Consider the following 72089-nt stretch of genomic DNA (forward strand, 5'->3'; position numbering starts at 1 on the left):
CTGTTAGGATTCTGTTAAGTGGGGTCCATTTTTCATTAAATAATGATTTTATTTATTTTAAAAAAAATATTAAGATTTTTTTTTTAAAAAAAAAGAAAAAACCCCAGCCACTCAACTTCCCGTCAGCCACCCCTCAATCACCCCCCCCCCCCGTTCCGGCTGCCGGCACCCTAATAATCTCCCGACGTCGGTGACCCCTCCCCATCCCCTTTCCCTCTCTGCTTGGCCGCCCTACCAATTTTTACCCTTTGAAATTGGGGCTTTTCAATGCACTAGGTTTTCGATTAGATGCGAAATTGGTGGCGTTAGTGGTGCTGCGGGCAGTGATTGATTGTGTGTGGCGAGTAGATGAATTGATGGTGGTGCTGGTTGCTGCTCGCGATGGCCTGAGGTGGGTTGTGACGGTTGTTCGTTGCTGCTGGAAGTAGTGGTGGCTGGCTGATTTATTACAGGTTGTTGCGAGGGTCTGCAAATTGGTGGATGCAATTTTAAGGTGCTGTTGGTGGCATGCTGGCGGCTTTGTGGTTGCGCCACTGCGGTGGCTGGCTTTGTGGTTGCGCCACTGCGGTGGTTGCTGATTATTATTGGTGTTTGTGCAGGTGGTTTGGTGAATGCTTGGTGTGTTGAGGGGTGAAGGTGGAGTTGGTGGTGTTGTGGTTGGTGAGTGAATGTGGGGTTTGGGTGCCGGCGGATGAAGCGAGAAGAGGGGAGGGGGGCTGGCAGTGAGGGTGGTTGGAAGGGGACTGGAAGGGAAGGAGGGTGGCTGGCACTGCAGTGAAGGCGGTTGGATGGTGGCTGGCACTGCAGTGAAGGCGGTTGGATGGTGGAAACCAGCAACATTGACGAAAACCATCATTTGGTAGTGAAATATATATTTTTGAGATTTAGTGGTAGCAAGATAAAATAAAATATTAAATAGGTAGCAAATGTAATACATGGTTCTTTTCCCAGTAGCAAATGTCAAATTTTCCTTATTTTGTTGCCGTGAAAATTGTTCGGGGTAAAGGTTTTAGGGGTAATTATTTTAGCCCTTAAGAGTCTAAATTGGGTTTAAAATTGACAAATATTAACATGAATGTCCCGTTTTACGTGATTAAATCGACATTATTAAGCTCATAATTAACATCACTAGAAATGCAAAACGAGGTATTTATAAAATTTTTTTGGCGATTCCGAGCTCACTTTGGGTCCATAAAAACTAAAATGACCCCCAAAACATTATCCAAGAAATTTTCGCGGCAAAAGAGTAGTTTGCATGCAAATTGGAACATTTACTAGCTTGCAAAATAAGACACTGTTTTTTTTTCCTTCCTAATTTAAGTTCATTTTGGGTCTCAAAAGCAATGTGTGCTTCTTACAGGCGTGGGTACCTAGCATCGTACAGTCGTTTCGCGAAAAGAACATATTACACACATGTAAAGAACATACTATTGTATTGAAATGAACATACTATTAATAAGTAATGAACATATATCTAAAGTAAAAAGAACATATTTATTAAAAAAAAGTGAAAAGAACATATGTTCATGTTATTTGATTGTCAGTGTAATGTACTTTTATTTGTGATATAATGTTAATTACTTATTGTGAAATGTTCTTTGATTTTTTTTTTTTTTAAAAAAAAATTGTGTTGAATATACATAAATAATGTTCATTACATATTACATAATATTATCATATTCTTTTTAAATATTACCAATGTTCATTAGAGGTATAAAAAAACATAAAATTGGATTTTTTTTACAAAATAGTTATGTGTTCTGTACAGAACAACTTTATGTTCTTTAAAAAACTACTACATATTATTTCCGCATTTTTTTGTCTGTAACTTGCTAGGTATAGGCAGGCAGATAGGCTGCTATATATTAAAATTTTCATGGCTAAAATAACTGCCTAAAATCTAATCAAGTTTTTCAAATTCAGAATTAAATAACCGGAAGGATTATAGCACAGCGCAGTTTGTTACATAAAGTGGGGAAAAAAAAAACAACCCAACATATAGGCACATAGCTCAGTATTCTCTCTCTCAGTTTCATATTGAAGTGCACTCTACTGAGGCGCAACTTGTGATATTTGTATCTTCCATTGAAGCAACTTCTGAGGTATGAAGTTGGTTTCCTTTTGTAATTATCGTATATCAATTTCACAAACTAGCGTTTATCGTTAATTAAATTCTCAGTCTACTCATTTAGGGTTCCTCTACCTCGACTTTTGAACTACTGTTTATTTATAATTTCTGTACAAGAAGAAAATTATGAGCATAATTTGATATATGAATTAATTTCCCTTTAATGTTAGTATGTAACTATGATATTGGACCTTTATTGCATAAATATATGACATTTATTTGATTATTGAATGAAATTTGGTTGCTAATGTGTTGCAGAAGCCTTTGATGAAACTGGGGCTTTTCTCTGTGGGTTCAGGGCGACTGCCCCTCCTGCCCTGGCTCAGGGGCAGTGTGTTGCAGGCAATTGTTTTAAACCCTTCATTGTTAGGGCGAAACTTTAAAAATGGGTTTTTTCTTCCGGGACCGAGGGCGGCTGCCCCTCCTGCCCTGGCCCAGGGACGGGCCGGTACTTCGCTTAGAATTGCTGGGTTTTGTTATGCTGCTCATCCCACTATATCAGGTACTTGTATTGCTGAATGTAACCCATATTTTTTTTTTTTTTTTTTTTATTATTGTACCCTTATTGCTGTTTTTGAATTGATGAAGTTTGGGTATACATTTTAGTCCCTGGAAGAATGTTTAGTTCAAAGTTTACCAAAATATATGTGCGTGATAAATTATTGTTGTTGGTTGCTTGGTTCATTATTGTCATGACTAAAAGTGAAAATCGTTTACCGGGATTAGGTTGTGCATTGTGGTCTTTGGAGCAGCATATAGTTTAATATTCATGAAAATGTAGTTCAAATATAGGTGCATAGTTATTTATTGTGGATGTAAATTTTGTATATTTTGGGTGTCAGTTCCTTGAATCTGTGACTTCAAAGCCTTTTTGTAGTATGATTTTTCATTCATGGCATTAGCTGACTGCCTGACTCTTTTTCGTGCAGCACCTGTGGAAGGTTCGACACCTAAATCTGCTAGACTGAATAAGCTGATGAAGAAATTAGACGAGCTTGGCATTGAAGGTCATGAGGCTAAGGGAGGCCAATATAACAGGTTGTTGTGCCCTATGGTAAGTTGGTAACTATTGAGTATTAGTTATTTGATTCTAATATTGAATTATTTTTTCCGGAAAAGTTATTTTTGACCTATGTACTTAGACATGGAAGAAGTGTTAGACATGAGCTCATGTCCAAGGGGAAAAAAATTGCTTTATAACGAAAAGTTACGTAAAATGAAGGGTCATAGAGATTTCTAACTATGGAGTATCTGTCACACATAAAGGAATGACTAATCAGAGTAACATTGATTATGGCAAAGAGAAATAGATGGATATGATTTAATAGAGATTGTCGTTGAGGAATGTCATCTATTAAGGGATCAAAAGAAGAGATAGAATATGTATCTGAGAATGGTATGCTAATATCTAGTTATATGAATGAGGCTTTTAGGCCTTAACATTAAGATTGCAAGCCAGTTTGTTGAACTACTTTTTTTATTTTTTATTATTATTATTTCCGTGTTGTTCACCTCATAGCGTGCAAGAGATGAATTAAAATGAATAATATTCCGAGGAGTCGGTATGTTTTTACGCTTAATAATAATAACAATGACAATAATGGATTTTTGGGCCATCATGTGAACTTCTAAATCAAGTCCCTAGAGTAGACATCTAACATTGCCATGATTTTTCTATTTTATTTTATTATTTATTTATTTACTTTTAGGGGAACTGGAAAAATAGTGTAAGGAACAGTGGGAAACAAGGGAGCAACAGGAGAGTGAGATCATGTTGATGAATGAATAAAGGTCATCTTATACTACAATATTTTTAGACTTGTTTGAGTCTGATGTAGCAATTTCAGTGTCAAGGAGGGAGTATGTTGTGCAGTGCAATTCATGGTATGTAAACAACAACAACAACAAACCCTTAGTCCCAAAAAGATTTGGGGTTGGCTAACATGAAAAAAATAAAGTAACAGGAAAGAAATAAGTTACCCATTTCAATCAGGTGGGAAGAAAAGTTCTTAGTTTCTTTAGCGCTTGACATGCCTCTTGGTTCCTCAGAATGGCTTTAGCCCTATGATACTCTGCACTCTTAATTTCACCTCAACTATCCATGTCAGATCTTTTGATAAGGGTAAAACACTTGGACACTTTATTTTGGGTTTAAATAATGATGAACAAGAGTACCCAAGTTCGAGTAACATATCTTTAGCTTTCCTAAGTATATAGTGGGCATTAAGCATCGATTCCATAGTGCCCCTATTCCTTTGTGTTTGGAACACTCTATTTTTATTTGGGTATCTAGTTAAGGGAGTGTTTCTGAGTTCAGTTTTTTGTTGACAATCTTTCCCACAGAAAGGGAGAGTATATGTGCTTTCTTTTTTTATTGTAAGAGTTAAAGAGCTACAAGAAAGCATATAGGAAGCTAATTATTTAACCTTAACAGTACAATATCTCTGACTCAATGAAAGAGCAAAGTGATGTACGTATGGCCATTTTCTGCTGTTTTGATGGTCTAATGTGGATAGGGACTTGAGTTTTCTTTGTAGAATGTTGAAAGAAAGAAGGTATTGTATGTAGTTGTATCTTAGTATTTTAGTAGGAATTACAAAAAATCTTTCTTTCTCTTTGTATCACCAAATGCAAATGGTTGGGACTATCAAATGCTGATTCTTTTAAAGGCAATACAAATTGTTGCACCTCTACCTGGTTTTGTGTAGCATTGTGTGGTTATCAAATATTATATTGTAATTAGTTTTTAATCATTAGTACTTTCCTCTTGCAGTGTAAAGGTGGTGATTCGGGTGAGCATTCCTTGTCATTACACATTAGTGAAGATGGGTATGCATCATTTTTCGTCTAATAGTTGTGTCTCAATGTTCTTCAGAATTTCAGACGTATTCAATTTTTTTATATATATATTTTTTAATTTTAATTAATTAATTAATTAATTAATTAATTTTTTTTTTTCACATTTCTGCAGAAATTCTGCAGTGTGGCTTTGTTTCCGTGGAAAATGTGGGTGGCAGGGCAACACAATGGTAGAACTTCTGTTCATTGTAGTTGGTTTTGGTTCTCTTCTTGTAACACACTATTTCTTTTGAGGTTAAATGTTTATTTCATTATTGGTTTGGTACTGTTGCATCTATTATTCTTTTTTATTCGATGTCCTAAACCTTGATTGCGTGTAAATGATTTCTGATTTATTTTGTCTTAATCGCCCATTATTTGATCTCAAGGGAGTAATCTATTTTGCATGTTTTACATAGGCTGCTGCCAATGCTCAGTCATCCTTTGGGAAGTTGAATAAACTTATGACATCTGGGAAAAGAGAATTAACCGAGAAGAGTCTTGGGCTAGAGCCACTTTGTAATGAGGTAATTTTTTTCCCCTTATTAATATGCTTTACATATCTGCATAATATATGTATAAAAAAAGTGAAAAAAAATCAATCAATTTGATTGACTGCAGTAAGTTACACTCCCTTGAGTATCTTAGGGCAGTGTAACTTTTGTGATTTGGCATCTATCTAGTTGTTTGAATGTTTATATATTTGCATTCTATGTTTCTTAAAAGTTCAAAAGTGGCATTTTTTTTCATTATTTTTATTTCTTATAATTTAAAAATGGTCTCTATTCTTAGTCATGGCTTCAGAGCTTTCCATAAAAAACTTCCATCTATTATAAGAGGTGATAGTTTACTTAAATTTATCTTATAAAATCAATTAAAGATGCTTTAGTGTCTACTGTCAAGATAATTGCTGTTGGGATCTAAACTTCACACGTTCCCGAAGCTCATGTAGTTTTAGATCAATCAAACAATTTGGCATCATCTGATAACGTGTCCTTGAAGGCATGAGTCATACAGACAAAGGCCATAGGATTTCTCGAGGAATTATGGCATGAGGCAGGACTGCAGGAGGCAGGAGGCAAATGTACATAGCATTTAATTATCTTCAAAATCACGCTGTCTTCTATGGTCATACTGACTTTTTAAAGAACTATAAATACAGACATATAATTATTTAAGAGTACTGATTAGTAAAAAAAATGTAAGTATAATGTGAAATCATAAACTAATCAACAGTATATTTTGTGCTTTATGTGAATCTAGTTATGGGTATATTTTAACCCAGCATTGAGGAATTTTTCATGGTCTTGTTTGTCTTAATCAAGATAGCAAGAAATGGTGCAATAATTTGAATCAAACAGACCAAAACCAAGCTCATCTAATTACCAAATTGATTAGACTAAAACATACTGAATCTGCTTTTTATAGTATACTGTACTCAACATGAATGAAATTGTCAAGGCTAAATTAGTTGTCTCAAAGTTGGCTTTGCTAGTCCTAGAGATTACGATGCTTTGTTTTGATGACTGATTCAGGGAAAGAGAGCTTGTCCTCACTTTGGGACGTGGTGTAATCTGCCTTATCAGTGCTCGTTAAACCCTCAGTTACTTATTGATTGGCTAATTATTATACGGTGCTTCTGTATCAGCTACTTGCTTATTTTGCGGAGAGAATGGTAACTGTAGAAACATTGAGGAGAAATTATGTTATGCAGAAAACCTTTGGTAATCAGGTAATGTTTCATCCTTCATTAGTTGCTTAATATATTCGATACGAGTGACAAATAATTAAGTTTCCATAATCTCATCATGGTTATGCCAGTTTAAATTTAGTGTAATTTGATGCTAAGAAACTTTTTCCTGATTCCCATTGCAAAATTTATAGTATTGATTACTTTGTCGATAAAAGGTGGATTAATAATAGTAAAATAATAATATATATGTGCTTCATTGGTTCTTTGTTAATTGCAATGTTGGTGTTTTCATGCTTGCCAATGCACTTTATACTATCAAAATCTTTAGTTTTACTTTAATAAAGTTTATAAAAAGGTTAAAGGTAATATTTCGAAAGTATGAATTGAGATGAGTTCTACAAGACCCCACCATGACAATGATTTATGTGACATAAATAAAAAATGTCGGTCATAAAATTTCAACCTTGCATATTAAAAAGGATCAGAGGAAGTATCGAAAAACACACCTAATAAGATCAGAGGAAGTATCAATAAACACACCGAATATTTATATTTATTTATTTTATTATGGGCAATGATATATGTAGCCCTTAGGGCTATATATAAGCAATAAATATAGTTTCCTAAAATGGAATTAAGTTGGGAATTCATGACAAAATCACGCGCAAATCGATGTAATAAATGTTAATTTATCCTTAATATTTCCTTTTTAGCTTCGGGCTATGTTTATCATTTTCCTTTTATTATTACAAGCTAAGAGACGCACACCATGTGTGCGTGTACAATATAAGTCAAGCTGGATTCTTGTTTTATTCCAAAATTTGATCATATTCTAATAAAAAAATATTAGTAGGTTACAAAATTGTTGTGAAAAAAATAGATGGTAATTTTTTTAAAAAAAGGATAGTAGTTTTTTTTAAGGGATGGTAGTTTTTTTTTTTTTTTTTTTTTTTTTTTTTTTTTTTTTTTAATGAAAATGGTAATTTTAAAAAAATGAAATAGTAAATTTGGAAATGGAGAAGGGCATTTTGGGAAAAGTCAAATTTATTAACCAAGATGCCCTTTCTCTTTATATAGTACTATAGATTTACATATATAGTATTTTTTTCTATATATTTTTTTTGCCCAATCTTTTTACAAATTATCCAATTTAATATGAAGTATAGTCTTTAACTTGTTTAAAAATACACATGACATAATTGATTGTATAATTTATCTTTAATATTCTGGTGACAGTTGATACTCCCATCTCTTATGTTCTTCCTTTTTCAGATTGTTATTGCATTTACTTACAGGCGAAATGGAGTTCTAACAAGCTGCAAATATCGTGATGTCACTAAGAAATTTTGGCAGGTTTTATGGTCTATATACTTTTGTCTTATAATTTGTGTTACAATGTTCAAAGTTCAAACTGACTTCGGATTATTATTACTATTGTGATGATTGGTGTGTGCTTCAGTCTTTTTTAAAAATTAAATAAAATTCTATTTCATTCTGAAGTGCACATGACTGATAACTGTAAAATTCATTATACTGCTTTGTAGAGGGAATTGATAAGATGATTTGCATTGTTGAGGCTGTTGGAGATTTTTTAGCCTCTGAATCTTTTTTATTGATATGCATTGAGTCGAATTCATCATTTTTGATACTTAGGTTGTTCGTATGTATATTTCTCTTTTGATGTGCAGGAAGCTGATACTGAAAAGATTTTTTATGGGCTGGATGATATTAAAAATGCAAGTGATATAATCATTGTGAGTACTCTTTTCAGCTTCCAATGATATTATGCAAATTTGTTCTATTCTAAATCTTTGTCCATAGGTTGAAGGAGAGATTGACAAGCTTGCTATGGAAGAAGCTGGCTTACGCAATTGTGTGAGTGTGCCTGATGGTGCACCTCCTAAAGTTTCAGATAAAGGTGTTCCATCTCCGGATAAGGTTTGATCCTGACTGGCCCTCCTTGCTTTTGTCATTTCTATGTTACTTTTTTGGATGGCATAATGGTTTCAAGACGAAAAAAAAGGTTTTGGATATCATTCTTTCCAATCAATCAATCAATCAATCAATCAATCAAAGCCTTAATCCCAAAAGTGGGGTCGGCTAACATGAACGATATCATTCTTTCCGTCTTCCTGAAATTCAGACGAATATCTTCCAAAGTTAAAGTAGATTATTAAGTTTAGGATATAGTGGCTTATGAATCTAATTAATTAGTGCTATGATGTATTGAATATTGTTTTTACGGAGTATAAACCTAGGGTTGGTAACTTAAGAACTATATTGGCAGTTTATAGGTGTCGTGATAGGTAGATTCTCTATATTGCCCTTATAGCTATGTATAGGCTAGCAATGGTAAGTATATGACAATACCCAAAACCCAACGATGCGGAAACTAGGGGTGAACATGGTTTGGTTTGGTGCGGTTTGAGTCCAAACCAAACCAAACTGCAAAATACGGTTTGACAAGTTTTTCCCAAACCAAACCATATTAGTATTGAAACCAAACCAAACCAAACCGTAACTATACGGTTTGGTGCGGTTTGGTTTGCGGTTTATGATGAGATGATATTTTTTTTTCCAAAAATTGTCAAATACTAGATAAAAGTCCCGTGCGATGCACGGTTTTTCATATATAAATCTCACGAAAAGATATTTTTGTATTTGATTATTTTACTATTTAATAATTTCAGACAAAAAAAAAAAACACATAATAATCTAATTAAAGTGTTATTGCCAATTACAAAAGTATAATTTGTATTTTATTTGTGGTTATCAGTTATATAACAATTGAATTTTAAAAAATGAATAAATTGTAAATATAATATTTTCAAAACAAAAAAAATTGTAAATATGATAATTTATTGGTTACATATTAGGATAAAATCTTTAATGTAAAAAGATTTTTTTTTTGTTTACATATTTTAATCCTTAATCATTATTCATTGGTTTCTTAAAAAAAATAGAAACATTAAAAAAATTAATAAAAACATGTATACTACTTATCTTCTATTTCTTCATTCACACCCATATCTCTCCATCTAATTAAACTGAATAAATAAAACATGTTAGCAAAAATAAAATTTATGTAAAATTAATCTTTACAGTCTTATAAAATAAATCAATATTTTATATATCATGAAGTGATTTTTTTTTTTTTTTTTTTTTTTTTTTTTTTTTTTTTTTTTGTGAAATTGATCCAAAAATTGCAATTGTACAAAATCAAATTTATGCATTGGAGCTTAATCGTCCCCAATCGCCGCTCGTTTCTTAGTTGTGACGATTGAAAAGTATGTAATGGAGTAAACTTTTCTTTCAATTAATTTTTGACGAAATTGTACAAAGTTGGCTTTGATTGATGCATGAACATAATCACTTTGTAATTAAAAATAAAAATTAAGTTAAATTTGATGACTTGATTAAGCTACCTAAATCACAAAAAATTATTTTAATCTTAAAATAATTAATAATAATTAAAAATATTTATAAAAAAATAATATATGTAAACTATTTATACAAATATAATACCTCATCGTACTTTTATTTTCCAATCATTTTTGCCAAAATTTAATTCCCTGATTAAATTTAATCTGCATGTAAAAATCAATTTCAGTAAACAAAACATAAACATATAATCATTAAGCATTCTAAATAAACACAATGTAAGCAATAATCACAAATTAAATTAAGATTTAAATTAAGAATGACACAGCCGTTGATGACCTAAAACTAACAAAAAATCATGACACAATATTCTCTTGATTTGGTTTTGTATTGATATGAAATTTTATTGGTGTGGTAGGATATGTCAATTTATAGTGGTAGGCATAAAAAATTTTTAATTTAATTATTATAAAGAAATAATTTTTATGTCTTATCATAAACACTATCAAGATTATGTTAGATATAGTTCCATATCTATAGATGATTTTTTTTTAAAAAGAAAGAAGATAATTTTTAGTTTTTTAAATAAATTAAATCCTTATAATTCACTATTCGTTTTTTTAAAAAAGATAATTTTAGTTTTTTTTTTAAAATAATTTCGATCTAATAAATCATTATTCGTTTTTTTTAATAACGTCGCAAAATTCTTAAATCTCATTCGTTAGTTTTATCTAGGTGGCAAGTGAATATTTTAATTATAAAATAAAATAGAAATCTATTTTTTTAATTGGTCTAAAATATACCTTTGCTTATGTGGCGCGCCGAATGCTCTCCAAAAATGCCTACTTTATTTATATATATTAGATTCTTTATTAATTTATAATAAAGTTTAAATAAGTAGCCAAACGGATTAAATTGTACTACAAAGTTACAATAAAAATATCAAGTGCTAACACATAATAAAAATAATACATAACAATAAAAAATATTCAATATGAGTACTACATTATAGTCATTAATTATAGAGTATTGACCGTATAGTTTTTATCTATTTTTCATGGTTTTTTTTATTTATTCTTTAATTTTTTTATATATATAATAAAAAAAATTATTTAAAAATTATATAAATATTAAAATACGGTTTATTGGTTTACGGTTTGGTTTGATTTATCATATTTGCAAAACCAAACCAAACCATAAACCATATTTACAAAAAAATCGAGACCAAATCGTAATTTTACAAACCGTAAACCAAACCAAGCCGCTACAATGTGGTTTGGTCTGGTTTGGTTATGGTCCAGACCAAACTGTGTACAGCCCTAGCGGAAGCATCCAAGATTTTCTTGCTTGACTCATTTTTATAACTTTCTTAGTTTCATGAAAGTTCTTGAAGGTTCATGGAATTTCGTTTAAGTTTAAAAGTTCATATTTTGCTTGCACGTTTCAACTGAAGGGCTTTCTTGTTAGCTGGTTGATTAAGCTGATAGTATTAACTTGTTTGACTAGCTGGTTATATTAGATGATTTGACTAGTTGGCGGTATATAGCTAACTGTGTAAAATTGTTTGGTAGATAGTTGTTTATTGTTAGCTGATAGTGTATTTAATACTAAAAAAGCTAAGTGTTCAATAAGCTAATTTTAAATAGCTCTTATAAAGAGCTTTTTCTAAAAGAGCTTTTTGACCCCAAAATGCTCTTTTTATAAGCTATTTACCAAACACCAAAATTAGCTTTTTAAAATGGTCAAACCTCTAATGGTGTTCAATAAGCTAAAAGCTTTTTAAAAAGCTCTTTACCAAACAAACCCAATATCCGATCTATTTAAGAATTCTAAAGTGTTTAGGACTCTTCAAGTATGTTTTGTAGCCTATTTATAGGGATGAACGTTTGCTAGTTAAGTGAAGTTTTGTTTGTTGATTATAATTTTCTTTTAAGCTTGTTCAAAGTTTTTAACGTATTTTCCAGATTTCTCATTGTTTTAGGCGAGTAAACCTAAATCAGGATCCTTAGTTTGGCAAGTGAAATCTAGTCTAAGCTAGGTTAACTAGTTTAGTGAGTGAAGCTAAACAAAAGCAACCTAAAACCCCCACTAAATTGTGAACTAAGGTGAGTGAAGCCATAAATTTGATTTAGGGCCCTAAGGGGTTAACAAACGAGTTAAACTCAAGAAACATACTGCTATTGACTGTGCAATTCGGTTTGCTTGGTTGAAACGGTAAAGTCAGGAATAGAGGAAAGCTTAGGAGATTTGATTGAAATATGTTAATAATGGCTACAAGAAATATGGTCTAGCTAAAGCTTGACACTTTGAGGATACTACAACTATTGCCACTCTACAACTACTGTGACTCTATTACTACTTACTCCAAAATCAACATGACTGCTACAATCGCATTGCTTCCCCTTATATACAAAGCTCTCCCTCACACAAACGTACCCTAACAATTAAAGACTTTGTCATGTACTGCCAAGATGGCTTTCCCACACAAAAATCAGATGCCACACTTCTTAATGGATCATTAAAGCTTTTGTCTTCTTGCTGCTACAACTGCTGCTGCTACTGTGCTTGTCTTGTGGTCTTGTGCTTGTGCCTCCTCTCATAAACCCGGTGAAAGATTCTAGAATACCCAAAGTGCCCCTCCTTAAATCAGTTTATTACACATATCACCTAAGCCTTTAGCCTATTGTTTCTTTTTTGAGTGAGAAGGAAGCAAGGGTTTTTTCTTGAAAGCTTAATTCAACAACGTGAGATCCTAACCTGAATAAGCTATAAGCCTATATGAATGGACCATACAAATCGTCTAATTGATGTAAAGGGCTAAAGGCTGAAAGGTGAATCAAAGATAACCATAGAAAAATTAGTCCATGGACCAAATAAATTAGGCTTTGATTAATTCTTTAATTCACCTTAAGCCCAAAAACTTATGCAAAAAGGATAATATTTGTCTCTATGATGTTCCACCCAAAGCAAGTCAATTTTTGATTAACATCGTCATGTATATTCATGTATGTTTAAAAGGTAGGTCAATATTTATGCGTATTAGTTTGATGTCAAATGAAGGCATGTCGCATGTGTTGGAACATGTTAAAACACTATACATTGTATTTGGGTGTCTTGCATTTTAGATTATTTTTTTCTGTTTTGTTGGTTCTCTCAGTTATTCTGATTTCAACAGCAAGTATCATATTACATATATAGGGGAAGTTCTGGAGGGATTTTTCTAATGCTATTTCTCGTGCGTTTCTTTGAAGCTAGGACACAAAGTATCAATATTTGTGGAATTGCAAGGAGTACTTTGAGAAGGTTGGCATCATTATTCATCTTATACTTGTATTACTTTTATTGATAATTAGGAGGAAATGGACGTAACAAATAGGTATCAATTGCATTCTGTAGGCATCTAGGATAATATTAGCAACTGATGGGGACCCTCCTGGCCAAGCACTGTCAGAGGAGCTTGCTCGCCGCTTTGGGAGGGAGAGGTATAATTCTCTGACATCCTATCTATTTCATGGTTAGCCACATGCTTAGATTTGTACATGATTTGGTATTTTCTTTATGCATTGCAGATGCTGGCGAGTTAAGTGGCCAAAGAAAAATGACTTTGATTACTACAAGGATGCAAATGAGGTGATGGTTTATTTTGCTTTCTGATAAGTTGTGTGGATCACATATGTCAAGTTGTAGACATTGAAGTGTTCTTGTTGCACGGACTGAAATCTTGATTAGATGTGCTTACTGGTTGTTGAATTCGCGAATGTTATTTGCTACTGACCTATCTGCAGAAGAAAAAAAAAAAGAATACAATGCAGGAATGGGGAGTATGGACACACTTTAAAAACAAGGCAGTAAACAAAGTGTATATTGAAGGCTTATTATTAGAAATTAGACTTCATATATTTTGCCTCATATTCAAATTCATGGCGGTGATTGTGATTTCTAGCATGGAACTGTTCTCACTCCAGACATTGGCTTATCTAGAAACAGGATATGTGTAAAAAAAGCATATAGAATGCCCAAAGATGCTTGGCTGTCAATTTCATAGGCTCATCCTTTTAAAATCATAAAAAAAAGTGCATTTGGATGAACATCTCAAGAACTTGTGAAAAGTGTAGTAGCCCCTGACTGATGTCAATGGAGATTTAAGAGTGAGATTTGATGTAAAATTCCTCTAGATTCATTGCTAGGGGACTTGAAACTCTCTCTAGAGTTCCTATAAGTTGAAAGAAACTTAAAAATATATATATCTAGGCATCATTGATTTAGTTTTGTGGAGTTGAATCATGACAATTGAGATGCTTAGGCAATAAATTGTGAAATCTTGGGGGCAATTGGGATGATAAGGGTAATGGGGTAATTTAGTGGATTTTTTTTTGCTTTTCTCTTCTTATTTATTTATTTTTAATTTTTCTCTTTAAGGCTTACAATTAGTAAAAATATAATCAATTAGTCTATATATTACAAATGGCCAATTAACCATATTGGTATTACTTGTCAAAAAAAAAAAAACCTTATTGGTATAAAGTTATCGTCGGGGTGACATATTGGTATAGACGTTAGCAAATGTCAACATATTAGTATAAATGTTAGCCGAGTGGCGACGTTTAATCCTTATTTCTTATCTGAATAAGCGCATATTATTGTATACATGATTATTCTTTAGTTTGGACATTAATCTATCATTTTCCTTTCTTTTTTTCACTTTTAAAATTAAAAAAGAGATAAATAAAATAGGAAATTAGAAAAAATATCTTAAACAATGCATAAGAATTAATAATAATAATAATAAAAAAAAATTGTAAGATCAAACTTTGATGATACAGCTTTCTTGTTTTTTGCTATATTAAATAACTACTTGTGTGACATTTTATCCTACTTCTTTCCTTTCATTTTGTGAGAATTTTGTTAATAATTTATGTGGGCATGGAGGGGAGAAGTATTGGGTATTAGATGAGTATTGGCAACAGTGAAAGGACATTGAAAGATAATAAAACAAAAAAGTAGATAATAATTAAGCACTAGTATAATCAACCAGTGCTCTGGCAAGGAAAAAAGGGTTAAATGTTGAAAATGGTTAACTTTTATACCAATTTGACGCAACGTGCTAACTTTTATATGAATTTGTCACCAGAGATAACTTTTGTACCAATGTGTCACTAATGTGCTACTTTATACTAATGTGGTCAATTGGCCTATTACAAATAATCTTCGTTTCTTCTGAAATTTATGTCCAAGAAGTAAAACAATTTCTAAAAGTTAAATATATTTGCTCGGTTGTTTTTATCTCCTTCAGTTACACAATATTACTCTATCCCTATTTTGGCAATCTCATTCCTTAAATTTCCTACGCAAACCCAATTATTTTCCTCTTTTTTATACCTCCTTTGTTTATATTGCTGCAATGACAATAACTAACAAACCAAAATAAGGAGAGCACCATTACTTAATATTTGGTATTGTCATATGGGAACACAATTTTAAACATAGTTTCATGCATTGAGGATCTGTTCCCCTAAAAATGATCCAGCTCACGAATTTTGACATCCCAAGGATATTTGTAATGTATCTAGATTTGAAATGTACCAACAGTCCTTTGTTTATAATTTCTTTATATAATTATATAAAATTACTGACCTTTAATAACTTGTTGCTTATAGGTACTAATGTATTTGGGGCCAGAAAAACTGAAGGAAACAATTGACAATGCTGAGATATATCCAATTCAGGGATTGTTCTCTTTCAGAGACTACTTTCATGAAATTGATGCATATTATGATATGGCTCTTGGTGATGAACTTGGTGTTTCTACTGGTTGGAGGTGTTTGGATGAGTATTACAATGTAAGCATTTTAAATGAATATTTATGCCATAGATATTGAAAAGAAGATGAACTTATGCATAAGGATTAACGTATATCTTGTGCCTCTCCTTCCTCTCATAAAGGTTTAATGAGGCAGAAACATCCTTTTTTTCATGTATCAATGTGTTCCTTTTTTTCACCCCCTTCTTATTTTAGGACTAAATAATACATTTTTTTTTTGTTTACTAATTTTACAAGCATAAATTATACATAGCTTGTGGCTCTACTTTCATCTACATTAGAAGCTTTTTTGGCTGAGTTGTAAAGACCAAATCATTACATTAGTTCTACTTGTGCTCAATAAGATAGAAAATTAGCGGGGTTTCAAAAGGGTAAGAAAAAGGATGGAATTGAGAAAATGGTCACTCTCTCGTCGTTCCTGAAAGCGGATGTCAGGATTGAACAAGAAGAGTTGCCATGATTTTACAATTTTCAATATGGGATTAATAAGGGAAAGCAGTTCTTATTGTAGGATAAAATATCTTTTATGCTAGATAAAACTTTCTTTGTTTTTTCCCCTCCTGTGAGTGACGCACTAACACTTTTCACACATGTCGGGGCATGTGTTTGACCCTTGATAACTTTAAGCGTATTAGTAAAAAAGTTTGTAAAATTTACATTGTGACCATTCCAACAATTTATGAACGACAACATTAAGTTATTATTTAGAAGTAAAAAAAGATTATGTCAAAGCTTATGTGAAAGCTTATGTGTGAATAGTGCTAAAAGTCAATGTGTTTCACTTAAAAAATGGAGGGAGTATCCAAAGTAATGTTGTGATTTTTTGAAATTTGGAAATAACCATGATGATGTTATTTTGGAGCTATCAAAAACAACATGGATTATATTGAGCAATGACTTTGTTAATACCTCAGGTTTATCTTAAGTCATTTACTGATTCCCAAGATTATGTGGACTACTCTATACATCTGGGTTATAGATTATTCCCCAAAAATATTAGAAGGAATTTTTTATATTCAGTATTGCAAGCCAAATATAATAGAATGATTTTATTGAATGAAATGAGGTATTAAACATTTAGTTACACTAGTCTCTTGAAAACTGGTTGCATGGACTGTTAGAATTATTCCCCGTCCTTTTAAAGTGTCATTACTCTCTATAGCTTTTACAGCACTCTCAAGCTTATTGGAAGTAAGATTGTTAGTTTATTTAATTTTATTCATATTTAATTTTTTAAAATTAAGCAATCCAAATGGAGACTTTTTTTTTTTAATTTTTTTTTTTATGTTAATTATATGTTGGTTATAAACTAGAAAGCATAAACAACAACATCAACAACAACAAAACCAAAGCTTTAGTCCCAAAATAATTTGGGGTTGGCTAATATGGATTGTCATAAGGAACTGTACGGTAAAAAGGAAAAGGCATAACAAGATAATCAATTGAAACAGTTTGAAAAAGGTGAGTAAAGTGAGAAAAAGAAAGAGCATCCAAGAAAAAATAAAGGAATTTTAAAAGAGAATAAAGAATAAAATTCAAGAAATTTAAAGGTGTGGTAAAAGCGTTAGGAGTAAAAAAAACACATAAATGTTTGAGAAAACTTTAATAAAGGAAATCAATACAATTTTAAAACACGAAGGTAAAATAATAAAATTACATACAAAGATAAAGTACATATATAATCATAACACATCGTTAACATGAATTTTCTCCTTCCACACCGCCCTATCCAACACCCTATAATTTCCTCCATCCCAAAGCACTCATATCACTCTTAATCACCCTCTTCCAAGTTTTCTTTGGTCTTCTCCTTCCTTTTGCAATCCCAACACTATGCAACTCTTCAGGCCTCCTCATCGGAGCCTCACTTGGGCTCCTTCTTACATGGCCAAACCATCTTAAGCGATTCTATCTTGTACTCAATCGATGTAACCTCTACCTTCTAGTTTCATCTCCGCCACATTCATTGACATGTGCATAAGATGAATGTGGCGAAGATGAAACTAGGGGATGCTAATATTTATTCTTCAAGTTTGACTACAATTTCTCTAGGGAGACTTATACAGTGGTTCTAGATAGAGCTTAAGATACAGATATCTTTTGCAGAGGGTATAGTGAAATTAGAAGTTTTCTTCAAATTAAGGATTTTACATGAAACTTGGCAAGTGAGTTGCTGATAATCATTTAGCTAGTAAAATCTGTTGTATGGAGTATTTTACTTTGTTGAATAGAAAAGGGGAATCTTAAACGTCTGCAGGTTGCAGTTTGTTGTCTTGCTTCGTAATTCTTATTTCTAGGCACACTTGCTTCTTCTTCTAGCATTCCAAATTAGCAGTCGGTTATTTAATTACATTTTTTTGATAGTGCTTTGGCTTTCATATCTATAGATTGTTTTTTTAACTCTCATGGTGATCTGATTTTGACAGGTTGTACCTGGTGAATTGACTATAGTTACTGGTGTTCCTAATTCGGGAAAAAGTGAATGGATTGATGCTTTGTTATGCAACCTTAATGAAAGTGTTGGCTGGAAGTTTGCTCTTTGCTCAATGGAGAACAAGGTATAGCCATACTTAAATTAATATCATGCTTGAATCTCAGTAACCGAGAACAATTCCAGTAACAGTTATAAATGTTGTGAGGATGAGTTGATGAATTAAACTGTATAATTGGCTATCTTTGCCCTCAAGAAATTATTTCATTTAAACATTGTTCCTTGATTGCATCTTTTAATCCATGTAAGGTCCTCTTTATTTCATTGAAGATTAATATAGTACAGTATGATGCAGAAGTTAAATGGGCGAAGAGTAGTCAGTAATATTGTAGTCCATAACATTCTTTCTTAGTGCATATGCTTCTGAACATTAAAGCAACATATTACACTATACTTTTGGGCTTCCTAGCAAGGCAGCTGAAGTTTGCTTTAAAATATAAGCACCCATTTGACCTTGTACTTTGAAATATTGTGTAGTGAATTGATTAGTTTGTCACTTGATATCTTTAATACAAGTGTGATCAATGACTTTGGGAATTGCTTTTTTTTTTTTTTTCTTTTTTTTTTTTTCTTTTTTTTTTCTTTTTTTTTTTTTTTTTTTTTTTTTTTTTTTCACTGTATTTTACAATCATATAGGTAGTAATTCAAAATCATTAGAATTTCATACCTAATTGATTTTTTTGGCATTTGATTTCAAAAAATGGCTCATTCAATGGTGTTTTATTATGTTATCATATGCGTATAAATGAAATGATAGAATTACTACCAAATCTGCGAGAAAGGCCATAAGGTATTTTAAGCCGTCCTTTTTGTGATGAAAAGTTTATACACCCTTTGTCCTAGACTAGTTATGATAATTATCATGCCATATCATTGTTATGTTGGTATTAATTGTTATTTTACTGAAAAATAATTGTGAAAACAAATAGTGGTATATTATTTTACTAAAAAGTTAGATTTAATGGGAAGTGGTGGGCTATTTTTTAATTGAACGTGTAGCACCCTAATAATTTAATTCGTCAAAAAAAACCCTTTCCACCAAAAATATTTAAGAGAAATACTGGGCTAAAACTATTACCTTATAACAGTGGCGGGGGGCTGGGTGCAAGGTGGGCGGCGGAATAGGGCCCCCAAAAAAAGGGCCGAAAATTAGTATATATTCAATTTGTTTCACTAATAATTATAAAAATCACTAGTTGGATCAATGATCACGTAGTATTTATGATAATCTCTAGTCCAGGGTTCAAAACTCACTAGAGTCTATTTTTTGCCTTTTACTTTTTATCCTACAAATTAAGGGCCCAATTTATAAAACTTGAAACTTGAAGAGGACCCCCAAAATTGTAGGCATTTCTATCCCCGCCCTTGCCTTATAATGCCTAAGGTTTTTACCAAAGTTACGTAGTGGAATAACTAACTTAATCTAGATAAAAATCCAAAATCAATTCAATCAACTTTATTTCAAGTTGGAGCCTCTATGTCTTAAATTGAACCAAGTAACAATCATAATTCCCCAAACCCAAATATAGTTACAATCCATAATCTGTATGAATGAATTCCAGTATAAATAGTTTATGAATAGATACATAGAACATAAAAATTGATGCAGGAATCAATTAAAAAAACCTTTTAATTTATCTTGCTTGACTAATTTATGTACACTTACAAATAAACATGTTTCAAAATTTTTATTTTTTTATAAAAAACATCATATGCAAAAGCTACTTGACATCACTACAATATTCTATTATGTGACTCACTATAACGACCTTACTTGCTTTGGACTACGCATCGAACGAGTTTCCTTCCCTCCTAATGTTCTTGAAGAGACCTAATTTGAGAGCTATCTAAATTAGTAAAAAAAATAACCTATGGCACAATGTGGCGAAATTTTAGCATATACAAATGGTAGCACAGTGCTTGTACCACAATAGAAAAGCCATGGTAATAAAAAAAAAATCCATGAACATCCCCTTATGCTATACCCTAAGCGTGTACGTTCCAAGAGTTTTGACGCATATCCTCTTATGTTTTACGCGATTTAGTAATTTAAGTAGGTGATAATGACTGACATACACCATCCAACATTTCAGTTTACATTCCCAATCACTTTCATATTAATATTTGAATGATTATAGATCAATATATAATGTTATTTATAGATTTTAATCTTCCTTGCCTAAAACTTGGTGCATAAAAGCAAAAAATAATCCTTTCCTTGACTACTAGCATGTGCATAAATGCATTGACTGCCAAACATTACATGATTGAGATATATAATGAGACATGATAGGTCACTTTTTCTTTCCACGTTGATTATGAACTTTATAAATGGTTATTCAAAACTAAACATATGTAATACTTCCTCCGTTAACTATTATTTGCAACAAAAGGGGTGTTTGCGGACTCCTAGGCAAAATTTATTTGTGAGAGTATAATGGAGAGAGAAAAAGTTGGGTGCATGTGATGAGGAGAGAGATAGAGAGAAATGATTACCTAAAAAGGAAAAAAAAACATTTGTTGCACATAATAGTTAGCATTCATTTATAGTATATGTTGCAAATAACCGTTAACGGAGGTAGTACTTAAATTGTACAAAAAGATTCACATAAAAAAAAAAAAAATATTCTTGCATAGATTGATGACATAACTAGAGAGGCAACCATCAACTATAAAAAAAATGGGTAATGTGCCGTTGGCCTCCCTTGCAAATCTAATTATATCCTTTATGAATGAAGCAGAATTTTCCTTCTTCTTCCTCCACCCTCCAAATCTCTAACCTACTAAAGAGAAGGGAAAACGACCTTGAATCTTATTTTACTAAATTTAAGCCTTACCTCTCCACCCATATTTTCAACTCCAATTTTCTATCCTTGAGCCCACAACTCCACCAATATGCAAACCCACTTTTGCGACCCATTATTTCACAGTAATTCACTTCTCTGTCCAACACATCCTTCCATTGCAACATCGAAAAGTTACTCCATCCCCATGAAGATCAATTCCACTTAAATCTTATTTCTACCTTTTGGTAACTTTAAGGACTATCCCTTCTTAGCTACATTGTAGGAAGAGGTGGAAAGATTCGCCAGTGAGCGCTGGTGAGGGGCATTATGGATAGTATAATAGTATTTTGTTAGTAGCATCAAATTTAGTGAAAGTGAATTGAAATCTCATCAATTTGGTTTGGTGACAACTTTAGGGAAAAGATACAAATGTCCAAGATGAATTCATGTGTTGTGAATGTTAGGTTTAACCTTTTGCAAATACTAATAATACTGGCTAGCACCATGAAAACACTGCTTTTTTTTTTTTTCATGTGCTCCTTTTCCTTGATTGTTGATGCAACATTTTTACGTATTGGCTACATTCTTACGCATTGGCTACAAGTTGAATGCTTTGCTAATATTGATCTATAAATTTTGGAATACTTAAACCTTTAAACTCTACGATCATGTTATATTCATAGGGAATCTTCTTTTAGGATATAGGATTGTCCTTTTTGTAATCATTTAGGGCTTTTTATATGGTTAGTTTTTGATACTGTTAAGTTTGGCTATCAAGCGATATTTACTAATCAATTTCTAACTTTGTTGTTTGAGTTTTTAGCTTTGATTGAAACTTTGTATCGACAAGGTTTGCTTTGTTTAGAAATTGATTTATATGATCGTAATCTTTGTATGTTTATTATGTACTAATGTTTGATTGGTTTTGATTCAGGTCCGGGAACACGCAAGAAAACTTTTGGAGAAGCACATAAAGAAACCATTTTTTGACGTTCGGTAAATTCAGCTAATTTTGTTCTTAATCTTTTAGTACCATTTTGGCTAGTCCTTCAATTTAGTTTCAAGGTTTATGGAGGATATAATATATGGATGCATGTTGTTAGAAGTCTAATTTGTATAGATGTTATTGTTAGGTGACTGGACTAGTGGAGTTGATAAGATGTTTGATGCTTGGACAGTTGGACATAAAACTTAACCTAAGTCGTACCCTTGTGAGCATGAACCAACCAACATCCTGATTGGAGATACGGGTTGGACTCATTAGGGGATACTATCAAATAAAAAATGTGTTGGTGTGATATGAATATTGAGGCATTAAATTTTAGATAAGGAGAATGAAAACACGGGGCCTGTGGAAGAATGAAAACATGATGCGAACCCATCCATTTGCTGGATGTTGATTCTCTTGCATGCATAATGTTTTATATCACATAACTTTACTAACCTTACAATCAACTTCACTCCTTCAAAAGTTATCTTATATAAATATTGAAATTTTTTAACTAATAATAAATCTATTTTTTTTTCCTAAATAAAAACAATATATTCCGTATCACTTACCTTACCTCCAAAATAAAAATGGTGACTTTTCACCATATTTAATTATCTCTTTTATTGGCAACATTTCACCATATTCTATTATTTCTTTTGTTGGTAACTTTTTACCATATTTTATTATTTTTCATCCCATAATCCCCAACCCTAATTATTTATTCCCGTTGTTCCTTTAAGTTCTCACCTTTTGGCAAGTTTGCTTATGAGCATATAAAACTATTGATATCTCTAATTACTTGTTAGAAAAATTTATATAAGTGTGAGATTTTAAAAGTACTTATTAAGACAAATCAAACACAACCCCACTTGCTTCAAAAAAAAAAAAAAAAAAAAAAAAAAAAAAAAAAAAAAAAAAAAAAAGAAAAGAAAAAAGAAAAAAAGAACCCACTTGAAGGAAAGAATTTATTAGATTTTTTATTTATGTTGTGCTAGATTTTAATGGGAAGAACTTAAAGGGACGGAGGGAGTAACATTTCTCTCTCTCTCATGGTCCCCACTTAAATTATTTATGAGAAATTTTCAATGGTAGCCATTTACTTTTGCTCATTCTTAATGGCATCAAAATATTTGGCAAATTCTCCCAAATAGCATTACTTTTTATAAATTTCCCTAACATAAACAATTTTTATACAATTGACAACTAATTATCTTTTTTAAACAATAACTTTAAGTATAGGGTGTCAGAGCACTCACCCCCACTCACCCCCATGCCGTAGGCTAGCCATCGGAATCCACCCCCACCCTCAAAAATCACCACCCAGGTTGCCTGAACGGCTGACCCTACAAACCCACCCCACCCCTTGCTGCACCGGAACCCTAAAAACATTTTCCCCTTTATAATGATCAATGTAATTGCTGCATACCCAATTTTGTTTTGGTCGGTTTCCGCCATTGTTGGTGATGCTAAATCACCCTAAAATCATGTAATTGAGACACTGTGGATTGCAAAGATTGGAGAAAGAATCTATGCTAAATTACCATGATTTGAGTTTTTTTAGTTGGGGGTTCGGTGTTTTGATTTTTTATTTTATTTTTGTGGGGTTTGTTTTCACTCCCTTTGATACGGAGTAGGGTTTAAGGAGAGGGGAAAGGGTTTTTAGGGTTCCGGCACAGCGTGGGGTTTAGGCGAGGGGTGGGGTGTGTTTGCGGGGTTTAGGTGAGCTGACTTGGGGGGGGGGGAAGAGGTAGGTGACCCGTTGACCCGACCCGACCCGAATGACTTGACCCATGACCTGAAATTGACCCAAAAACATTGACCCGAAAATGACCCAAAACTCGAAATTGACCTGGCTCGACCCATACCCGACCCGACCCGAAAATGGAGTTGACCTGATCCTGACCCGACACCCGAACTGACCTGACCCAAAGTAGACCCGACCCGAAATTGACCCGAAGTGTTTGGCCCGAATAGACCCGATACCCGAACAGACTCGATATTGACTGAAAAGACTCGATATTGACCCGAACAGACCCAATACCTGAAATGCCCCGAACTAAAATTACCTTGTAATTGAACAATAAATGTCTTGTGCCAAAAATAACTAAAATTGTTCATTTTCAACTGTAGCTAAGCTCATAAACTGAAATATACTCTATAAAATTATTCATTTAAGTTTGATCCATAAATGAAACAACTTGAACATGACCCGACCAGATTTGACTCGAATATACTTGATCCAAAATTGACCTAATCCGAACATACCAGACCCAAAAATTGATTCGATCCGGACTCGACCCGATATCTGACCCGAAGTTAACCCGAAACCTGAATCGACCCGACTCATACCCGATCCGAATGTTAGCTGACCCAAAAGTGACTCGACCCGAATATGGGTTGACCTAGACCTGACCCGAATGACCCATTTGCCAGGTCTATTGGCTAGCCTAAGGCATGGGGGTGGCTGACGGGAGTGCTTTGATGCTCTGTGCTTTTAACTACTGTGTAATTAAGATTATTAGTTGCAAATTGTAAAAATATTGTCTTGTTAGGAAAATTCATAAAGAGTAATGCTATTTGGGAGAATTTGCCAAATATTTTGTTGCCATTTAGAATGAGCAAAAGTACATGGCTACCATTGATTTCCTATTATGTTTTTTAGAGAAAAACTCTCATTCTCGGTTCGCCATGGTCCCCATGTCCTTTTACTAGATTAAATCTTCTCTTGCTCCACCTAATACTAATACAAGTAAATTCTCATAAAAATTGCGCTTAATTGAAAGTGATGCATTTATTTTGGAATTGGGAGAGTATGTTTCAATTGGTTTACCGTGTCCATGTCTTTAAATTTTGAAGCAGGAATTTTCGTGTCCAATCCTCAAATCCACGAGCTTATCCTTAGATAATATGTTTAAGGTGCTTATGCTTAAGGTGTGATAATATCTTATGCCAAATTTTATTGATGATATAACCTTTGACCAACGTAGGAATTTCCTTTGCATTTTTCACATATTTGGAAAATTAGATAACACTAAAGTGGATGTGACTATTATAAACATATTTCGTGTTAAAGCGTTTCTATTTGATATTTGCGTTTTTCCTTTCTTGAATTAAGGTAAGTTTACTATCCTAACCCCCTTACCCTTCGATATGTACACCTTTTAAGTTACCCTGTCTTAATTTTTTCTCCTTTTTCTTATACCCACCCACCTTTTTATTGTCTCTTTGTTACTTAATCCACCCTTTTTTTATTTTATTTTATTTTTTTTTTATTTATTTTTTTTTATTTCCACTAAATTCTTCTAGAAACAAGATTCCACTATAAATGGAAACAATAAAAGGAAAGGGAGGGAGTAACTATATTATAGAATTACCTTTAGTGGTGTATCGATATTTTTAATTCACATCTGACATTGCTGCTGTTAAACTACATATATTTTGGATGAAAGAAGTTAGAGAAAACGATGTATATATGGAATAATAAGAAATTCTTTTAAGTACTTATATTTTGGATTTTTGGGTCAAAAGGATTGCTAATTCGGCATATTTTTAGTAGGTAGGAGTACTAAATATTGTTCTATTGCTAGATCACTCTAGTCTCTTAGTGTGTCTAATGAGAATATTATGTTTAATCAAGTCAGGAAAAAGTAATACACTCTTCTATTAAGTGCAGGTATGCTGAATCTTTTGAGCGCATGAGTAGAGAGGACTTAGAGGAAGGAAAGAAATGGCTAGATAGTACATTCCAACTTATACGGTATGGTTTCAATATTTTTCTCCATAAAATCAGGTTTGACGTAGTAATGTTTCAACTTTGCTTTGCTTTCCATATTACATGTTCTTTCAATTAGTTTTGTTATTACATACTACATTCTTAAACCTATGCAATCCATTGTAAACTGTTTGCCCATTTCGTTTCTCTTACCTGGTTCTAAACTACTTGTTTAGTATATTAGAATTGAAAAGAATTCAATAGTCAATCAGCATTTAGGTGTGTTAGCCTGTTAGGATGCCTTGAATATGATGCTTCGAGTGACCCAGATGTACTGTTAAACTTTTAAAATAATACTTTTGGACAGAAGAGGATCCTGCATAGACCATGCAGGTTTCTTGTTGCGGTTTAATTTGGGTTGGTTGCTATCTTTCCTTTTTCTTCTCCTATTCTTTGCTAATACACTGGCAAAGTCTTGAGTGCTTTGTGCTGTTGTGGTGTGGTTTCACGAACTAAACTTGGAACATAAGATATTATCTTGTCTCTACCACGTATTCATTGGACATGTGAAAAATATATTGATGGTAATAATATGAGTTTTATGTTAATTTTGTATTTTTTTTATTAATTTGGTTTGGCATCCAGTAGTCATGAATTTGGAAAAGTGTTCTGAAGTTCACCTTGAATTTTGTTCTTTATTATAAAGGAGAGGGCATCTTTTAAGGGATATTTTTTTCCCACATACAAATAATTTTTTTTACGGTTTACATATTTTTTTGAAGTATCAAACTCTATAAAATTTCAGAATGTCAGAGGCATTAGATTATTTTCTTTGTTCTCTGTTTAGATAATTCCGTATGTGGTAATGTTATGGAGATATTTGCAGAATTGCAGCTTCCAACTGATATCTTGCTAACTGATTGATTGTAATTCAGGTGTGAGAATGATAGCCTTCCCAACATCAAATGGGTTCTTGATCTAGCAAAAGCTGCAGTTTTGAGGCATGGTGTGCGTGGCCTTGTCATTGATCCGTATAACGAGCTTGACCATCAACGTCTTAGCAGCATGTGCGGTGCTTATAAATTTGCATATAAATAATTTTATCTTGCAGTGTGTGTGTGTGTGTGTGTGTGTTTCCCTGCATCTCTTAATGTGGAACTGCTTTAAGCTTGCTTAGAAGATGGAGATATAGCATAGGAGTGAGTTTTTTTTATGGGTCAGGTAAAGAAGTGTACTTGTGGGAAGCTGTGCAGCTCCTTGTCTACAATAATTTAAGCATGGGTACCTGGATGTCCAATACCATATCTTTTTTTTCTGTCTGGAAGGCAGCTGGGATACTGCTTAAAAAAAAAAATCTCAGTAGGAGCAAACCTTTTGTAATGGACTGATATTACTCGATATAATAACAGTACAACGAAGGAGAAAACTCAAAAATTTGATTAAACAAATTAATGGTTTCTTACAAACGATGGTAGTAGGTTTAGCCTACAAAGCTCCAATAGTGACTTTAGGTCACAACTCTCCCAAGGAACCACTCCAAAATTCTGCCTACCTATTACCTTCCCTTCCCTCTCTATTTATACTAAGGACTATTAACCCTAATAAACTAATATTACTAAAATACCTATACTACTCCTCCAAGCTAGTCTATTACACCTTTGTCCAGACCAAGAAGAGAAAGAGGTACAATCAATGTATAAAAAAGCTCAAGGCGCTCTAAGGCGAGAGGGGCTCCGCTGCGCCTAGATGCGCCTAAGGCGCGCCTCAGTGCGCCTCTTTGGAGTGAGGCGCTGTATATGGGTAGTTAAAATTTTGGCTCAAATGCGCCTAAGGCATGCCTCAGGTGCTTTTTGTGCGCCTAACCCAAAACGCCTCGCCCAGATCTAATTAAGCGCTCACCCCGATCGCCTTGCGCCTCAGCGCCTAGGCGCAGGCGCGCGGTTTTTCAAACACTGCGTACAATCTGGTTGGGGTTCCAGAATTTTTCTCAAATGGATAACCAAAGATTTTGTTGTCCACCTTATTATACATTAATATATTGAGCTTTGGCTTCCTGGAAATTTTAGAGGGTATCTGGGGGACTACATCGCATACAAAATACAACTGTTGGCCATTGGCCAATGTTTGCTTGTTGAGTAGTTAGTGGGAGGCAAGCCATTTGGGCTAGGCTAAATCTAGGTTTACAGTTTACTACAAGCAGTCCTACTCCCATTAGGAACGTAATAAGATCCTAGCAAATTTAAATTACAGGCTATCAATGCCCAATCTAAGCTGATACTTTCTCAAGGATAGCAACATATTAGAAAAATCCAGCAAAAGGTCTTTTGCTTGGACAATAAGCATAATTGCAAGCCTAGCAACCTTGGATTATAAGTATAATTGCAAGCCTAGCAATGTCAAAATGGAAACCTTTAAGTTTGCTCCAATTCTTATTCTTACCACAAAATCTTAGAATCCTTTGGAGAATGTCCTCATAGTCTGGAGATGAATCATAGAAATTAAAATGAGTTAAAAATAAATAGTAGTTTCAATTGATGCCTCAAATGGATAATCTAGGAGAAAAACATTGGTTGTACCACAGAAGAATAATTGAGTTTTTTGGTTGATGTTCATGTAGGCGTAGGCTCAATGGTTCTAAACAACACATCTCTAACCCGCTATGTAATCTAAGGAGAGAAATGTGGCTCACTAATTCAAGCATGGGAGTAGGGGCTGGGGTCATTGTTATAGTGATTCTTATTGGACCATGTATATTAGTAGATTATTGCACTGACCTTGTTTTCTCTAGCCTGCATTATTTTCATCTCAAAATGATGGTTGAGGTCTAGGTGGTTATTGTTGACTTCTTGTTGCCACATGGATTGTATTATTCTTATTATATTCCAAATTTTCCATGTGAAAGTTGATCTTTATTTTACATGATTGATCTTCATTTATTTCTGCTGGACTCAATCCCATTCTTGAAGTTAATGGCTCTGAACAATGTATGCAACAGGACAGAAACAGAGTACGTTAGCCAGATGCTCACAATGGTCAAGCGATTTGCTCAACATCACTCTTGCCATGTTTGGTTTGTTGCTCATCCTAGACAGGTGAGTGAGTGAAGTCATTGTCCTTTTTCCTTCCAGGTTTCATTCTGATTTCTTTTACTCAAACAGCTGCACAACTGGATTGGGAATGCTCCTAATCTTTATGACATCAGTGGTAGTGCACATTTCATCAACAAATGTGATAATGGAATTGTAGTACATCGTAACAGGGATCCAGAGGCTGGCCCTATTGATAGAGTACAGGTTATGAATTTTGTCCACAATTTTGAATCTATATATACCCTCTCTTTGATCCCATTTTCCACTAAAGCACTGACTTCTGTTTCATTTTTCTCAGATCTGTGTAAGGAAGGTGCGAAATAAGGTTGCTGGCACAATAGGTGATACCTACTTGACCTATAAAAGGTACTTACTGTTGCCGTTTATATATAACCTAAAAATATGCAATCTTAGACGTATGTTCATCAGATTATCAATCTGATGGTGTGAAAACAACCCAGAAAATAAGAAAGGCCTATGTATGTAATCTACAAATTTTATGTAAAGTTGGTCAAATTCAAATACATTTCTTACATAAAAGTATGGAGTTATTAAAACATGAAAATTTAAATTACATAGTCTAAAATTATAATCAAATTTGTAACATAAAAGTTGTAATTAAACCAGTAACATTAAGATTGTATAGTACGGAGTAACTATTAATCCTAGAATATAATCAAATTTTGAACATAAAAGCTAACATGGGCATTTCTACTCATTTTCTTCCTCTGTGCGACGTTCTTTCTCATGGTCATTATGTTGTGCATTTCTTGGCATTTTCATAATCATTTCCACTATGTATCTCTCTCCTCTAAATTGTATTGCAACTATTCTAGTCAAAGGTTTTATTTATTGTTGGAAGATTCTTAGTTTAGGTAAAATGAGTAAATTTCATAGTTTTGTTTGGAAACTCAAGCTATTATGTTGAGTATTTTTAAAAATTTTGGTTAAGCTTTTAGGGGCAATTTAGGTACTTCAAAATTGGACACCAACATTACACCCCGCCCCCCCTCCCACTCCTTGGCTAATATAATAAAGATAAAGCGCATTGAGGCATAGGATAACATACAAATTTTGGGATGTGGTATTACTGTTAGTGTGAGGAAGATAGTAGACGTGATACTGTAGCATAGTAAACGGTTGAAATTTAATTAATGGCGTGTTAACATTAAAGTGATAGAGGTGCTAGTTGTAATATGAAATTGTTGAAATGGGCTAGTTCGGGAAATGATGATAGCTGCATGCAAGCCTTGCCAACTTAACCGGATTCCTTGTATCGAGATTTTGGTAGATAAGAAATTGGACATTCTCACAGGGCTCAAGTGAAGGTTAAAGGGATGAAGCATTGTGCTTCAAAGTTTATCTACGATATATAATCTGTCGAAGGTTCAATTTTTAATTCTACAATGAATTTGACAGGGAGTCTCTGGATTTCTAGTCTAGCTCACAAATATTAGTTAGAAGTGTGATCCAACTTCTTATGGCAGTGATGAGGACAGAGAGGAGCTTTTGAAAATTAAAATCATTCTGATTGCCCCTCCGAATGAGAGTTAAGAGTTACAAGATATTCAAAGCTAACAAAAGTTCTTTGTGCAGGATAACTGGTGAATTTGTGGAGCCGTCTGAGCCAACATTCTAATTTCACACGCTCCAATATGACGATGGCAATGACTTATGATCAGATGAACCAATCGCCTAATGGAGTTTATTGATTCTTCAAGGCCCTTCTGCAATTTCCAAGGTGGGAGGAATTATTGGAGGTATATACTCAAGATAGAAGTGTTTTTTGATAAATGTTTCTAATTTAACTGGAAGTTAGCGTTAGTATGGAGGAAGAAATGTAGTTCATTCATATGTTCTAGGAATAGCAGGAGGAGAAGAAGGATTTGTTTTTATGAAGGCTATAAAGCTTCAACTCGCTACAGTAATGCATTGTTTGTATTCTAATTTCGATCATAATATTTTTAGTAAAATTCTATTGTTAATTGTATTGTATGATAAAGTAAAATTCTATTGTTATTGGTAAGGTTAATTGTATACTTGTATATACTCATAATTATTTTTTAGTAATGTGTTAAACCTAATTCTTAACGTGAAATATGTTATAGGTGTTAATATGGAGCGATTTCCGTAAACAATGCTAAAATAAAAAATAATTCCGTATATATATGTCATTTTTAAAACTATTTCCTGTGATACTGTACACGTAGGATTAGTGTAGGGTGGTAAAATCCGAGGCTATAAACCGCTAATAACAATAGCGGATTTTAAAAAAGAATCACTAATGTCATTAGTGGTTCATTTATTAAAACCGCTAATGACTTATTAGGCTTAATGTTTAGGTTCTTTAAATAGAATTGCAAATGGTATTAGAGGTTCTTCAAATAGAACCACTAATACCATTAGAGGTTCTATTTAAAGATCCTCTAACCATTACAGGTTTTTCAAATAGAACCGCTAATGGTATTAGAGGTTCTTCAAATAGAACCGTTAATGCCATTAGAGGTTCTATTTAAAGAACCTCTAACCATTACAGAGATTTTATTTGAAGAACCTCTAATGCCATTAGCGGTTCTAATTTGTGTAGAACCGCAATCTTTATTAGCGGTTTATTAATAGCCAAAAAACGAACCAATAATTTGAGCCTACGTGGACGTTATGGTGGGAATTATTTTATTTAAAGTAACGTACACGTAGAATTACTACCTCCGTTACACATTATTTGCAACGATTTGACATAAAGTAGAGAGAGAGGGAAAATGTCTAATCGTTGCAAATAATATGTAACGGAGGTAGTATTTTTTGTTTTAGCATTATTTACGGAAATCGCTCTGTTAATATGAGTTTCATAACATTTATTTCTAATATTTAATTGTATACATCTAGAGCAAAGTCATTGGCTGCACAAGCCATTGGCAACCAATGGTGGTCTAAAATATTTTCAAGTTAAAATCTCTTTCCTAAATCTCATCAATGTCCATGTACCATACTTAGTTATGCCATGTACTTTCATTCATTGCACTTTATGATTATATATATGTTTAAAAAATTAGAATGTTATAGATAAGAGTTTGACAATCAACACAAATGTTCAATTACATTCGATGTACATCGGAAAGTCTTAACCTCAACTAAGTTGAGGCCAAGAGGACTCAACTAAGTTGAAAAAAATAAAGGAAAATAATTTCCTCTAAAAGTAAAGGACATGCAGTAGTAAGTAGGATCAAAATTTAATAAAGACTGTAAAATAAAGTGGGGGGGGGGGGTTTGGGGGGACATTACCATGTCAGTAAGAAATCCACCTCCATCTGAAAGAAGAAGACCAAAATTCATGGCGGGGATTTTTTTCCTCAATTTTTTTTCCCAACAATCCCCCAAATTTGTCACTCTCAATTTTTGCACCAACAAATTATGGAATTAGTAATCTATTCCACAATTTTGTTCCAAAAAAATAGACGAAGAGCATACACACACTGATTAGTAAGCTGAAATCAACAATTTACTCCACGACCCAAATATTTATTCCCCAGAAAAAATAATTGAAGGTGGTTGCTGGCTGTTGGGGAGTGCAGTTTGGAGTTTGATTGGTGCTGCAGTTGAAGGAGACGAGTTGTTTGAGAGCTTAGTAGGCTGTTGACAATGGATTATGTGGTGATTGTGTGAATAGTGAAATTTAAATAATTGAGGTATGTTAATGTTATTTCAGAATTATTAATAATTGAGGTAATTGTAATGTTAATTCATAAATTGGTAATTGATGTTGAATTATGGAATGTCGGAGGAAATTGGGCATGCAATTGTTGTATTTTAATCGATTATTTACATTTTCTAGAACTGGTTTATTTTTTTGGGACAATTGAATTGAATGTTGATATATTGTTTGGTGTAAATTGTGTTGTTGCTTGTAATTGAACAAGGAAGATGAATTATGGAATGTGAGTGGAAAATGTTGATGGTTGACATATGAAATATGCCTTCTTATCAATCTTGGTTGGAGGCTGTAATCTACATAATCAAATGTGTTGCTTATACACGTGTTTATATGGATGTCATAATAGATAGTAGCTCAGATACAGACAGTGATGAATTTACGTATAGGGTTGTTAAAGATGGTGGATGTGAGGCTTTTGACTTGAATAAGGAGCCTCTAGATGAGGGTTGTCACTCATTTATCGTGCATGTGAATAGGGATAGTGAGTTTATTGACTTGAATGAAGAATGTAATGTGGGTTCAGAGAGGGAGTTAGAAAGATCTACAGGCACTGTAATACCTCAACCAGAAGTGGGAATGGTGTTCGGCACCTAAGATGAAATGAATAAGTTTTATCGTGATTATGGCAGGCAAGAAGGGCTTGGTGTTGTGCGTATAGGTGGTGGGAATCCAGCCTCAAAAAATACGGGAAAGCCAAATTCATTTCGCACTTACATATGAAAGTGTGAGTGCTATGGGAAGACTGCATTCAAAAAGAAGGTTAATGTTAAGAGGGTTGTGGTTAAGGAAGAACCAGCGGTGAGGAAGAAGACTAAAAAATGTGATTGTCCAGTTATGATGTATGGGCAAGGTAATGATGAAGGTGGTTGGATGATAAAGAAGGTTGTGAATGAGCATAATCATGTAGCGAGTCTCAAGATGTCCAAACACATAGCAATGTATGGGAAGGAGAATATTACAAAGCACTTGGAGTATAGGATTGAAAATGATCATGGATCCGGTGCTCCAATTAGGTAGATTTACAACAATATGGCAAGCCAAAGAAATGGTGTTGCCAATATGGGATTCACTAAGAAAGATATGCACAACTTGGTGAATAGAAAGAGGAGGTTGAAGTTAAAAAATTGTGATGCCTCGGCTATGTTGGACTATTTTGATAGGATGAGTGTCGATAATCAATTATTTTTTTTTTTCATATGCACCATCTTGATGAGAAGGGGAGGTTGAAAGACATAATGTGGGTTGATGCTCAGAGTAGGTAGGCCTTAAAACTAATTTGGGGATGTCGTATGTTTTGATTTAACGTACCTAACAAATCAGTACAAACTTCCTTTTTCGAATTTTGTAGGGGTTAATCACCATGGTCAGACTATGATTCTTGGTTGTGCCTTGGTTTCTCATGAGAATGCCGAGACCTTTGAGTGGTTATTCAAGACTTGGATGTCATGCATGAGAGGTAAGGCTCCGGCAGCGATTATGATAGATCAGTGTGCAGCTATGAGGAAGGCCATTAGTGCCGTTTTTCCCATGCCTTAAACACGGCATCGGTGGTGTATGTGGCATATTATGAAGAAGTTTGGGCTAAAACTTGGCGGTTTGTCTAACTATCAGGATGTGAAAGAGGAGTTGCAAAATGTGATCTACAACAGCATTACCCCAAACGAGTTTGTTGAGTCTTGGTGGGAAGTGGTGAAAAAGTATAAGCTCAAACAATATGAATGCTATAAATGGCTTGAAGGTCAGTAATTTGGTAGTATTGCAAGCTTTATTCCTTATGTTTTGGTAAGATTTTGATTATCTCTTCCATCTTTCTCTCATGTTTTTGTTCTGTATGTTTTATTTTTGTTCTGTATGTTCTACCATCCAACCCTTTGTTCTTCCTCATGTTTTTTTAATTATGATTATCTTTCCCTCATGTTTCTAGTTTTGTGTGTTCTAGTTCATGGTTTTATACCATCATGGTCTTGGATGGTATTGTGTGGCAGCACAGAAAGAATAGAACCATCTTGGGGTTTGATGGTACTGAATTTAATAATGATGGTACTCCAACCTACCATGTTGTTGTTGTTGGGGTTTGGTGAGTCCGACTCACCGCGGAAGTAAACCCAAAACCAAGAACGCACTCGCAATAAATAAAACCATGAACATAATTAAATTAATCACAAGATTAAATTAAGCTAATTACCTTTGACGCGTGCTTCGCTCCAAATGAGCTCTTACTTTAAAGCTTCAAGTCCCGCTCGCACGGAGACCTCCAACGAAGTCCACCCGCACCAACAAAACCGACTAGGTCCAATGTCTTGGAGTTAGCAAGACCCGACCAACAAAACCCGAGTAATAATATTGAGTTCAAAGGTTTTCACTAATTGTGATGCCTTTTTCAACTCTTACTCAAGCATCTTTCCCAATGCCCATACATGGGTATTTATAGGAAATGATGGGAGTATCATTTGCTCTCCCATCAATGTGGGATACTTTGATTTTTCCATTTTATTTTAAAGCTAAAATAAAATTAATAATTAAGCTAGTAATAAATCAACAAGTGGCAAGCTCATGTGAGTGGTTAGGTGAGGACCATTTGGAGAAGGGGGGGACCAAACTTGCTCCCCACTCCCTCTCCCATAGCCGGCCAACACACTCCCCACACACTCAAGGACCACAAGCCACATGGCACCCACCCTTGGGCACCAAGGCAGCCAAGGTGGGCTGCCATGTGGTGCGGCAGCCACGCACAGCAAGCCCAGCAAGCATGCGGGCTGCTGCTGCTGCTGGCCAGCATGCCCCGCATGCTTGTGCGGGCTGCTGCTGCTGGCCTTGTGCCTCGGCCAGCACTGCTAGGCCTAGCAGCAGCGGGCTGGCGTGCCTAGCATGCTAGCATGGGTGCGCTAGCACGCACCAGCCAGCCTAGGCTCGGCTTGGTGCGCATGCTAGCCACCATGCTAGGCCATACGCCCTTAGCACTCGGTTTGCTATGGCATTCCGATGCTAGGGGTATTTTGGTCTTTTGTTGATTTATTACTATTTCTCGTCTCGTCTTTCACTATTTTTCGACTCGACTTCCGACGCTCGGTTTCGACGCTCTAAGCTCGAATTTCCGACGTCTAAATAAATATTACTCGGTTGACTCATTAATTCCTTCCGAATTAATTCGTCGATTCGGTTTGTTGAATGCTTGGGTGTGACCCGAAGGGTTCAGTCAAGATTAAGCTGTAACATTAATTATCCATTAATATTACTGATCGGAAGCGGCCTCCACCCAGGCATTCCGATCACTTGACCTTACTGAATATATTAGCTTTCTAATAATTCTGAACCCGCTAACGGAATAATACACTTGTTCGAAGGACACCATTCCTTTCAATCTCCCACTTGTCCTTCCGGACAAGTGCTCATTTTGTGTACAGCCCTTTCCTATGTCGCTTAATGTCTCTTCATGAACTATAAGGTAAGATTTATCTTGTCATCCTTATTACGTCTAGAAGTGTTTCCCGATTCCGAGTCCGACTGTCAATAAACAGATGATTTCTAAAATCCATCCGAGCACGGCCATGCATTTTACAGTCTCGCTCTACGAGAGGCCTTGTATACAACAAAGACATCTTCCCTATTTTACTAGGGGGACATTCCCAGTCTTGTAATGTAGCTCCTCTTACTGAGAGGACCTAGCCGCCCGAGTGTTGCCGTTATAATCCCCTATTACGGCAGACGTTTGACAACATCAAAGCGAACTAATACTCAAACAAGAGAACTCCCACTACTCATGGTCGAGGAAATAGGTTCCGATAGCCATAATGAGAAGTATACTTATGACAAAATTTTAAATTTTTTAAAGTATTCTCATAGGTCGATCCAGTATGGTTCTAAACCAATACCTGTGCAAATGATTTATGACAATCATGTCCTCGTAGCACATGAAACGGTGCTATAAATCAGACTACACACTAATCTCAAATGGTCATTAATCGTCCATCGTTTAAATGACCTTGATTAGGGATAATTTTCGATTATAATATTCAATGTTCACTTAATAGGTGTTTCCTTACCAAGACTGGTCTTGATACCCTATTTTGAATATTCTCAGAATCGAATGGACTCATTATTTAATCCTAAACCACAATTAAATAGCATAATGGAGTAATAAAATGTTGCATGAAATTTTATATTACTCCTAAACATGAATGGTTTTCCTTAGTGTCTTACATTAACTTTTCTCAAAATTAACTAAAAACACTAAACAAGGAAATCAAAGCCAGTCTCCAACATGCTTGATTCCCATTGCCTCAACGTGCTTGTTGTGCTTCACTTGAGGCAAAGGTTTAGTAAGTGGATCGGCTACATTGTCATCCGTTCCAACTTTGCTAATTCTGATTTCACCCTCTGATTTCCATTCTCGAATCATGTGAAATCGCCGCTTGACATGTTTGACCTTCTGATGTTCTCTAGGTTCTCTGGCCTAAGCAATAGCTCCATTGTTGTCACAATAGAGGGCTATTGGACCCTTTATAGAGGGTACAACATCAAGTTCGCCAACGAACTTACGAATCCAAACAGCCTCCTTAGCTGCTTCAGCAGCTGCCAAGTATTCGGCTTTAGTTGTAGAATCTGCAGTTGTACTCTGCTTTGCGCTCTTCCAACTAAACGCCCCTCCATTTAGACAGAACACATATCCAGATTGCGATTTGAAATCGTCTCTGTCTGTCTGGAAGCTTGCGTCGGTATAACCTTCCACAACCAAATCCTTTGTGCCACCATACACCAGGAATTTATCCTTGTTCCTTTACAGGTACTTTAGGATATTTTTGGCCGCAGTCCAATGCGCCTCTCCTGGGTCTGATTGGTAACGGCTCGTAGCACTCAAGGCATACGACACATCTGGCCTAGTACATATCATGGCATACATGATAGATCCAATAAGCGAAGCATATGGAATCTGATTCATTCTTTCCCGCTCATCAGGTGTCTGTGGACACTGCTTCTTGCTTAGGGTTTGACGTGGGGAAAACTATGTCGTTGAACTAATCCTCCCAACGGTCAAACAAATTTATAATCACTCAACTACCTAAATACAAGTATAGAGGTAAGTCAAGGGTCGAACCACTAGGAACGGTTATGTTCAAGTATTTCTAATTAACGCCTAAGCTAGGTCGAAGTCTAAGGTGAAAGGTAGCGCTATTCTACTTCCTAAATCAAGAATCAAACAAATGAAACACTAGGGAATGGGGATCAACATGCATTCATGATAACCAAGCTAATTAGGGAGTCAAGCAATCCAAGTAATGCAAAGACAAATAGTAGGAGCAATTAGGGGCATTCAACTAATCATCCTCACACTCTCTAACATAGATTTCTCTAGTGCTAAACAATATGAAGAAACATAATCAAATACTCAACTAATTATGATCAAATCGATATCAAGTGGTCATGTCAATCAATTCAATCATGCAATCAATGCTAGCAATCATGGTTAGCTACTCCAATCAAACTTATGCAACATGCAAACCTCTATGAATCAATTTAATCACAACACAAGAACTACTCAAATTCCCAAATCAATCTCAATCCATCAATCACACATGTTTACCCACACCCTAGCAAGTAGACTACTCAAGAAACATCATCATCAAATCTACTATCAACTATAGAGAACAAGAATCAACAAAATATCAAGAACAATTACTTTAATCAAACATCAAATATCAAAATCAAACCAAACAAACATCAAATTAAACAAAGCAATTGAATGAGATAGAGTTTAGAAATGCTCATTGATAATTAAGATGATCTCCAACACAATTGTCACACTTGCATCTTCAATCTCTCAATCACCATTGAAATTCTTCACTTTCTCTCTCTAAAACTACTCCTAAGCTAGCCTAATCTAGAGAGAGAAGCTCTCAACCTAAGAGAGAGAAAACTAAGCTAAAACTAAAGAATTACATGAATGAAGAATAAAGAAAACCAAAAACTATATAAACAAAAGGAGAAAAGAAGCTTAAAATCGTAAAACCCAGAAACCCGCGCCCGCGGAGAGCTCGGCCGCGCCCGCGGAGAAGAACGGACACCCCGATAGCCGCGCCCGCGGCCCAAGCCCGCGCCCGCGGGGCCAAGGCCCGCGCCCTCGGGGAGCCCTCGGGACAACCGCGGGTGCTTACTGCCCAAATACGGCAGTTTTGGAGCAGCAGCAACCCCGCGCCCGCGGGTACTGTAGCCCGCGCCCGCGGCAGTTTTCCTGGGCCAACTTCAGAAGGCTGTAACTTCTGATCTAGGAATCGTATGAGGGCGTGCGACCTATCATTGGAAAGATCTTTAAGTCTAGTTTCCAACCCAATTTGAATCACGTCAATCCGATTTGTAGAACTTAAGATATGGATGAAACAATGCACAAAGGTCATATTTGAAACTTTGCAATCCTTCGTTTTCCTTTGTTTCAAACTCAAATTCAATTCCGAAAAGTGCATATTGATGCTAGAGGGTTCTATTTTCAATTTCCATGCATATAGCCCGCGACATACCTACAAACAACACAAAGAAACGGAGAAGCGAGAGAAATAGCCGAGAAATGAACAAAATGATAAGAAAACCATTAGAAGCATGCATTTCTCTAAACTAACACAAAATAACCCAAATCGAGCATTATTCTCTATAAACACGACACAAACGACTAAAAATGAACATAGAAATATAAAGAAAACATAGCCTAAAGGTGCCATAAATGGCACGGATCAGGGTTATGCCATGTGACATTGGCAGGTGACCTCTTTTGGCCTCCTCCATGCCAAATCGAGCAAGTACCTTATCAATATAAGTACTTTGACTCAATCCAATCATCCTTTTCGATCTATCCCTATAGATCTTGATGCCTAGTATGTACTGAGCCCCTCCCAAGTCTTTCATTGCGAAGCACTTTCCAAGCCAGGCCTTTACAGACTCTAACAACGGAATGCTGTTTCCAATGAGCAATATGTCATCGACATATAAGACTAGGAAGGCGATGTCACTCCCACTGACCTTCTTGTAAACACAAGATTCATCTGGATTCTTGATAAAACCAAACTTACTGATGGCTTCATCGAAACGCAGATTCCAACTTCTGCTTGCTTGCTTTAATCCATAAATGGACTTCTTAAGCTTACATACTTTCCCAGCATTGTTTTGGTCGACAAAACCTTCGGGCTGTGTCATATACACAGTTTCTTCCAAATAACCATTAAGGAAGGCGGTTTTGACGTCCATCTGCCATATTTCATAGTCGTAATATGCAGCAATCGCTAGGAGGATCCGAACGGATTTAAGCATTGCAACTGGTGAAAAGGTTTCATCGTAATCAATACCATGAACTTGTCTGTAACCTTTTGCCTCCAATCTAGCTTTGTAAATGAATACATTTCCATCTTTGTCGATTTTCAACTTGAAAATCCACTTACATCCGATCGGTATATAACCTTCGGGTAAGTCAACCAAGTCCCAGACTTGATTTTCAAACATGGAATCCATTTCAGATCTCATGGCCTCTTGCCATTTAGCAGAGTCGGTGCTTGCCATCGCTTGCTTGTAGGTTGCCGGTTCATCTCCATCCATAATCAGGATAACCTGATTCTCGGTTAATACTAAACCAAGATATCTATCAGGTTGAGATCTCGGCCTTAGAGACCTACGTAGGGTAATGGATTGAGCATTTGCATTGTCGGTTCGACTTTGCACATTTTGATCATTTTGACCTTCGTCAACAGATGCTGTTTGAGCACTTTGACTGTCATTATGATTTTGTTGCTCATCCTCACGAACTTCGTCGAGTTCGATTTTCCTCCCACTTGTCATTTTGGAAAGGTGCTCCTTCTCCAAAAAGACACCATCGCGAGCAACAAACACTTTGTTCTCCGATTTGTTGTAGAAGTAATACCCTTTGGTTTCTTTTGGGTAGCCCACAAAGTAAACCTTGTCAGATTTGGGATGAAGTTTGTCAGAGATCAATTTCTTGACATATGCTTCGCATCCCCATATCTTTAGAAAAGATAACCTAGGAGGTTACTTCGTCCATAATTCATATGGAGTCTTTTCTACAGCTTTTGATGGAGCATGGTTCAGTGTTAGTGCCGCAGTTAAAAGTGCGTGTCCCCAGAAAGAGATAGGAAGATCACTAAGACCCATTGTTGATCGTACCATGTCTAACAAGGTCCGATTTCTCCTTTCGGATACTCCGTTCCATTGCGGAGTTCCTGGAGGTGTCAATTCTGAAAGTATACCCTTTTCTTTCAGATGGTCATCGAATTCTTGGCTCAAGTATTCACCACCTCGATCCGATCGAAGGGCTTTGATTTTCTTGCCAAGCTGATTTTCAACTTCACTCTGAAATTCTTTGAACTTTTCAAATGATTCAGATTTGTGCGACATGAGGTAGACATAGCCATATCTACTATAGTCGTCTGTGAAAGTGATGAAATATCGATGTCCATTTCTTGTGGTTGAGCTCATTGGTCCACATACATCGGTATGTATAAGACCCAATAAGTCACTTGCCCTTTCTCCCAACTTGGAGAATGGCTGTTTAATCACCTTGCCTAATAGACATCCTTCGCAATTCTCAAACGATTCTAAATCGAAAGAGTCAAGAACACCTTCTTGTAGAAGTTTCTTGATGCGTTTGATGTTAATGTGGCCAAGACGACAATGCCACAAGTAAGTCTGATTTGACTCCATGGTCTTAGCTCTTTTGGTATCATTATAAACAATTTTTCCAAATACACAAACGTGTCATTCCATAAATATAAACAAGATAATATATCTTGTGATCAAGTTTACAATGACGTCCAACGCCACAAGATCAAAATATGGTAGATAAAACTAAACAAGTTTTAAATCTAGACAAAATATGAGGTTACAAGTTTTCTTTGAAAGATTATCTTCTTCTTCCACTTGTACTCATATCCACTTGAAAAGCATCGCTCACTTTGTTCCTGAAATAGGAGCATATAGTGAGCCAATTTTTCCGGTATCTAATACCTCATAAATTGCTTATGTTCAAGTGTAAAGATGATACCTGAGATCGAGGTTACTTTTCCTTTCGCCTCATCTGCTAGATACATGCTACATTCTCTTTTGTAGTGTCCGGGTCTACTACAATAGAAGCAGCGCATCTTAGCTTTGTTCTTGAACTCCTTCTTCTTTGGTCTCAGGGCAACCTTAGCCTTCTTGCAAGAATAGGTTTTCTGGAGCTCTTGAATAACTTCCATCAAGGAAAGTTTGTTCCGCTTGGCCGTAAGTCGCATCTTTAATGCAACATACCCCGAGTGAAGTGAGCTTAGTAGCATGAGAGCTGCTTGCTCATCTTCCACTGGTTTGCCAATTAGCTCCAGATGGGTGAATAGCCTTGTCATGCTGAGCACATGAGCTTGAAGTGGCATCCCGGGTCTAAGTCTTGCATTATAGACCTTAGCCCATACTTCTTGTCTCTCTTTGATGAGACATCCATCTTGCGGTGGCTTGATCCTCATGTTCGAGAGTGACCTAGTCACATCTTCCACAAGTCCATCATAGTTGCCTCTGGCACTCTTGGTGACTCTCAAATTGACTACGTCTTCTAGAGCTTTGAGCATCATGTCCGGAAAATAGTTGGAGAACTTCTCCTTCCATTGTACCGGGATGGAGTTTGCCATGAGTCTGGAAACTCTTTTGCAATCCTCACTCCATTCCTCATGTGCCTCATCACTCATAATCCCCTTTGAGTAGAAACTCGGGATTTGAGTGTCCAGAATGTGCTCTAGGTAGCAATTTCGGAGGGTCTTTCGGAGTTCCTCTTCCCATTCCTTAAAGTTTACCAAGTTCAGAGAAATTGGCAACTTTTCGGGCAATTCCGGGAGCATAAGGTCGATGTTATTAGTTGAAGACATGATTCTACAATTGAAAGAATTTTAAAATGAAAAACCATTCATTATACTTAAATAAGATTGAAATCATGCATTATAATTAAACTTATTTAAAACGTCTTATTCACACATTAAAGATTGTCCCCAATTTTGGTGAGAATAAGTCGATTCCAAGATCCAAAGAAACAAAGAGTGGTTAAGCATGCTTTGGCTTGTCTTAACACTCAATCTCCTAAGGTAAGCAACGCTTTGCTAATGGCTCCAAGCCATTCTTGGTTGAATAAATCGTCGCATCCCATGCTCTCTAAACAATTTATTCACTTTGCCACGACATGTTAGGACTCCATCACTCATATCGTTGAGTATAACCAAAACCACTTGCATACCTAGTATGCCTTACGTTCCTTGGAGAAGTAGTGATGCCTCGCTTTGGCGTAGCCCACCACTACCCTCGTTCGGTTGGTAAGTGTGTTTTGGAATGGCAAGTTTTACTCAATTTTAAGGGACCTAGGGTTTCTATGTTGGTTGATTTAAGTGAACTTAATTAATCATCTCAACATTTGAAATCCTAACCATGCATCTAACATATAATTCATATATATAAACATAAATATATATCGAAAACATAAATAGAGATGCATTTGGCAACTAGCATGACCCCTTGAGATCTTCAAGTTTTTAAAAGGTCTTCTTTTGCAACTTTATGGCTTCGTCTTCTAAGAACCCCATCTTCAAGACTTGACCAAATAATATAATTGCTAGTGACTACGATTAGAACTAATCTAAATATTAAGGTACAAAAATACTCAACGGTTCGCAGACCGTATTTAGATTTACAAAAATACATCACGGATCACAGTCCGTATTTTCTATCCTAATCGGGCCCCACTAGTTGCCATTTCATAAAACCTGTGAGAGAATTTTACATTCCATTCATCCATTCACTATCTGTGAATGGCCCATGCATTTTACAACGATCAAACAAGTAACAATGCATAAAACCGCGCGCGAACTAGTAATTAATCTAGGTGGTTAATTCAATTAACACGCCTAATTAAATTAGTCAAAGTTGTTTTATCCGGTTATGGTAATGACTAAGATACGCTCCCACTAAATTCCGCATCCAAACTTAATTAATCCAATTAATTAAGTCGGTGAACCCAAATATTTGTCAAAATTAATTTTGCAAATGTCGCTCATAAACCCGAGGCCTAGCCTCCAAAATTTTAATTAAATAAACAAAATAATTAAAATAATTAAAACGACAAGTTAAGCAAAATTACGTATTCCATAATGTCTAAGTGCCTAGCACTAAGACTTGGAACCCAAAATTACCCTTATTTACTTATTAAGCAATGCTAAAATTAACCTTAAAAAATAGCATCGACTTAATAACCCGGGGTTATTATGCTAATTATTGAATCGTACATACCGTACAACAAGCTCGTAGCATAACCATCGGCACCCCGCAACACCAAGCATGCCCATGGGCTGCTTGTGATCGCACACGCCACGCCCAGCCAAGCCAAGCGTGGCAGCAAGCACAGCGCGCACAGCACTATGCTGCTGCTGCGCCATGCTGCTGCTCGTTGCTGGCTGGTGCGGGGTGTGGCTGGCAGCGAGCAGCAGCCCCACTCCCTTCCTCGCACACACAGCACCACGCTCCTAAGCACGAGGCACCCAGCAGCCTCGGCAGCCACATATGGGTTGCGTGAGCAGCCCAGCTGGCCGAGAGCTAGCTTGGGGCTCTTAGGCCTCGTGTTGCGTGCTAATGCTTCGAAAATTATCGAATTTTGCGTGTGACATTATAAATCAATTCTAAATTAATTTTAGAATCAATTTTTGAGGAAAAATGAAAAATAACAAGTCCAACTTAAATAATTCATCCAAAGCAATTAACCAAATTTATTACCAAGAATCATTTCTTTAATAAAATTGGTCTAACTTGGTGTAACAAAAATAATTAGGGCATTTCTCACTATTAATTTAATCACTTTAAATTAATCTTGAGATTTTGACAAAATAAAAGGGAGTTGGAAAAATGAACTTAAGTTCAATAAAGACTCCAACTTTGATACTTGTGACTTCATGAAAAATTATATCTTCCAATATGAAGATAAACTAATTTTTATCAAAAGTTTTAAACTTTATGATTCCAATCAACTAAAAAATGATTAAATCAACAAAGTTTAACCAAAATTCATGGAATTTAGTAACTCAAAGTTTCAATCATTTATCATAAGTAAAGATTGAATCTTTAATACTTGGAAGCATCAAAGAACAACTATTTCACACTCAATGCAATTAATTTGCAATTATGTGAAAAATAAAACCAAACTTTCAAGCACCAATTACTACCAAGTAATCATGCTTAAAGTGGTCTATAATTGCATATAAAATAAGGAAAGAACCATATACATAACCACCATAAATATGCAATCAATTTTCAAGGTTAGAAAGACTTAAAATTTTTCGTCAAAACGAAAAATCCCTCGAAAAATGCATTTCTGGTCGTTTTTTGGCTAAAAACCGAGCCCTACAAGGGTAAAACCATTTCCAGAACACCTTTTCCACCCAAAATTCACTATTTTTGGGTCGAAATCTGAGTTCAGGGCTGAAGATAGCTCAAATACGAGGTAAAAAATAGGAAAAACGAGTTACTAATATAATTAGCAACTTAAAACCAGAAAAAATAAGCCATAATAACACCTTGAAAATATCATGATTTTAAAAATAAACGAGCGAGGCTCTGATACCACTGTTGGGGTTTGGTGAGTCCGACTCACCGCGGAAGTAAACCCAAAACCAAGAACGCACTCGCAATAAATAAAACCATGAACATAATTAAATTAATCACAAGATTAAATTAAGCTAATTACCTTTGACGCGTGCTTCGCTCCAAATGAGCTCTTACTTGAAAGCTTCAAGTCCCGCTCGCACGGAGACCTCCAACGAAGTCCACCCGCACCAACAAAATCGACTAGGTCCAATGTCTTGGAGTTAGCAAGACCCGACCAACAAAACCCGAGTAATAATATTGAGTTCAAAGGTTTTCACTAATTGTGATGCCTTTTTCAACTCTTACTCAAGCATCTTTCCCAATGCCCATACATGGGTATTTATAGGAAATGATGGGAGTATCATTTGCTCTCCCATCAATGTGGGATACTTTGATTTTTCCATTTTATTTTAAAGCTAAAAAAAATTAATAATCAAGCTAGTAATAAATCAACAAGTGGCAAGCTCATCTGAGTGGTTAGGTGAGGACCATTTGGAGAAGGGGGGGACCAAACTTGCTCCCCACTCCCTCTCCCATAGCCGGCCAACACACTCCCCACACACTCAAGGACCACAAGCCACATGGCACCCACCCTTGGGCACCAAGGCAGCCAAGGTGGGCTGCCATGTGGTGCGGCAGCCACGCACAGCAAGCCCAGCAAGCATGCGGGCTGCTGCTGCTGCTGGCCAGCATGCCCCGCATGCTTGTGCGGGCTGCTGCTGCTGGCCTTGTGCCTCGGCCAGCACTGCTAGGCCTAGCAGCAGCGGGCTGGCGTGCCTAGCATGCTAGCATGGGTGCGCTAGCACGCACCAGCCAGCCTAGGCTCGGCTTGGTGCGCATGCTAGCCACCATGCTAGGCCATACGCCCTTAGCACTCGGTTTGCTAGGGCATTCCGATGCTAGGGGTATTTTGGTCTTTTGTTGATTTATTACTATTTCTCGTCTCGTCTTTCACTATTTTTCGACTCGACTTCCGACGCTCGGTTTCGACGCTCTAAGCTCGAATTTCCGACGTCTAAATAAATATTACTCGGTTGACTCATTAATTCCTTCCGAATTAATTCGTCGATTCGGTTTGTTGAATGCTTGGGTGTGACCCGAAGGGTTCAGTCAAGATTAAGCTGTAACATTAATTATCCATTAATATTACTGATCGGAAGCGGCCTCCACCCAGGCATTCCGATCACTTGACCTTACTGAATATATTAGCTTTCTAATAATTCTGAACCCGCTAACGGAATAATACACTTGTTCGAAGGACACCATTCCTTTCAGTTGTGAATGGTATTGTATTAGTCAATTTTATGTTGCAAAGTTGATTTGAAAGTATACTTAGTAAAATTCAACCTTTTTGTTGTTAGGCTTGTTTGAGGAAAGAGAGATATGGATTCCTTGCTATGTTAAGGATGACTTTTGGGCAGGAATGCAAACAACTCAAAGTGTTGAGAGCATCAATAGCTTTTTTGATGGGTATATTAGCAATTGTGAATTTGCTCCTAACTATTGCAAGGCCATGGAAAGCCGTGCAAGGGATGAGCAGGATGCGGACGCAAACTCAACTCAGTACGTAAGGCCTTTGCTGTCGGAATTCAGGTTGGAACACAAATTTCAAAAAGTGTATACGGATACAAAGTTTGTTGAGAAACAGAATCAGTGCAACCGAGTGGCATATGTGACCCTTGTTGGGCCAAAGAAGATGTTGTCACCTACTGATGAAGAGCTTGTTTTTTTAGATCGTGTTTGGATCTATTGCAAGAAAAAGAGGAGAGAAGTTCCCCTGTAAAATAAGGGGCAAAATAGGTTGAAGGAGTACACAGTCTTGCATAACAAGGAGAAAAAAGAGGCGTACTGTGATTGTCGGCACTTCGAATGGGATTGTTTGTAGACACATAATTAAAATATTAGAAATGGATGGTGTTACAGAGGTCTCTCCCATGTACATTCTAGATAGGTGGAGAAAGGATTTAACCAGGAAACATACCCTTACCAAAGTTGCTTACCATGCATCCAAAACGGAAGATGTGATGAGATATGATAAGTTGATGCTAGCTTTGGAACCTGTTGTTATGCGTGCTTCAGCATCCAAAGAAGCTGTAGAATTGTTGATGGAAATGATTCAGTCTATGAGCATAAAGGTTGATGAGCTACAAGTGTTGGCTCAAGGTTCAGGACAATGTTCATGTAGTGATGAAAGGCCTAGTGGTGAAATTGAGATGGTGCAACTGCCTATTCTCTCAACTCCAAATACTCCTAGCTCAGCTAATAAAGAGAGCTAATAAAGAGAGCACTGTACAACCAGCTAGAAGATATACCGAATTCTAACGTGAAAGATCCTGAACCTCGGGGGGTAATAACAGGGACAGACTAAGAGCTACTTGGTTTGTATCACCTGCAGAAAAAGGAAGTTCTAATAAGCAGGCGAAGACGGAATGAGGCAAGAAGAAATTAAACAAGTTACGGGAAAAGAGACTGATGTTGATAATGGGACTGTACATACGTTCAGCTTGCAAAATGAGGTAAATGTAGTGTGTTTGGTGTGGTCAGTTTGTGCTGATTAGATTATTGTTGCTTATTGCTGCGATTATGCTTGCGGGTTCCTTTTCCTAATATGTTTGGTGCTCAATATTTTCAACAACAAGTGTACCAGCAGCAAGTAATACTTTCTGATAATTGTTTACTTTTTTTTTTATGTTGAACAACAACAAGCCTTATAGTGGTGTCTTTGCTGCAAGGGCTAATATACAGTTGCTAGCAATGGGAATGGCCCCTCCTCAACGTTCAACAAAAGGTTTTTAGTAAGTGGAATTCACATGAACGAGCACACTGATGCAGTTAGGTACTTCACCAACAACGCGTACCATGGCCAACAACATTTCCCTCCTCCTTCTCAAGGTCATGTATTCAACAATGGGTTTCCCACTAACCCGTCCATCCATCATTTGCAACAGGATTCAAATCATTCAATAATCAACTGATTTGTACAATAAAATCAGTAGATGTACTATGTAATTATTGGTTAGATACAGTACTGTGTTCTGTTAAGAATTTTGTCTTAAAAAATTAACATATCAGTATGTGTGATAATTGTTTAGGGTAAAAATACCCCAAGTACGTGGCCCATTAAGAGGGCGACACGTGTCCCTATGAAAGGGCGACACATGTCCCTATGATAGGATGACACGTGTCAGTTGCCCTAAAAGAATATTTGAACACCAGCAACAGAAAAGGCCTTTATTACATCAGGCCTAAATCCCGAGAAAATCCTTGAAAGCCGAAAAACGGCGCCCCTTATGGCAAGTGGCGCTCTCTGATTGCGCAGTCAATCACGTCACGAAATTTTAGGGTACAAACCCTAAAGGGGCACATGTTCCCACCCCTATAAATACCCCAATCATTTATGATGGGAGGGGTGGATGGTGACATAACATAAAAAGAGCATTAAAGAGCTCCAACTGCTCTCTACTTTCTCTCTCTAAACTTTTCATTTCCCGATCGCTAACTTGATCGTAGGAGGCGAATATTCCGGTAAAGGAATATTCGTTATTTTGCAGGTGTCCCAGTCTCGTTGCCCGAAAAGCGTGACTTATATATGAGGAAACCACAAAATACCTCGAAACATTTGGCGCCGTCTGTAGGGATACTCGTCCGTTATGGCAATAGACGGTCAGACACCTAATACCGTTCATCGTCGAGGCGAGGACGGATTTGTAGAGGATTTACATACTACCATACATTCCACTCAGCCTTTGACTGCCTCATTTCATGATGCTGAACAACCTCCAGTTACTCCAGCCACCCTGATGGCCGAGCTCACCAAGCTTTGCCAAGAGTTGGACAGCCACCGTGCCTCGGTCTCTATAGGGAATATTTCAAGCACTATAACCCCAAGCTTGAACCCCACTGTGATCATACACTTAAGTATGGTGGCGTTCCAAAGGGAAGAAAGCTAGAGCAAAAGAGTCGCCAACAAGTTTTAGGAACTTGTAAACCAAAAACGATCCAGGAGATCGTCAACTCTATAAGGTCAAGAACCAAATAGGGTTCGGGGATGAGGGTACGAATCCAATCTACAAAAGAAAGGACCCGCCCTATAAAATAGGCCTCTACTTTATTCTGCTCGTATTCATTTGCGATTTTCGATTAACATGCAAACATTAGATTTAGCCCTAAACCTGTTTATCTATGTTGGTTGAATATTAATGCACAAATAAAACTATTATTGGCGATCACTTGAGTTAAAATCATATTAGCCTAAACCAAATTATTAATTATCTTGTTAATCGTGATTTCAAGTACAAATACCCTTTAAACAAGCATAAAAGATGTGATCAAGGAATGACAATAAAATATATCAAGAAACATAATAACAATCATTATCATAATAATAATAATAACAATCATGTTAATAAAGCTTAATACTAATAGCAAGATCCTAGGCATGATACTAACAAGATTAATAACAAGTCCTAGCATGTCACTAAGCATTAAAGATCAAAGCTTTAAACCTAACATGGTACTAACATGCTAACATGATATTAGAAATAATAAGAGGCACCCTAAACATGATTCTAGAAAGCATTAAATAACATCCTAACATGATATTAGGAATTAATCAAATCTAAGTATGCTTTATACAAGAATAGAGCAATGAGATTACATACTTTGAAGCCTCGTACCTCTTTCTAATAACAAAATACACAAGTTAGTAAACTTCAATGAAAATAATAAAATTAAGGAATTAAATAAGAATCAAATTATAGTTTAAACTAGATTTGGACCAAACCCTTAGAAAATATTAAACCTTGCACATCTAGGGCGAAGGCAACTTCGAACTTGGCTAGGTGATTCTAAATCTTGTGTATGCAGAATTGTGTTTAAAAGGGTTGGTTTAGAAAAAGAGAGAGAGAAAGAAAGAATATATTGCTCAAGAGAGAATAGAGAGAATTGATGATTGCGAATGAGAGTTGATGAATAAAAACGGAGGTCGAGGACCCTATTTATAAGAAAACAGTCCGGGAAATCATAGAATTTGATAAGAAATAAAACTCCACACTGTCGCTAACAAACCGACCTTGTCGCCAAAAATTCATCTTGTTGCTAGGCGACAGGGTTTGTCGCCAGTCGGCAGACTTGTCGTTTGGCGACAAAGATAGTTTTTACGGATTTTGTTTTTTCATATCTTTTGATCCAGAAGTCCAAATAAGTCATATAATATATCGTTAGAAAGCTCTTGAAGTTTAATTTCAAATGAAATTTGAATCAGATTAAAATCTTTCGTAGATAAAAAGATATGTCCGAAATAGTGAAAGGGTATCAGTTTTGGATAGAGTTTCGTATTCCTTTCATATCTTTTTCGTTATAGCTCGCATTTAATATTATAATATATCATTGGAAAGATAATTTCAAGGTCTATCCAACCATATAAAATTTGAATAAAAAATATGAGGCACAAAATAATATATGACTGTCTTTGAACATGTTTAAATTCGAATAGAATTAGGACTTTAAAAAAGGAAAGTTTCTATTTAAATTCAAACTCTATGATCTTATCTTTTCAAAAAAAGATAATTAAGATCTTTTAGAAACTTATAGAAGATTCTAATCAATCCTAATTAGTTTAGGAATAGGATTAAACCTTTGGACCCTTCTCATGATCATTGGGTCGTATGTAAAATCCGGTTTGGGCCCATTTTAGTATTTTGGCCATAACTTCCTCATTATTCATCGGAATTGGGCTTATAATATATCGTTGGAAAGGTCTTTTCAAACCCCATCAAATTACACTATTATTGGACCCTTATTATGGACCAAAATAAACTAGATTGGACGTTTTTATAAAATAGAGTGGGTTTTCGAAAAGAAAAAGAAGAGTTTTAATAAAAAACTAACCGCAACACTTGACTTTTCATACTTTCACCTCATCCGATTATGTTTCGACGTGACAGATATTCATGACTGGATTTGGTTTAGGGGAGACACAGATGGGTGTCTATAACCTTTAAAAACCAGAAGGGGGAGGAGGTGCTTCCAAGAAAACACACAATAAGACCAATGCAACTGATGCTGGTAATACCCCATTACGTCGTCCGCATGGAAGGTCTCCCCGAGTCCCACGGACCAATCTCTCTAGTCTATTGTCGAAAACACTGTCGGCTGGGGGGAGGAGCAGACAGCCGAAAAGAGGGGAGCCTGAGCCGTCACAGTGTTTCAAGGACGCAAGGGACTACATTCGGCACAAGCAAAGGGAGAGGGCCGCATATTTTGACACGACCTCTACCCCAACGATGCCGGATGAGTTCTCTAACCAATCTTTCTCCCAATATACCGACACGGCCGTCTCCAGCAGAAGCCAAGCTGCTCACACTATTACCCCTATTCCAATTCAGCCGTCACAATATCAGCCCCCTCAAGTTCTCAATGGGTTGATGCAGCCAAGTCCCCAGTTCTTCGGACAGTATGGGCCGTATGGCCAAGCGTTCGGCCAGGCTCCCTACCTGGCTGGACCGTTCGCGCAGCCTTAGCCTGTTGATTGGCAGATGCGCTTGTTGACTCTGGGAGATAAGCCGCCTCCGTTTTCGCAAGACATTCTAACATCCCCTTAACCAGCAAAGGTAAAGAGTATACTAGTGGGTGCCTATGATGGTACGGGCAACCCAAAGGAGCATATTACCACTAGGCGAAAAAAGGGGTTGGCCACCGGTTCAAAACCCCCCTTTGCCACCGGTTTTGAACTGGTGGCCAGTGGGGGGGTGGCAAAACCTAGCACAAAAGGCCACCGGTTCAAAATCGGTGGCAAATTATTTAATTGCCCCCGGTTAACCGGTGGTATTAATTAATTTGGCCACCGGTTAACCGGCGGCAATTTACCTTTGCCGCCTTTTTTTTTTGGAGGGATGGCAGGTAATTGCCACCGGTTGCATGGCTGAACCGGTGGCCATTGGAGTAATTTTTTTTTTCTTTTTTATCCCTGCAATAATTCCTGTAATTCCAGCTATATATTTCCTGCATGTAATTCCTGTATTGCTGCTATTATTTCTGCTGTAATATAATTATATATAACAAGATTTATAAATATATATTTAGACATTAATTATTAAAAACCAAATGCAATACAATAAATAAAGTATCATATACTACATAAGTACAAATTTGAACAATACTAACTTATTAACAATAAATAAAGTAGTCTAAAGTTTAATCAACAAAGTTTAAATTCAAAATGATGTAACATTTACAAATTGAAAGTGATGAAAGATGCCAACATGTCTCGTACTTCATTAAGGTCCTTGCTTGTTAACGGATCACCCTTTAGCACCTTGCAAAACTTGGAATATATAAACATTATTTTAGAATAAATTAGTTAAGTTAAACATGTGTAAATAAATATGCAAAAAATTAACTCACATAAAAAGAGAAACTTACTAAGTTTTAGGACGCATTTTTAAAAACATGTTTTCTACCTTGCCCATTTTCAACATTTTTTAACTAATGAGCTAGTTCTTCCTCATTACATGTCAATCATACTTAGTTTTAGGTGGCTAAGCATTTTAATAATCAACACAAAAAAGCAACATACTAAGTTTTAGGACGCATTGTGGTACTAAATTGCCTATATAAAGCCTAAAGGACTTCTACCTTGCCCATTTTCTACATTTTTTATCTAATGAGCTAGTTTTTTCTCATAACATGTCAATTATACTTAGTTTTAGGTGACAAAGATTTGAAATCACATAAAAGAGCAACTTACTAAGTTTTAGGACACATTTTGGTACTAAATGGCCTAAATAAGGCCTAAATTACTTCTACCTTGCCCATTTTGTACATTTTTTAAATAATGAGCTAGTTCTTTCTCATAACATGTCAATTATACTTAGTTTTAGGTGGAAAAGCTTTGAAATCACATAAAAAAATCAACTTACTAAGTTTTAGGAGGCATTTTGGTACTAAATGGCCTAAATAAGGCCATAATGACGTCTACCTTGCCCATTTTCTACATTTTTTAAATAATTAGCTAGTTATTTCTCATAACATGTCAATTACACTTAGTTATAGGTGGCTAAGCTTTAAAATCACATAAAAAAAACAACTTACTAAGTTTTAGGACGTATTGTGGTACTAAATGGCCTAAATAAGGCCTAAATGACTTCTACCTTGCCCATTTTCTACATTTTTTATCTAATGAGCTAGTTCTTTCTCATAACATGTTAATTATACTTAGTTTTTGGTGGCAAAACTTTGAAATCACATAAAAAGAGCAACTTACTAAGTTTTAGGACACATTTTGGTACTAAATAGCCTAAATAAGGCCTAAATGACTTCTACCTTGCCCATTTTGTACATTTTTTAAATAATGAGCTAGTTCTTTCTCATAACATGTAAATTATACTTAGTTTTAGGTTAAAAATCTTTGAAATCACATAAAAAAATCAACTTACTAAGTTTTAGGAGGCATTTTAGTACTAAATGGCCTAAATAAGGCCTAAATGACTTCTACCTTGCCCATTTTCTACATTTTTTAAGTAATGAGCTAGTTATTTCTCATAAGATGTCAATTACACTTAGTTTTAGGTGGCTAAGCTTTGAAATCACATAAAAAAAGCAACTTACTAAGTTTTAGGACGCATTTTGGTACTAAATGGCCTAAAGAAGGCCTAAATGACGTCTACCTTGCCCATTTTCTACATTTTTTAAATAATGAGCTAGTTATTTCTCATAACATGTCAATTACACTTAGTTTTAGGTGGCAAAGCTTTGAAAGCGTATAAAAAAAGCAACTTACTAAGTTTTAGGACGCATTTTGTTACTAAATGGCCTAAATAAGGCCTAAATGACGTCTACCTTGCCCATTTTGTACATTTTTTTATAATGAGCTAGTTATTTCTCATAACATGTCAATTACACTTAGTTTTAGGTGGCAAAGCTTTGAAAGCATAAAAAGAGCAACTTACTAAGTTTTAGGACACATTTTGGGTACTAAATGGCCTAAATAAGGCCTAAATGACTTTTACCTTGCCCATTTTGTACATTTTTTAAATAATGAGCTAGTTCTTTCTCATAACATGTCAATTATACTTAGGTTTAGGTGGCAAAGCTTTGAAATCACATAAAAAAGCAACTCACAAAGATTTAGGACGCACTTTGGTACTAAATGGCCTAAATTTGGCCTAAATGACTTCTACCTTGCCCATTTTGTACATTTTGTAACTAATGAGCTAGTTATTTCTCATAACATGTCAATTACACTTAGTTTTAGGTGGCTAAGCTTTGAAATCACATAAAAAGAGCAACTTACAAAGATTTAGGACGCATTTTGGTACTAAATGGCTTAAATAAAGCCTAAATGACTTCTATCTTGCCCATTTTCTACATTTTGTAACTAATGAGCTAGTTATTTCTCATAACATGTCAATTATACTTAGTTTTAGGTGGCTAAGCTTTGAAATCACAAAAAAAAAAAAAAACGCATTTTACTAGGTTTAAGGTCGTACCTCATCAAGATGTATGGTGTTGGTACAATGAGTCGCTATGTCAAACATGAATCTCATCACGTAAAATCCACAATCAACTCCATTATCTTGTTGTGGGCACTAGCATAGGAACAAATCAAATGAATCAAACATCACATAAAATCCACAATTGTTCGAGCAATGTTTATTAAGATAATCACAATATGATGTGGTATTACCGTAGGTGATTTCCATGTAGGACCATCTGGAGCACGACCATGTATTTTCTTCATAATACTATAGGAAAGTAAATTCAAATTTGATTGGTTTGACTACTAAATGAGTTAGCTTAAGATAATCACCACTAGGTAGCTATATTTACTTTTGTAGTACAGAGGCCACGAGGTACTTCTTTGTTGATTGAGCTGAATCAAGGTGAAAGATTGTGTTTTTAGCAGGACAAATCACCATGAGAAACCAATTATACCTACATAAATTCACAATTCACAAACAAATCAATAATTAGGGTACAAAATATATTTCAAATGTAGAAAGAATTGAATTACACATGGTTAAACATACTCCTCATAACATGGGGCGAATATGAACTCATCTCCCGCACGCATTGATTCCCTAATACTATGATTAACATAGTCTATCACCTCAGGGGAGTTGTTTAAGATTCTAGTCTCGGATGTCTGTTCGGGGCATAACCACCCAACTTTACCAGGGGAATTAGTGTCACTTAAGTGCTCCCGTAGTGCTCTACGTGCATGGACAATGAAAAATTGATTAACATATCAAGGATAAACAACACTAATATGAATTAACATATTCAATTTTAGTGCCATGTTCCCATACCTCATGAATATTTGAATGAGAGAAATGTTAAGGCTAGAACCTCCTAAAAATTCCTTCACATCTTGTTTGTTTAACCATGCACTTGCATCCTCATCATAGTGGAACATTGCCTTAGGTAGTGCAAATTCAATGGGATCGTCACTAGGCAAATGACTAATACGATTGTGTAGAAAAGTTAAGCCCTTAGTGAGCGATTGAAGGACATTGTCTCCAACAAGTGGGGTAGGTTGCATGGCTGAACCTTTCGAAGAATTCTTTTTTGACACTTGTTCACTCTTCGACCCTTGTTCACTCATCTTCTTTGTAGGTTGATCAACGCTTTTGGGCTTCTCCACCTTCCTTCGCTTTGAGGTGTGGCCTTTTTTCGAAATCTAATCAAACAAAGTAAATGGAGGATAAAAAATTCTAGGCCGGAGGTTAAGCTATACGAACGCAATAAACAAGGAGTTACCTGCCAAGGATGCACCGGCGGCCGAGGCAGCAGCTGCCGAGGCTGCAGCGGCCGTGGCAGCAGCTGCCCAGGCTGCAGCAGGCCACCCAGGGAGCAGCTGCCGAGGCTGCAGTGGCCTAGGCAGCAGCTGCCGAGGCTGCTGCAGCCCAGGCAGCACAAGTTTTTTTTTTTTTTTTTTTTTTTTGAAAAAAAAAACCGAATAATATCAAAAGGCATTCAGATTTGTTATTTAGCACATGTTAAAAAATTATTACCTCATTGATCAACCTTACCCAATCACGAGGCCATTGCACATAGCTACCTTTTGCTTGCCAAAGAAGAGTAATCCCATCATCCACTATAGGCACCGGTAGTTGGATGTTTTCGAACCCAGCTACGACAGAATTGATCCCGACCGCGTAATGTTGTGGCCAAAGCCCTTGGAAATGTACCGTTCCTTTCGTCGCTTGTGCACTACCATGCGCCACCAACTGCAACTCTTCACTATTTGATAGCCTCGGGGCTAGAAGTGTACACTCGGTGTCTACCTACATCATTTAACGAAATTCACTTGTAAAAGCAGAAATTATAAAAAAAAAACGGTCTATTCTTACACAATTGATCATCTAACGAAATTCACTATGTCAAAAGTAATAGATTATCCTAAATTCACCTCTAAATCTGGAAATTCATGGGGTGTTGGATCATCAAGCTCCCTCGAGTCCGCATGTGTGGGAGTAACAACCTGCAATAGTTATTCAAAAATGTCACATTTGATCTCACAAAACTCACTATGCCAACACTAATAGATGAAAAACTACCTCATGTATCTCATCTTCTCCATCTCTATCATCTTCTCCTTGTCCTTTTGGGTGGCTACTTGAGTCGACCGGTGTAGTCGAGGGGAACGGCAAGGGTAAGTTCATTTGCTTCACCCAAGCATTGAACTCACCTACTAACTCATTGCGTACTTGTTCCTTGATGGATGCCACCTTGGCATCCAAGTCCTCCGGTGAGTTAACACTTGCCCGAGATCTTCTCAATTTTGTGTATTCCGAACCCATGACTTTTTCCCATCCTAGCAACGTCCCTCCCATACCTACTACCCGGCCTGGATGGTAGGGCTTTCCCAAAGCCAAGGTGAACGGGTCTTTCTCTATAGTCGGGACCAGCTTGCCTTCAACAACTTCTGTAGTGTACTCAAGCTGTAGCATAAGAAAAAATGTCAACATGAATACATATAATGTTTTTAGATGGTAAAGTTATGCAAAAGTTTCAAATAGCTTACAAGTTTATCAGCCACTTTTTTTTCTGGTTCTTTGATGACCCATTTTCCGGTTTCCTTATCAAAGGAATGTAGAGAACAAATGAAATCGCCAGCACGACTAACCAACGTAGTGATCGTGGAGTCGGAGGGTTCTTTGGATGACCCAGGCAGCAAAGTAGGGTATATACCCTCCTTCAACCAAGTAGGCCTCTATTCACCAAATGTCTTGGCCCCCGTCTTATGAAGGTACTCCTTCTGCAATGCATTTGCCTTGTTTTGCTCTCGAAATTCCTACATAAATACAAATGTTAGAATCATTACTGCAAAAAGAGTCAATATATTATACAATTCTCATTAGATTTACTAGTTCTTACAATTGCTTCGGGTCTTGTTTTTTGAATAACAAATTCTTTCCACTCTTCCTCCGCCACTCTTGGCCATATTTTCCACGGTGGTTCTTGTTCCTCAACAACATCCTCATTTCCACCTTCACCACCCTTCTCCTTGGAAGCTTTCTTCTTGTGTTTCTTCTTCTTATAGATCCATCCATTGGTCAAATGGGTCTTGAAGCCTCTGAATCTCTCCGCTATTAAAGAATCAAACACCCTTCTCTTCTCAGGATCATTTGCAATATTAAACAGCTTCTGCAATCACAAATACAAGCAATTATTATGTTAAATTCACTAACAACTATTAAGTGAAAGTATTTGTAATTTTGTAAATGTGCATTGAAACAAAACACTTGCCCTGGTATCATCCCAAAATGTTTGAATCAAGCCTGGAGGTACTTGCCGCCAACCAAGTGTAATCGGGATTTTGCGCGCACACATGCCAACTTGGTTTGCATAATTCCGAATCCATTTGCCAGTAGGTCGTCCTCTTTTGTCATACTCCAGGACCATGGGACCGTTTGGCTTCCTAAAACTTGTTGTCGGACCCCTACCCTTTCTCTTAGCAGGAGCCTTTAACCCCCCTCCACCACCTGTGTTCAATTGCTCATGTCTTTGGCTATCAGTTTGAGGAGTAGTGTTCTCACCAACGACCTCAACAATTGTAGAATCAATAGGAGGCGCACGTTCAACTGACAATTCAAATTCTACAAGCCTCCGCTCAAAAGCATCTTGTTCCTGATCTTCTGGCTCACCCAAATCAGTCTCCTTGTTGACATCATATGGCTCGTCCTTGTCCTCATACTCACCATCATAGCCATCGTCATCATCCTCCAAATCCTCTAGTATTGGGTCATAATCGTCCTCCATGAGTTATAAAAACATGTCATTACAAACATAAAACGATTTTAGTTCCATAAAAGATAAAAATGTTGACATATAGGTCATACTACATGTTAGCATATAAAATAGGCAAGTAAGTTCACATATAGATCATTTTTATTCTATTTTCATCAAATTGACTTGTAAAAATAGGTAACTAAGTTCAGTACATGTTAGCATATTAAATAGGCAAGAACTTGTAAAAGTTTAGCAACTAAGTTAACACTTTCATTCATTTTTCCCAAAACTATTAATAAAATAACTTAACTTATGATTAAAAAATACTTTTAAATGCTTACAATCTCAAATTAACTGTTGTAGTACCTCATTCTAACATTCCTTCGTTGTGGTCTGACCGCATATAACTTGTTTGGTCGTCTATATCATTTGATGCAATAGGTCTAGGAACAGTGAAAGGTGCTGAATCATCAAACGCATCGTATTCTTCCTCATCCTCAACATCTCCAATGCCTAGGATTCTTCTTTTCCCAGCTAGCACAATGGACCATTTTGAATCGACTGGGTCAGTGACAAAGAACACTTGCTTAGCTTGAGATGCTAGGATGAACGGTTCCGAACTATCATTCAAGTGGCCAAGATCTACAAGAGTAAAGTCATCATACTTGACATTACGCCTGATATTATCAACCCACTTACACTTGAAAAGTGCAACCGTGAAGTTACAATAATCAAGCTCCCATATTTCTTGAATTCGACCGTAGTATGACAATTTTGCATCGACAGGTGATTTATTCTTTGCACTTGCAAACTTCCTTGACGATGCCACAAGCGTTACGCCACTGTTTTGGGTCGACGAAGATTTCAAATCCCGACCCTCTGTCCAAAAAGTGTACCCATTGATGTCATATCCCTCAAATGAGCGAACATCATCCCTAGGACCATAAGCAAGCCACCTTACTGTATCGGTGACACTATCATCCAAACGACTCATCACTCGTTCACTAAACCGACTCACAAACTTCTTATTATGCAACTGCATCAGTGCCCTTTCACCTTTCGATGGAAATTCATCACGCAAACTAGCCATGTGCTCATCTAAATATGGGTGAACATCTGCAACATGGTGCAACACATAAAGGTGTACTTGTAAGAACTGATCTCGATCAGGTGACATTCGTTTCGACCCAATTGTGCCATGACCATCTAGTATCCCTTCATGTCGAGAAGTAGGAAGACCAATAGGTTCAGCAACGGCTAAATAGTCGGCCACAAAATTACCAATCTCCTCACTCACGGTCCCTTGAATCATGCTTCCTTCCGGATGTGCCGGATTCCTTACTTTATCGTGCAATGTGCCCATGTGTCTTTCAAAAGGATAGCACCACCTTAGGAAAACTGGACCGCACAACTTAATCTCACGCACCAAATGTAGAATAAGATGGACCATTATGTCAAAAAATGAGGGTGGGAAATACATCTCAAATTTGCACAAAGTCACAACCACATCAATTTGCAAAGCATCAAGTGTACAAGGATCAAGCACTTTGCTACATATTATATTGAAAAACGAACATAAGCTTGTAATAGCTTCCCTCACGTGCTTCGGTAAAATACCACGAATTTCAATCGGTAGAAATACTTGCATCAACATGTGACAATCATGGGATTTCATACTTGTCAACTTCATTTCACCACTTAAGGATACAAATCTTTTCATGTTAGATGAGTACCAAGAGGGAACCTTAATGCCGTAAAGACATGCACAAAACATCCGCTTTTCTACCCTTGACAATGTGTAGCAAGCCGGTGGTGAATACTTCTTCTCAACCTTGCCTTGACCCTCATCATCTCTACTCTTTGAAGCATCCGCGGCCTTTCCCTTTCCCTTGCTCTTCCCCTTTCCTTTTTTCGAAACATTTACATTTTCTTATTCCGGTTCCTTTCCCTTTCTATCCTTCCCCTTTCTAACCTTGTCCTGAGGAAATAATTCCGGACGAATCCCCATCTCTTGCAAATCTAACCGTACACCCTTTCCTGAAAGGAATGGTGTCCTTCGAACAAGTGTACTATTCCGTTAGCGGGTTCAGAATTATTAGAAAGCTAATATATTCAGTAAGGTCAAGTGATCGGAATGCCTGGGTGGAGGCCGCTTCCGATTAGTAATATTAATGGATAATTAATGTTACAGCTTAATCTTGACTGAACCCTTCGGGTCACACCCAAGCATTCAACAAACCGAATCGACGAATTAATTCGGAAGGAATTAATGAGTCAACCGAGTAATATTTATTTAGACGTCGGAAATTCGAGCTTAGAGCGTCGAAACCGAACGTCGGAAGTCGAGTCGAAAAATAGTGAAAGACGAGACGAGAAATAGTAATAAATCAACAAAAGACCAAAATGCCCCTAGCATCGGAATGCCCTAGAAAACCGAGTGCTAAGGGCATATGGCCTAGCATGGTGGCTAGCATGCGCACCAAGCCGAGGCTAGGCTGGCTGGTGCGTGCTAGCGCACCCATGCTAGCATGCTAGGCGCGCCAGCCCGCAACTGCTAGCAGCAGCACGGCTGGCTGCCTAGCGTTGCTAGCCGAGGCACAAGGCCAGCAGCAAGCCCGCACAAGCATGCGGGGCATGCTGGCCAGCAGCAGCAGCAGCCCGCATGCAAGTGCGGGGCTTGCTGGGCCTGCTGTGCGTAGGCTGCCACGGACAGCACCACATGGCAGCCCACCTTGGCTGCCTTGGTGCCCAAGGGTGGGTGCCATGTGGCTTGAGGTGCATGTGTGTGTGTTGAGTGTGTTGGCCGAATATGGGAGAGGGAGTGGGGAGCAAGTTTGGTCCCCCCCTTCTCCAAATGGTCCTCACCTAACCACTCACATGAGCTTGCCACTTGTTGATTTATTACTAGCTTGATTATTAATTTTATTTTAGCTTTAAAATAAAATGGAAAAAAATCAAAGTATCCCACATTGATGGGAGAGCAAATGATACTCCCATCATTTCCTATAAATACCCATGTATGGGCATTGGGAATGATGCTTGAGTAAGAGTTGAAAAAGGCATCACAATTAGTGAAAACCTTTGAACTCAATATTATTACTCGGGTTTTATTGGTCGGGTCTTGCTAACCCCAAGACATTGGACCTAGTCGGTTTTGTTGGTGCGGGTGGACTTCGTTGGAGGTCTCCGTGCGAGCGGGACTTGAAGCTTTCAAGTAAGAGCTCATTTGGAGCGAAGCACGCGTCAAAGGTAATTAGCTTAACTTAATCTTGTGATTAATTTAATTACGTTCATGGTTTTATTTATTGCGAGTGCGTTCTTGGTTTTGGGTTTATTTCCGCGGTGAGTCGGACTCACCAAACCCCAACAGCGGTATCGGAGCCTCGCTCGTTTATTTTTAAAATCATGATATTTTCAAGGTGTTATTATGGCTTATTTTTTCTGGTTTAAGTTGCTAATTATATTAGTAACTCGTTTTTTGTATTTTTAACCTCGTATTTGAGCTATCTTCAGCCCCGAACTCAGATTTCGACCCAAAAATAGTGAATTTTGGGTGGAAAAGGTGTTCTGGAAATGGTTTTACCCTTTCAGGACTCGGTTTTTAGCCAAAAAACGACCAGAAATGCATTTTTCGAGGGATTTTTCGTTTTGACGAAAAATTTTAAATCTTTCTAACCTTGAAAATTGATTGCATATTTATGGTGGTTATGTATATGGTTCTTTCCTTATTTTATATGCAATCTTAGACCACTTTAAGCATGATTACTTGGTAGTAATTGGTGCTTGAAAGTTTGGTTTTATTTTTCACATAATTGCAAATTAATTGCATTGAGTGTGAAATAGTTGTTATTTGATGCTTCCAAGTATTAAAGATTCAATCTTTACTTATGATAAGTGATTGAAACTTTGAGTTACTAAATTCCATGAATTTTGGTTAAACTTTGTTGATTTAATCATTTTTTAGTTGATTGGAATCATAAAGTTTAAAACTTGTGATAAAAAATTAGTTTATCTTCATATTGGAAGATATAATTTTTCATGAAGTCACAAGTATTAAAGTTGGAGTCTTTATTGAACTTATGTTCATTTTTCCAACTCCCTTTTATTTTGTCAAAATCTCAAGATTAATTTAAAGTGATTAAATTAATAGTGAGAAATGCCCTAATTATTTTTGTTACACCAAGTTAGACCAATTTTATTAAAGAATGATTCTTGGTAATAAATTTGGTTAATTGCTTTGGATGAATTATTTAAGTTGGACTTGTTATTTTTCATTTTTCCTCAAAATAATTGATTCTAAAATTAATTTAGAATTAATTTATAATGTCACACGCAAAATTCGATAATTTTCGAAGCATTAGCACGCAACACGAGGCCTAAGAGCCCCGAGCTAGCTCTCGGCCAGCTGGGCTGCTCACGCAACCCATATGTGGCTGCCGAGGCTGCTGGGTGCCTCGTGCCTTGGTGCGTGGTGCTGTGTGTGCGAGGATTGGCGTGGGCTGCTGCTCGCTGCCAGCCACACCCCGCACCAGCCAGCAACGTGCAGCAGCATGGCGCAGCAGCAGCCTTGTGCTGTGCGCGCTGTGCTTGCTGCCACGCTTGGTTTGGCTGGGCGTGGCGTGTGCGAGCACAAGCAGCCCATGGGCATGCTTGGTGTTGCGGGGTGCCGATGGTTATGCTACGAGCTTGTTGTACGGTATGTACGATTCAATAATTAGCATAATAACCCCGGGTTATTAAGTCGATGCTATTTTTAAGGTTAATTTTAGCATTGCTTAAAAGTAAATAAGGGTAATTTTGGGTTCCAAGTCTTAGTGCTAGGCACTTAGACATTATGGAATAAGTAATTTTGCTTAACTTGTCGTTTTAATTATTTTTAATTATTTTGTTTATTTAATTAAAATTTTGGAGGCTAGGCCTCGGGTTTATGAGCGACATTTGCAAAATTAATTTTGACAAATATTTGGGTTCACCGACTTAATTAATTGGATTAATTAAGTTTGGATGCGGAATTTAGTGGGAGCGTATCTTAGTCATTACCTTAACCGGATAAAACAACTTTGACTAGTTTAATTAGGCGTGTTAATTGAATTAACCACCTAGATTAATTACTAGTTCGCGCGCGGTTTTATGCATTGTTACTTGTTTGATCGTTGTAAAATGCATGGGCCATTCACAGATAGTGAATGGATGAATGGAATGTAAAATTCTCTCACAGGTTTTATGAAATGGCAACTAGTGGGGCCCGATTAGGATAGAAAATACGGACTGTGATCCGTGATGTATTTTTGTAAATCTAAATACGGTCTGCGAACCGTTGAGTATTTTTGTACCTTAATATTTAGATTAGTCCTAATCATAGACACTAGCAATTATATTATTTGGTCAAGTCTTGAAGACGGGGTTCTTAGAAGACGAAGCCATAAAGTTGCAAAAGAAGACCTTTTGAAGACTTGAAGATCTCAAGGGGTCATGCTAGTTGCCAAATGCATCTCTATTTATGTTTTCGATATATATATTTATGTTTATATATATGAATTATATGTTAGATGCATGGTTAGGATTTCAAATGTTGAGATGATTAATTAAGTTCACTTAAATCAACCAACATAGAAACCCTAGGTCCCTTAAAATTGAGTAAAACTTGCCATTCCAAAACACACTTACCAACCGAACGAGGGTAGTGGTGGGCTACGCCAAAGCGAGGCATCACTACTTCTCCAAGGAACGTAAGACATACTAGGTATGCAAGTGGTTTTGGTTATACTCAACGATATGAGTGATGGAGTCCTAACATGTCGTGGCAAAGTGAATAAATTGTTTAGAGAGCATGGGATGCGACGATTTATTCAACCAAGAGTGGCTTGGAGCCATTAGCAAAGCGTTGCTTACCTTAGGAGATTGAGTGTTAAGACAAGCCAAAGCATGCTTAACCACTCTTTGTTTCTTTGGATCTTGGAATCGACTTATTCTCACCAATATTGGGGACAATCTTTAATGTGTGAATAAGACAGTTTAAATAAGTTTGATTAAAATGCATGATTTCAATCTTATTTAAAGTACAATGAATGGTTTTTCATTTTAAATTCTTTCAATTGTAGAATCATGTCTTCAACTAATAACATCGACCTTATGCTCCCGGAATTGCCCGAAAAGTTGCCAATTTCTCTGAACTTGGTAAACTTTAAGGAATGGGAAGAGGAACTCCGAAAGACCCTCCGAAATTGCTACCTAGAGCACATTCTGGACACTCAAATCCCGAGTTTCTACTCAAAGGGGATTATGAGTGATGAGGCACATGAGGAATGGAGTGAGGATTGCAAAAGAGTTTCCAAACTCATGGCAAACTCCATCCCGGTACAATGGAAGGAGAAGTTCTCCAGCTATTTTCCGGACATGATGCTCAAAGCTCTAGAAGACGTAGTCAATTTGAGAGTCACCAAGAGTGCCAGAGGCAACTATGATGGACTTGTGGAAGATGTGACTAGGTCACTCTCGAACATGAGGATCAAGCCACCGCAAGATGGATGTCTCATCAAAGAGAGACAAGAAGTGTGGGCTAAGGTCTATAATGCAAGACTTAGACCCGGAATGCCACTTCAAGCTCATGTGCTCAGCATGACAAGGCTATTCACCCATCTGGAGCTAATTGGCAAACCAGTGGAAGATGAGCAAGCAGCTCTCATGCTACTAAGCTCACTCCACTCGGGGTATGTTGCATTAAAGATGCGACTTACGGCCAAGCGGAACAAACTTTCCTTGATGGAAGTTATTCAAGAGCTCCAGAAAACCTATTCTTGCAAGAAGGCTAAGGTTGCCCTGAGACCAAAGAAGAAGGAGTTCAAGGACAAAGCTAAGATGCGCTGCTTCTATTGTAGTAGACCCGGACACTACAAAAGAGAATGTAGCATGTATCTAGCAGATGAGGCGAAAGGAAAAGTAACCTCAATCTCAGGTATCATCTTTACACTTGAACATAAGCAATTTATGAGGTATTAGATACCGGAAAAATTGACTCACTATATGCTCCTATTTCAGGAACAAAGTGAGCGATGCTTTTCAAGTGGATATGAGTACAAGTGGAAGAAGAAGAAGATAATCTTTCAAAGAAAACTTGTAACCTCATATTTTGTCTAGATTTAAAACTTGTTTAGTTTTATCTACCATATTTTGATCTTGTGGCGTTGGACGTCATTGTAAACTTGATCACAAGATAGATCATCTTGTTTATATTTATGGAATGACACGTTTGTGTATTTGGACAAATTGTTTATAATGATACCAAAAGAGCTAAGACCATGGAGTCAAATCAGACTTACTTGTGGCATTGTCGTCTTGGCCACATTAACATCAAACGCATCAAGAAACTTCTACAAGAAGGTGTTCTTGACTCTTTCGATTTAGAATCGTTTGAGAATTGCGAAGGATGTTTATTAGGCAAGATGATTAAACAACCATTCTCCAAGTTGGGAGAAAGGGCAAGTGACTTATTGGGTCTTATACATACCGATGTATGTGGACCAATGAGCTCAACCACAAGAAATGGACATCGATATTTCATCACTTTCACAGACGACTATAGTAGATATGGCTATGTCTACCTCATGTCGCACAAATCTGAATCATTTGAAAAGTTCAAAGAATTTCAGAGTGAAGTTAAAAATCAACTTGGCAAGAAAATCAAAGCCCTTCGATCGGATCGAGGTGGTGAATACTTGAGCCAAGAATTCGATGACCATCTGAAAGAAAAGGGTATACTTTCAGAATTGACACCTCCAAAACTCCACAATGGAACGGAGTATCCGAAAGGAGAAATCGGACCTTGTTAGACATGGTACGATCAACAATGGGTCTTAGTGATCTTCCTATCTCTTTCTGGGGACACGCACTCCTAACTGCGGCACTAACACTGAACCGTGCTCCATCAAAAGCTGTAGAAAAGACTCCATATGAATTATGGACGAAGAAACCTCCTAGGTTATCTTTTCTAAAGATATGGGGATGCGAAGCATATGTCAAGAAATTGATCTCTGACAAACTTCATCCCAAATCTGACAAGGTTTACTTTGTGGGCTACCCAAAAGAAACCAAAGGGTATTACTTCTACAACAAATCGGAGAACAAAGTGTTTGTTGCTCGCGATGGTGTCTTTTTGGAGAAGGAGCACCTTTCCAAAATGACAAGTGGGAGGAAAATCGAACTCGACGAAGTTCGTGAGGATGAGCAACAAAATCATAATGACAGTCAAAGTGCCCAAACAGCATCTGTTGACGAAGGTCAAAATGTGCAAAGTCGAACCGACAATGCAAATGCTCAATCCATTACCCTACGTAGGTCTCTGAGGCCGAGATCTCAACCTGATAGATATCTTGGTTTAGTATTAACCGAGAATCAGGACATCCTGATTATGGATGGAGATGAACCGGCAACCTACAAGCAAGCGATGGCAAGCACCGACTCTGCTAAATGGCAAGAGGCCATGAGATCTGAAATGGATTCCATGTTTGAAAATCAAGTCTGGGACTTGGTTGACTTACCCGAAGGTTATATACCGATCGGATGTAAGTGGATTTTCAAGTTGAAAACCGACAAAGATGGAAATGTATTCATTTACAAAGCTAGATTGGTGGCAAAAGGTTACAGACAAGTTCATGGTATTGATTACGATGAAACCTTTTCACCAGTTGCAATGCTTAAATCCGTTCGGATCCTCCTAGCAATTGCTGCATATTACAACTATGAAATATGGCAGATGGACGTTAAAACCGCCTTCCTTAATGGTTATTTGGAAGAAACTGTGTATATGACACAGCCTGAAGGTTTTGTCGACCAAAACAATGCTGGGAAAGTGTGTAAGCTTAAGAAGTCCATTTATGGATTAAAGCAAGCAAGCAGAAGTTGGAATCTGCGTTTCGATGAAGCCATCAGTAAGTTTGGTTTTATCAAGAATCCAGATGAATCTTGTGTTTACAAGAAGGTCAGTGGGAGTAACATCGCCTTCCTAGTCTTATATGTCGATGACATATTGCTCATTGGAAACAGCATTCCGTTGTTAGAGTCTGTAAAGGCCTGGCTTGGAAAGTGCTTCTCAATGAAAGACTTGGGAGAGGCTCAGTACATACTAGGCATCAAGATCTATAGGGATAGATCGAAAAGGATGATTGGATTGAGTCAAAGTACTTATATTGATAAGGTACTTGCTCGATTTGGCATGGAGGAGGCCAAGAGAGGTCACCTGCCAATGTCACATGGCATAACCCTAAGCAAGAAGCAGTGTCCACAGACACCTGATGAGCGGGAAAGAATGAATCAGATCCCATATGCTTCGCTTATTGGATCTATCATGTATGCCATGATATGTACTAGGCCAGATGTGTCGTATGCCTTGAGTGCTACGAGCCGTTACCAATCAGACCCAGGAGAGGCGCATTGGACTGCGGCCAAAAATATCCTAAAGTACCTGAAAAGGAACAAGGATAAATTCCTGGTGTATGGTGGCACAAAGGATTTGGTTGTGGAAGGTTATACCGACGCAAGCTTCCAGACAGACAGAGACGATTTCAAATCGCAATCTGGATATGTGTTCTGTCTAAATGGAGGGGCGTTTAGTTGGAAGAGCGCAAAGCAGAGTACAACTGCAGATTCTACAACTGAAGCCGAATACTTGGCAGCTGCTGAAGCAGCTAAGGAGGCTGTTTGGATTCGTAAGTTCGTTGGCGAACTTGATGTTGTACCCTCTATAAAGGGTCCAATAGCCCTCTATTGTGACAACAATGGAGCTATTGCTCAGGCCAGAGAACCTAGAGAACATCAGAAGGTCAAACATGTCAAGCGGCGATTTCACATGATTCGAGAATGGAAATCAGAGGGTGAAATCAGAATTTGCAAAGTTGGAACGGATGACAATGTAGCCGATCCACTTACTAAACCTTTGCCTCAAGTGAAGCACAACAAGCACGTTGAGGCAATGGGAATCAAGCATGTTGGAGACTGGCTTTGATTTCCTTGTTTAGTGTTTCAGTTAATTTTGAGAAAAGTTAATGTAAGACACTAAAGAAAACCATTCATGTTTGGGAGTGATATAAAATTTCATGCAACATTTTATTACTCCATTATGCTATTTAATTGTGGTTTAGGATTAAATAATGAGTCCATTCGATTCTGAGAATATTCAAAATAGGGTATCAAGACCAGTCTTGGTAAGGAAACACCTATTAAGTGAACATTGAATATTATAATCGAAAATTATCCCTAATCAAGGTCATTTAAACGATGGACGATTAATGACCATTTGAGATTAGTGTGTAGTCTGATTTATAGCACCGTTTCATGTGCTACGAGGACATGATTGTCATAAATCATTTGCACAGGTATTGGTTTAGAACCATACTGGATCGACCTATGAGAATACTTTAAGAAATTTAAAATTTTTGTCATAAGTATACTTCTCATTATGGCTATCGGAACCTATTTCCTCGACCATGAGTAGTGGGAGTTCTCTTGTTTGAGTACTAGTTCGCTTTGATGTTGTCAAACGTCTGCCGTAATAGGGGATTATAACGGCAACACTCGGGCGGCTAGGTCCTCTCAGTAAGAGGAGCTACATTACAAGACTGGGAATGTCCCCCTAGTAAAATAGGGAAGATGTCTTTGTTGTATACATGGCCTCTCGTAGAGCGAGACTGTAAAATGCATGGCCGTGCTCGGATGGATTTTAGAAATCATCTGTTTATTGACAGTCGGACTCGGAATCGGGAAACACTTCTGGACGTAATAAGGATGACAAGATAAATCTTACCTTATAGTTCATGAAGAGACATTAAGCGACATAGGAAAGGGCTGTACACAAAATGAGCACTTGTCCGGAAGGACAAGTGGGAGATTGAAAGGAATGGTGTCCTTCGAACAAGTGTACTATTCCGTTAGCGGGTTCAGAATTATTAGAAAGCTAATATATTCAGTAAGGTCAAGTGATCGGAATGCCTGGGTGGAGGCCGCTTCCGATCAGTAATATTAATGGATAATTAATGTTACAGCTTAATCTTGACTGAACCCTTCGGGTCACACCCAAGCATTCAACAAACCGAATCGACGAATTAATTCGGAAGGAATTAATGAGTCAACCGAGTAATATTTATTTAGACGTCGGAAATTCGAGCTTAGAGCGTCGAAACCGAACGTCGGAAGTCGAGTCGAAAAATAGTGAAAGACGAGACGAGAAATAGTAATAAATCAACAAAAGACCAAAATGCCCCTAGCATCGGAATGCCCTAGAAAACCGAGTGCTAAGGGCATATGGCCTAGCATGGTGGCTAGCATGCGCACCAAGCCGAGGCTAGGCTGGCTGGTGCGTGCTAGCGCACCCATGCTAGCATGCTAGGCGCGCCAGCCCGCAACTGCTAGCAGCAGCACGGCTGGCTGCCTAGCGTTGCTAGCCGAGGCACAAGGCCAGCAGCAAGCCCGCACAAGCATGCGGGGCATGCTGGCCAGCAGCAGCAGCAGCCCGCATGCAAGTGCGGGGCTTGCTGGGCCTGCTGTGCGTAGGCTGCCACGGACAGCACCACATGGCAGCCCACCTTGGCTGCCTTGGTGCCCAAGGGTGGGTGCCATGTGGCTTGAGGTGCATGTGTGTGTGTTGAGTGTGTTGGCCGAATATGGGAGAGGGAGTGGGGAGCAAGTTTGGTCCCCCCCTTCTCCAAATGGTCCTCACCTAACCACTCACATGAGCTTGCCACTTGTTGATTTATTACTAGCTTGATTATTAATTTTATTTTAGCTTTAAAATAAAATGGAAAAAAATCAAAGTATCCCACATTGATGGGTGAGCAAATGATACTCCCATCATTTCCTATAAATACCCATGTATGGGCATTGGGAATGATGCTTGAGTAAGAGTTGAAAAAGGCATCACAATTAGTGAAAACCTTTGAACTCAATATTATTACTCGGGTTTTATTGGTCGGGTCTTGCTAACCCCAAGACATTGGACCTAGTCGGTTTTGTTGGTGCGGGTGGACTTCGTTGGAGGTCTCCGTGCGAGCGGGACTTGAAGCTTTCAAGTAAGAGCTCATTTGGAGCGAAGCACGCGTCAAAGGTAATTAGCTTAACTTAATCTTGTGATTAATTTAATTATGTTCATGGTTTTATTTATTGCGAGTGCGTTCTTGGTTTTGGGTTTATTTCCGCGGTGAGTCGGACTCACCAAACCCCAACATTTCCATCCTTTGTTTTGCCTGAAATATTAAAAAGTGTTCCCACAAGAGCATCACACACATTCTTCTCTATATGCATCACATCAAGGCAGTGCCTAACATCATGTTCTTTCCAGTACGGAAGCTTCCACAAGATTGATTCTATTTTAAAAAGAGCTGTTGAGACCGGAGCTTTTTCATATTTTCCAAACACCGTTCGTATACCCTTAACTCGAGCATAAACCTCAACACCCGTCAATGGCCTAGGCGCAATCTCCTCCTTAAGTGTCCCATCGAAAGCCTTTTTCTGCCTACGGTACGGGTGATCACACCTAAGGAACCTTCGAGTCCTTAAGTACACATCTTTGTGAGAATTCTTCAGGTATATGCTTGATGTGTCATCAATACAAATGGGGCATGATTTTTTCCCTTTAACCTTGTACCCACACAGGTTGCCATATGCAGGAAAGTCATTCATGGTCCACATAAGGGCTGCACGCAATGTAAACATCTCGTTCTTATGAGCATCAAAACAAGAAACCCCTTCGTCCCACATTTTCCTCAAATCGTCAATTAGTGGCGCAAGGCAAGCATCTATGTCATTTCCAGGTTGCCTAGGCCCCGTTATTAGCAATGAAAGCATTATATACTTCCGTTTCATACATAACCAAGGAGGCAAATTGTAGATCACCAAAAGAACAGGCCAAGTGCTGTGCTGGGTACTAAGAGTGCCAAATGGATTCATCCCGTCTGTGCACAACCCAAGTCTTAAATTTCTGACTTCATTACAAAACTCCGGAAACTTCAAATCAATGTTCTTCCATTGCGGGGAGTCAACCGGATGCTTCAGCATTCTGTTTTTCTGTCTTCCCTCGGCATGCCACCTCAAGTTTGTAGCGTCTTTTGGAGTTGAGAATAGACGCTTAAACCTTGGAATAATAGGAAGATACCACAAAACCTTAGCAGGAGGTCCCGTCGTACCAGGATTGCAACTCATGCGCTTGTAGAGCGACTGCTTGCATCGTGGACACTCCTCCAATTGTTCATACTCATTACGATACAAAATACAGTCATTAGGACATGCTGTATCTTCTTATACTCCAAACCAAATGGACACATCAGCTTCTTTGCATAATAGTAAGACTTAGGAATTTCATTCCCATCAGGCAAGATATCACTTAATGCGGTCAACAAAGAAGTGAAACTGACGTCCGTCCACCCATGCTTCGACTTAATGTTAAAAAGTGTTAGCACGCCAGAAAGTTTGGAGTATTTTTTGCACCCAGGGTACAAAGGCTTTTTGGAAGCCTCCGAAAGTAATTCAAACACATCACCTTCGACATTATACAACATCTCATCCACGTCCTCATCCTCGACCTCA

At 36.9% G+C, this 72089-nt stretch overlaps 2 protein-coding genes across 2 annotated transcripts; both read left to right on the forward strand.

Moving 5' to 3' along the window:
- Nucleotides 1–1739: 1739 nt before the first annotated feature.
- Nucleotides 1740–30975, forward strand: LOC145597648 (primase-helicase Twinkle, chloroplastic/mitochondrial-like). Its single transcript, XM_081653862.1, has 22 exons — nucleotides 1740–2102; nucleotides 2387–2630; nucleotides 3058–3182; nucleotides 4902–4957; nucleotides 5100–5157; nucleotides 5386–5493; nucleotides 6615–6698; nucleotides 7932–8012; nucleotides 8348–8413; nucleotides 8481–8597; nucleotides 13296–13343; nucleotides 13437–13522; nucleotides 13610–13670; nucleotides 15698–15880; nucleotides 18288–18419; nucleotides 22073–22134; nucleotides 25803–25886; nucleotides 26777–26908; nucleotides 28837–28933; nucleotides 29000–29134; nucleotides 29229–29296; nucleotides 30527–30975. Exons 2-22 carry the CDS (start codon nucleotides 2396–2398, stop codon nucleotides 30567–30569), a joined length of 2061 nt encoding a protein of 686 aa, XP_081509988.1. The 5' UTR covers nucleotides 1740–2102; nucleotides 2387–2395; the 3' UTR covers nucleotides 30570–30975.
- Nucleotides 30976–34208: 3233 nt separating this feature from the next.
- LOC145596934 (protein FAR1-RELATED SEQUENCE 6-like) lies at nucleotides 34209–47067 on the forward strand. The gene is made up of 2 exons (XM_081653126.1): nucleotides 34209–34380; nucleotides 46646–47067. Exons 1-2 carry the CDS (start codon nucleotides 34209–34211, stop codon nucleotides 47065–47067), a joined length of 594 nt encoding a protein of 197 aa, XP_081509252.1.
- The last annotated feature ends 25022 nt before the right edge of the window (nucleotides 47068–72089 follow it).

The sequence above is a fragment of the Chenopodium album genome, chromosome 20 (genome assembly GCF_948465745.1).
Source record: "Chenopodium album chromosome 20, dcCheAlbu1.1, whole genome shotgun sequence".
In the NCBI taxonomy this organism is placed as follows: domain Eukaryota; kingdom Viridiplantae; phylum Streptophyta; class Magnoliopsida; order Caryophyllales; family Amaranthaceae; genus Chenopodium; species Chenopodium album.

Excerpts from the sequence above, each read along its gene's own strand:
- LOC145596934 (XM_081653126.1), top strand. The coding sequence starts at position 34,209 with ATGAAGAAGTTTGGGCTAAAACTTGGCGGTTTGTCTAACTATCAGGAT. Across the intron at positions 34,381-46,645 it reads ATGCTATAAATGGCTTGAAG|GCTTGTTTGAGGAAAGAGAG; the intron begins GTCAGTAATTTG and ends TTTTGTTGTTAG.
- LOC145597648 (XM_081653862.1), top strand. The coding sequence starts at position 2,396 with ATGAAACTGGGGCTTTTCTCTGTGGGTTCAGGGCGACTGCCCCTCCTG. Across the intron at positions 8,414-8,480 it reads ATGCAAGTGATATAATCATT|GTTGAAGGAGAGATTGACAA; the intron begins GTGAGTACTCTT and ends CTTTGTCCATAG. Across the intron at positions 18,420-22,072 it reads TTTGCTCAATGGAGAACAAG|GTCCGGGAACACGCAAGAAA; the intron begins GTATAGCCATAC and ends GTTTTGATTCAG.